Source organism: Glycine max, chromosome 1, assembly GCF_000004515.6.
Source record: "Glycine max cultivar Williams 82 chromosome 1, Glycine_max_v4.0, whole genome shotgun sequence".
Lineage (NCBI taxonomy): Eukaryota > Viridiplantae > Streptophyta > Magnoliopsida > Fabales > Fabaceae > Glycine > Glycine max.
Window position 1 is genome coordinate 53018718 of NC_016088.4, and position 61266 is coordinate 53079983.

At 31.3% G+C, this 61266-nt stretch overlaps 5 protein-coding genes and 1 long non-coding RNA gene across 12 annotated transcripts; 5 read left to right on the forward strand and 1 right to left on the reverse strand.

Annotated features, from left to right (window-relative positions):
* The first annotated feature begins 1302 nt into the window (after nucleotides 1-1302).
* Nucleotides 1303-7780, forward strand: LOC100786239 (protein misato homolog 1). 2 transcript variants are annotated; one of them, XM_003517237.5, is made up of 9 exons: nucleotides 1303-1588; nucleotides 1944-2045; nucleotides 2420-2465; nucleotides 3479-3554; nucleotides 4080-4443; nucleotides 4949-5198; nucleotides 5506-5748; nucleotides 5821-5940; nucleotides 7013-7780. In XM_003517237.5, the coding sequence occupies exons 1-9, from the start codon at nucleotides 1517-1519 to the stop codon at nucleotides 7456-7458; spliced, it is 1719 nt and encodes a 572-aa protein (XP_003517285.1). In that variant the 5' UTR covers nucleotides 1303-1516; the 3' UTR covers nucleotides 7459-7780. The 2 variants fall into 2 exon arrangements, with proteins under 2 accessions (XP_003517285.1, XP_006573621.1); XM_006573558.4 differs by having other exon boundaries at nucleotides 1944-2031.
* Nucleotides 7781-13259: 5479 nt separating this feature from the next.
* On the reverse strand, nucleotides 13260-17076 carry LBD4 (LBD domain-containing transcription factor). 4 transcript variants are annotated; one of them, XM_041016461.1, is made up of 4 exons: nucleotides 16801-17076; nucleotides 16139-16152; nucleotides 14960-16001; nucleotides 13260-13532 (listed from the first exon to the last, which is right to left on the reverse strand). In XM_041016461.1, the coding sequence occupies exon 3, from the start codon at nucleotides 15930-15932 to the stop codon at nucleotides 15018-15020; it is 915 nt and encodes a 304-aa protein (XP_040872395.1). In that variant the 5' UTR covers nucleotides 15933-16001; nucleotides 16139-16152; nucleotides 16801-17076; the 3' UTR covers nucleotides 13260-13532; nucleotides 14960-15017. The 4 variants fall into 4 exon arrangements, with proteins under 4 accessions (XP_040872395.1, XP_014631596.1, XP_014631595.1 ...); XM_014776110.3 differs by having other exon boundaries at nucleotides 16603-17076; XM_014776109.3 differs by having other exon boundaries at nucleotides 14960-16152.
* A 6511-nt stretch (nucleotides 17077-23587) lies between these two features.
* Nucleotides 23588-40435, forward strand: LOC100793654 (mitogen-activated protein kinase kinase kinase 5). Its single transcript, XM_014761787.2, has 13 exons — nucleotides 23588-23706; nucleotides 30341-30535; nucleotides 35496-35957; nucleotides 36607-37161; nucleotides 37267-37354; nucleotides 37738-37800; nucleotides 37906-38069; nucleotides 38243-38318; nucleotides 38808-38867; nucleotides 38945-39070; nucleotides 39597-39806; nucleotides 39894-39988; nucleotides 40357-40435. Exons 1-13 carry the CDS (start codon nucleotides 23588-23590, stop codon nucleotides 40433-40435), a joined length of 2292 nt encoding a protein of 763 aa, XP_014617273.2.
* Nucleotides 40436-42498: 2063 nt separating this feature from the next.
* LOC106794702 (uncharacterized) lies at nucleotides 42499-43157 on the forward strand. Its single transcript, XR_001382911.2, has 2 exons — nucleotides 42499-42827; nucleotides 42915-43157. It is a non-coding gene; the product is annotated as an uncharacterized lncRNA (long non-coding RNA).
* Nucleotides 43158-46117: 2960 nt separating this feature from the next.
* Nucleotides 46118-48150, forward strand: LOC100786765 (peroxidase 10). The gene is made up of 4 exons (XM_003517238.4): nucleotides 46118-46418; nucleotides 46521-46712; nucleotides 47108-47270; nucleotides 47543-48150. Exons 1-4 carry the CDS (start codon nucleotides 46200-46202, stop codon nucleotides 47950-47952), a joined length of 984 nt encoding a protein of 327 aa, XP_003517286.2. The 5' UTR covers nucleotides 46118-46199; the 3' UTR covers nucleotides 47953-48150.
* A 6394-nt stretch (nucleotides 48151-54544) lies between these two features.
* LOC100794177 (CDPK-related kinase 5) lies at nucleotides 54545-60067 on the forward strand. 3 transcript variants are annotated; one of them, XM_014776114.3, is made up of 11 exons: nucleotides 54545-55362; nucleotides 56329-56459; nucleotides 56633-56674; nucleotides 56757-56922; nucleotides 57419-57497; nucleotides 57581-57877; nucleotides 57947-58056; nucleotides 58686-58793; nucleotides 58873-58935; nucleotides 59023-59190; nucleotides 59412-60067. In XM_014776114.3, the coding sequence occupies exons 1-11, from the start codon at nucleotides 54850-54852 to the stop codon at nucleotides 59547-59549; spliced, it is 1815 nt and encodes a 604-aa protein (XP_014631600.1). In that variant the 5' UTR covers nucleotides 54545-54849; the 3' UTR covers nucleotides 59550-60067. The 3 variants fall into 3 exon arrangements, with proteins under 3 accessions (XP_014631600.1, XP_014631601.1, XP_003516596.1); XM_003516548.5 differs by having other exon boundaries at nucleotides 54547-55362; nucleotides 56814-56922; XM_014776115.3 differs by lacking the exon at nucleotides 56633-56674 and having other exon boundaries at nucleotides 54546-55362; nucleotides 56814-56922.
* The last annotated feature ends 1199 nt before the right edge of the window (nucleotides 60068-61266 follow it).

Consider the following 61266-nt stretch of genomic DNA (forward strand, 5'->3'; position numbering starts at 1 on the left):
AATTATTTGGAAAAACATTTAGCCAATTACAAATAATTTATCAGAGTTTTCAAATATTCTCTTTGACCTATTTAATTATTTGGAGAAGCAAGTAAAAATAATTTATCATAGCTGCATTTTAACTTCTCATCACGTCCAGACAACCATTTCCAACTCGATCGCATATTTTACTCATGCAGATACTGACTTGACAATTTGGTGTGGACATCCCGCATGTATCTCTCTCATTTCAAACCACATTTTTCAAGTTTTCAAATACTCTCTTTGATTGTATTTAATTATTTGGAAAAGTAGATACAAATAATTTATCAGTATTTTCAAATATTCTCTTTGACTGTATTTAATTACCTATAGAAGCAGGTACAAATAATTTAACGAAGTTTTCAAATATTCTCTTTGATAGTATTTAATTTTTGGAGAAGCAAGTACAAAAAATTTATTAGAAAAATAAAAAAATTGTCTCTTTTCTTTCTAATCTTAATATAAATGTAAGAATTTAACTTTTTAATCTCAAAGTTTAACATATAACAATCATTAATTATGAACAAAAGAAATACATAATAGTATAAAGTACAAAAATAGAAAAGAATATGTTAAACGAATAAAGTAATTTTTAAAATTTTAAAGTAGGGTAGGGGTCATAAAATAACTATAACTTTATATAACAATGTAAAAAACTTCAAAATTTTGGGATGAAAATGACCTTAATGAGGATTAAGGTCACCCGTTGACCGCTTCCCAACCTTGGTAAGAAGAATACTCATATTTTCACTCCCATATCTCTTGATTGAACTTGTTTGGAGGGACTGTTCAAGAAAAATTAATTGAAAGATGGAACAAAGTTTTTCTTCTTTGAATACGTGCAGCTTTTCTCTCTCGCGCATGATTTGCTTTTCTTGTCATTTTCATTAAGTGTAACTAAATTTCTCTTATACATAACTTCACTTTTTTTTCCACCCGTACTAATTTTTATTTTAGTTTAAAAATATTACACCGATATCTCTTCAACACTCTTCAAATCTTATACAAACACTCCTATAAGGGAGATGGATGTGATGGTTAAAAAACAAGAAGTGAGTGTTTGTGTAATTATATGAAATCTTAAGGAATGTTGCTGTAATTTTCTCAAATGAAAACAGGTTTGCGTGGAAACTATTTTGATAAAAGAAATTCATTTAAAAAGTTGGGGTGAACTTAGAAAAGGGGTGAGAAAATAAAAAATCGTAGTGTTAAATGATGAGTTGGGCCTTTTCATCCTGTTGCTAGATTAGTTACAACCCATCCATCAATGACCCGTGACCCGAGACGGAAAGGGAAAATCGAATTCTTCCGCCGTCCGCGGAGGAGAGTAACCATTTTCATATTTCAGAGGCTTAAAAATTAAAAACTGAAAATATTTAGCATCACCTGAACACCAGAAGTTACCCTTTGCCTCCAAAAACCAACCTAAGGTATGTTTCTGCTTTGAGTTTGAAGCAAATAATTCATGCAATTCTGTGACTGACAGGAAGCGAAAATGAAAGAGATTGTGACTGTCCAAGTTGGTGATTTCGCCAACTTCGTTGGTTCTCACTTCTGGAACTTTCAGGTTTCCATGCCTATTTTTTGTTCTTTTTAATTTCTATGCGCTCTTAATGTAGAAAAAATTATACTATCAACCAATTACGAATAATCGTTGCTATATGTTTTTTAAAGTAGTTATTATAAAAATCAACGAACTTATTATATACAGCAGTTTGTAATTAGATGAAAAGTGTAATATTTCTTTACACTATCACTGCATGCACTGTTTACTCTAGTTTATTTATTTCGAATTGAGCTAAACCTTCTTTCCTTTTTTTTTATTCCCCAGTTGAAGTTGATTGTCTATAACTGAAAGTACTGTTGATTGAGCATGTTTATTGTTTAATCATGTAACGTTTCATTTGTGTTCAATTTGGAAGGATGAGTTGCTTGGGTTGGCTGGGAATCCCTCTGCTGATTCAGTCTTCAAGAATCAGGATCTTAACATGGATGTTCTTTATCGTACTGGTGAGACACAGCAGGTGCAATTTTCTGTAGTTGAACTATAATTTTTTTTTTAGAAAATAAATAAATAAATTAAATATCTTGTATGTAACCAGAACTAGAAGTATGTTTTAGCAGATAGAATGAGATGTTGTGTTTGGACTTTTCTGGTTGGTATACTGCTATCTAGTGTCTCCATTTCATGTGCCATTTCCACATTACCTATTGCACCAGTTCAAACATTAAAGTATGTTTAATTTGATTGTGTGACTATTAACTGATACTCTTATTGTCTAGTTGGCATGTTTTTGGTGGTGGCAAGGGAAAATGGGGACAGATGATTGAAATCTGTAGATTAGAAGCATTAAATATTATTCTTATGCTTACACCATTTTTGGTTAAATGTGTGCAGGGTATCCCTTCATATACTCCTCGCCTACTTTCAATAAACTTAAGAGGTATTTAATTTTTAAGTATTTAAATTATAGAAGAATAATATCAGTTTTGTTCCTTTTTGGCTTTTGCCATTTTTATAGGATCTATTTGCTGCCATCACTGTTCTTTGAGTTGATGCTGCTATGTTGCAGCAAAGGATTCATGGTTAATCTTACATTCAAGTGAATTCTGAAAAAAGAATACTAATTAAAAATAATTACTAATATTTAGTAGTACCAGTTTAGTTAGGATACACTGTAAAGGTTCATTAGTAATTGTTTAAAATTTTATGATACTACTAGTCAACCAGTCTTTTAATTTTAGACATGGAAATCATGATAGTATGTTCTTTTGCTGTCCAAAAAAAAAATGATAGCATGTTATAGGAAAATTGTACACAATATATAACAAAATGAATCACACTATAACATGGTTAAAGGTTATAGCTTGCTTTGTTTGTGAATCTGAGGAAGAGCAAGAGATTCATCATAAAAATTGGGAAGCATTATACAGTGCTAAAAGCAGAAGACAACTTATTTTCAAAATGTGAACAATAATTTACTGTACTTTATAACTAAATGACTGGTAATATAGCTTGGAAAGTTATGAATAAGGAATATAAAATACCAAAGTTGGTTGTAGATAGTAGATATTCAAGATTGTTGATTTTTCATCGAGGTCAATTCTAGATGTTCAGTTTCGATGTGATTCCCACAACCCACATATTAAAACTTTTTATGCAACGTTATAGCATTTCCTTTTTGCCCTTAAAGAGCTGAATAAAACACAATATCTTGCTTATGTGGTGTTTCCTTCTTGGACTTCAATTTTTGTTTCAACATCATTGCTACTTCCATTTATTCCATGTTAATATTGTCTTCTTTTAATCTCATGATGTTAGAATGTCTCAGTGTAAACTTCTTTTAGCCTTAGATTAATTATATTATTTCTTATCCCTTTATTTTTCTCTTGGTGCAAGCTCAATTTGTCCCCATCCTACTTGTAATCTATTCTTGGGATTTTGCAACCTTTTCAGGATCCCTTGGATCTATGAGTTCACGTGGTACGTTGTATACGGAGGTTGCTTCCACAACACCAGATGTTGTCACCTGGTGAGAGCTTTTAGTCTATACTTTCATAATGATGGTTGAAGGAGGTTCTTTCTGAAATGGATGATATTGGGAATTTTGATTTCTGTTGTGTGAATCTTATCTCTGAGTTACTAGTTTTTTAGTGGATTCATTGCTTTTCTTTTGTAAATATTAGCAATATGGAGACATCATATAAGGTCAGTTTTGAATAGTTTTGACATATGAAATATCTGAAAACTGTAAGCGAGAGGGCAGTTCTTTGCTACTATGAAAACATACAAGAAAACTCAGATTTAAAAGTATGCATAATTATTTAAAATGGTAATTTTTCTCAAATATATAACTTGCAAACATTCTAATTATATGTATCTTCTATTGTTTGTGTTGAGCGTCAACTTTAAGCCTTCTAGGGTATTCAAAATTTGAAATTGTTTTGCCTGCCTCTTTTTATTGGACATGAAACCTACTCCATCAGTTATATCTGTCATTCTCTCATGGTTTAAATTTATGTTCTAATGGATTAAATGCCCTTACACCAATGTGCAGGACTGGTAGAGTTTCCACCCAAGCCTCTGAACCTTATAAAAGAAATTTGTTCCTACAAAGACTTTATGAAGAAGAGGAAAGCTTGAATATGATAAATGAGATCCGTGGTTCGAATAATGGTTCTCAAAGTGAGTATGAGGATAAGGATATAACTGAATGCCTAGAAAATGGTGTACAGTTTTGGACAGACTACTCAAAAGTACATTATCACCCCCGGAGTCTATATGAATTAAATGGAGTTTGGGCACATGTTGAGGAATTTGACAATTATGGAATTGGAAGGGACTCCTTTGCTTGGGCTGCGCAAGGGGAAGAAATTGGTGACAGGCTTCGATTTTTTGTTGAAGAGTGCGACCATATACAGGTAATGACTTTTAACTTTTCCGATCTTGTAGTTGGGTTTGTGGGTTACTTCTCGTGTATAACTTTCACCCTTGTAGTGAGACAATGAATGGAAGCAATATCCAGCGACACAATATATTTTCTTTAGATTTCACTTTTTCGATCAATTTTTATTCTTAGCTTTCATTTTTTGTATGGTCCTTTTTTATATATGAAAATGCATGGCATATGGCTTGACATGAGTAATTTAGTTCAGTAAATATAAACTCTATGCCAGAAGTACAGTATTCTTGATTCTCTAAAATGCTTATCTGACATATTAGTTTTGCGATTCACAATGTTACTTTATGACTAGATACCCTGCCTTTTTCTTGTTCAACTTTGTAAACTTTGGTGTGTGATTTTCAGATTGATGTTATTATATGTATAACCTCAAACATAGAGCCTTTGTCCATTAAGTTCTAAAAGAAAATTAATTTTCGTTTGATGTGCCCTGTACAATCTTTAAATTTTGACTATTTTGACAGGGATTTCAATTTGTAGTTGATGACTCTGGAGGTTTCTCTGCTGTGGCTTCTGAATTTTTAGAGAATATTGTAGATGAATATACAAACATTCCTGTCTTACTGTATGCTGTCCAAGGTTCTGGTTCACGCACAAATCTTCAGAGCAGGAAGCGTGCAGTCTTAGAGGATCTTCATGATGCTGTATCATTTTCAAGATTATCATCCTACTGTAAACTTATTGTGCCTGTTGGTCTGCCCTCCTTAAGTAAAAGTAACAATCTTCATCACATACAATTTATTATCTTAGACAACACAATAGTCAATATCCTTCCTTTGATAATAGGTAGCAAGTATTGGTGTTTGACATGCTGATACTTTACTAATTTAAATGGCCGGATATCATTGATGGCATTGAATTGTGTTTTACTTGTTCTAATATGATACTATTTCCCTTACCTATGTTAAATGCATGTGTTGGCTGGCAGATGTACAAATTATAGATTCCAATACTCTTATTCAATTTTACTAAATCTTCTTTAGATGTCATTGTAAGTTTCTTTTTTCCTCTAATTTCATAGGTAAAGCTTCCAGATTCCTCCACATTGAAGATGCAAAGCATTACCACTCAAGTGCAGTTTATGCTGCCGCACTACACTCCATTAGTCTACCTTTTCGAATGGTTCCAGTTGGGCCTACTGCAGATGCTTGTTCTGTTTCTGGGGCTGTGGATGTTCACGGAGTCGTACAAATGTTATCAGGACAAGGAAGGCAGAATATGGTGTCAGTTCTGGATGTTGCCATGCCAGCACCAGCTTTAACTGGTAAATGTGATTAATTTTTTGGGTAAATATTGATAAGAGATGTATTTGATTGGTCCTACTCTTGAAATTCAGGGGAACAGAATGAACTGTCTCTGTTAGAGATTTTGCAGCCGTTGACCCCACAAATAGCAGAGGATGTTGAAGACATGCAGGCTATTGAACACATGACTGTCCATGGAGCTCTTGCATCAGGTATTGGCTACAGAGATTTAGCGATTAGTATTTTTTTTATGTATGTTTTGCTTGTCTTTAAGGGGAGCCTTGTCTCAACAGTTAGAGTTGTTGGCATGTGTGACTAGGAGGTCACGGGTTTGAATCGTGGAGTCAGCTTCTTGCAAATGCAAGATAAGTCTGCGTATAATAGATCCATAATGGGTCTGATCCTTCCCTGAATCCAGCCGTTCTGGGAGTCTGATAGCACCTGGTTGCCCTTTACCTTGTGCTTGTCTTAGTCTTCTAAACTTAATAAAACAGTAGTCTCTACTTCAAGTTCAATGTTTTTGGTCCATATCTAATAATCATATTGGTTTAATTTAGTGTATAGTATATTTTCTAAATTTCAACCTTACCATTCTGTGCAAGACTTATCATGAAAACAACAGATTTTAGGGTATCTATCTTTTATTAGTTAGTGAATCATTGGAGGCAGCAAAGCAACATGTCTCTGTCCAAAAGATAAAATGAAAATAAAAATATATACAAATACATGTTTTGTGGATATGCAAAAGAACTCAAATATGTTAATAGAGGTTTGCAATGAAGACAACTACCAAATTTCTATCATGAAATGTTTGATAATACCATTGATTATATCTATCTTTTTTAATTTTGAATGAACCAAGTGATAAATTACTATATGGTTTTATGTTGTATCATAGCGTAACAAATGATATTTGGTCCGCGGTTTTTGCTCTTTTATGAATCCACTTTTTTTTGTTTGTTTGTTATGGAACTCTCTTAAGTTAAATCGACAGAGATTCATCAATACTTGTATTTAATTAGACAGATAAGCTTATTTGTATTTTGAAGTTAAAAAAATGTGTATCATAGGTACTTAGGTACTCATAAGTCATAACCATTGGTTAGTTTGTTACATTAGTTAGGTCAGTGGGATGAAATACTTTAAGAAAGGTATGTTGCTTATCAACATGATTTGTTTTCCTTATTTAGCCTATTTTTCTGTTCTGTTTCTTTCCTAATTTCCCCTCCTTTGCATGATTGTTTTTGTCTCAAGTTTCAATCCTTCACTGTTTTGTTTCTATAGAAGGTCATCGTGCTTCAGTTGGTGAGGTAAAGGATACCGTTGATGCTGCTTTTCGATGTGCCAATACAAGGCCAATGTTCTGTCATCTATCTGTTGCTCTTAGTCCCTTGCCAATCCCCTTGCCTTTTCCATCAATATTTGGGAACAATGTTGGCCAGCACGGTGAATTGATGAGTGGTCAAATTACTAATTCTTCACCAAAAGGATCCCTCGACATCCATTCCATTCCCATGGCTGCCAGATTACGATCTAGCAGTATTGTGTTACCACTCTTGGAGAGTAAGCTGCGAAATCTTCATCAGTTTGGAATTCAACGAGGAGCAGCGGGGGCTGAGTTACTTAGGAGTTGGGGCTTTGGCCAGGAAGAATTGGTGGAAATGGAAGAGATGTTGTCTAAAATGGTAGCGGCATTGCATCCTCCTCAGTTGTCATCAGATTCAGATTAGAATATATGCGTTGTTCTTCCCAAAAAAAGAAAAGAAAAAACCAAGTCAGGTAAAAATTTGTAAGGCTACTGATTGTAACAAATTTGCACTGTGCTGCGCTGGCTGTTCATGCCTTTTGGCAATTGTATAGGTTTCATGCTTTTTGTTGGTTAATTCCCCGAAGCCAGATAGTTGATTTTTTCTTTACAGGTATAAAGAAGTGTTATAAATGACATCTGTGGTTTTGTGTCTTCTCATTCTTGTAACTTGGGTGCATGATCAGCGACCAATACTGGTTTTTGGGAACTCCATTATGGGATTAACCTTGCCCGTGGTTTGAATATTTCATCATATAGTTATTGAAGTTGATTCGTGTGGTGGCTTTCAACTTCTCGGCTCTCATTAATCATGCCTTACTTTTTACCAAGACATTATTTACAGAGGCTCTTCGTTGGCCGTCAAGTGGCATGCCACTGCAGATGCTCAAGTTTTCTAGAATCTAGAGTTAGTCGTTAGTGTTGTTTTTTTGTCTTCGACCTGGTTTTCCATCACAAAACATTTAGTTTTAATTAGGGTAAACTATCAGTTCCTAAACTTTTTACGGTTTTTATTTTTAGCTGCCGAACTTTTTTTTTATCTGTTTAGTCCCTTAAATTTTTTTGGTTCTTATTTTTAGCCCTTAAAACATTTTTTTTCATCCATATTTTAGTTATTTTTAAGGACTAAAACTCTAAAAGTACAAAAAAAGAGAGTTAAAGGAATAAAAAAAATCCTAAAAAGTTTAAGGAATTAAAAGATAGTAAATTCTTTTAATTACTTTGATGCATAATGGTTTCTATCTCTAAATTTAAATTTAAATTTAATTAAATCCACTTTAAAAATGTAACACGGGAATAAATAGTGTAAAGTTTTTAGAATTTTAATAATTGCGCAATCTCATAAACTTGCTTCTGGAATACATTACAAGATGTATTTAAAACTTATTTCTTGAACGTGAAAATAAAAATTATTTTCGGCTGATGAGGGGTATAAATAAATAAAAACTAAAAATTCAAGAGTGTGAATAGCAAAAAAAAAATTGCGTAAAAAGTAATAGCCTAATATTTATGTGAGGGTTGATTTCTATTCTATTTAAGCCTTCATTTTTATGGGGCAGGGGGAACTTATTTAAAACGAACACACTAGAGGCTATCTTTTGTATTTCGAGGAGTTATCAGATTTACCATCTAATCTAATAAAATTACTTAAAAATGTCTTGTGATGTATTACTTAAAAAAAATGTTAAAAATGTATATTTTTGATATTTTTTAATTACTAAGTAAAATTGTTTATTTTCTAATCTAATAAATAAAATAAAATAGTGTCTTGTGACACATTATTTTTTTTATAATTAAAAATATGATTGTATAATATAGGGATTGATTGAAATAACACTATAAATTCTCTCGGCCAAGCTATTTTGTAACACAAAGGAGTGAAAAAGTAGTGTTCGTTTTCTTTTTTGTTGGTTTGTTCTCCCCGCCTTCCAAACATAGTATCTAGTTCAAGAATGAATAGTATATATAAGGAGCTAAAAATAATATTGGTGTGAGATCATGAGACCCCACGAAAAAAGCTTTTGATAATTTTGATCGATCGACCTTGTGTTTCGTTGTGTAAATGTGTAAGCTGTTATATATTATCACTCGAACCTGCAGAAGATTACCAACATCACCAAGGTTATTCTTGATGCATATTACTCTATGACCCTCGTGGGGCTACAGTGGCTACGTACACTACATGTTAGTGTTATCATATAGGAAAATTTATCATTCTTATTTTTTCCACCCTTCAATCAAATTCATCCCTTTGACTATAGAATAAGACAATGCATCAATCCGGAAACAGAAGCATGATTACATTTCATAGTATTATGCCATTTCTCCCCAATTCGTTGACATCAGAATTCCCCCGGCAGAGAGCCTCACAAGTCAAAACCAAGCCACGGTGTTCAGATTTTACAATATAATTTGGGTTTAATGGTGCAGTTCATGTTCATCACTTACCAGTTACCAAGAATAAATTTATTCCCGTCATTCGGTTTGGGTTTCTATTGGCCGAACAAAAGCATGATAACATTTCATAGTAATTTCAGCACAATATCAGTTTAGTGAAATGAAAATTGAAAAGAACAATGCTATGAAATGCAAGCTCTAGCGCTTATGCAGTAGGGTATCCACTGCTTTATAATGCTATTGTTTATTAGTTTTATTTAGCATACGGTCTAAACCTTGTTCCAATGGAAATAATTAAGGAGTTAAAAAATAAAGATTTTTTTAATCAAAATTATGGGGGAATATGTATTATAACATTAAGTGTTATATCGTTTAGTGGATTTTTTTATTTAACTTCTTAACTATTCTTCTTAAGATAAACCGTTTAAATATAAATAAATTTTAACTAATTTTAATATATTTAATGAAATTATCTACAAAGTATATCCTTTTATTCATTTCAAAATTTATTTCTAATAATTCCTTTGTTTTTCGTGATATCTACTGCATAACTTTCAAAATGGAGAAAGAGTATTCCTGTTTGAAAAAATTCTTATAAAATTGAAGTCTTTCATCAATTAACATGAATGATAGTTTAGGGGATGAATTAAATCAATTTATCTGAATTTTCAATTAGCATGAATTAGTTTTTATTTACATTCAAGCCTAGAGTAGTATTTATTTTATAAAATGAGTATCAATTTTTTTTTCTATTTTCAATTTTAATAATACATTTTAAGAATTTTTTTTCTTAACTAATGTCTTAAAACACAAATTAACATTCAAACAATCACACATTTAAAAAAAAAACTCAATTAAGTAGCATTTTATCATTTCTCATTTTATTTTAAACCATGTATTCAAATAATCAATTTTCATACAAAATTCTATAAGTTCACTTTTTTCTCCATTACATCATTATTTATCTTGTCACGCACTTTTCTTTCTTCTATTCCTAGCTTTCTCCCTTGTTTAGAATTTATTGTAATATTTTGATGCATAAATTAAACAATATCACTATTGTATTTTGGGCCCGAAGCACATGCCGCATCAAAGTCAATTACCGAAATCGGTGAGCATGCAGCAAGCCACGGTTGAGTGATCACATATTGCAACACAGTATGAACAATACAAATGGACTATTAATTATATTGGACGAGAAGACACTTATTAATTGACTTTCATGCAATCTTTGTGAAAAGAAAAATAAAATTCTATAATCTTTGTTTTGTCAACTTACCATGAAAACTTTGATTGCCATTTGCCAAAATTGTCGGTTATGCACTAATCACTCCATTAAAATATTGCGCTTTCCGTGAAGCTGTATTTCTTTGAAGCGTTTATATGTGCCATTTTTGACTTTATGATCTATTTCTGAGCAAAAATAATAATAAAATGTTTCCAGAAACACCGTCGAAGAAACAGCAAAAGATTGCCATGACGAAATGAGATTAGGAATGTGGATTTCACAATACTTACAAAACTCGAATCATGCACCAGAACTCTACATATTTCAGTGTAAAGACGTACATTACTGGTTTATATAGCGTCTAAGCAAATTTCTTGTGGGAGCTGAATACTTCTGCAAAACCTTAACAAAGTTACGTGTTAGGGTACTGTTGTTTAATTATTATTCTCTAACGTGACATTTTATGCCACTGTCAGTCTTTATGTACAACATTTTTATTTCTAATTTAAGAGTCTGTTGATGAACTTATATACACAGAATAATTTGCTGCACATGTAGTTAATTATGATATAATGGTGATGACGATAAATACTCTCGATCGCCTCTAGGTTTGAGTTTTAAATACAAAAAAAATATAATGAAATATTATTGAGATAGGACGTTTATGATAAAAAGATAAAAAATTAAAATTCATAGATAATACAAACAACTGCTCAATGATAGATTTTAGATTAACAGTTACTAATCTAATTCTGAAAATAGTTCTTTTGCTCGCAGAATCTACTGAGTTTTGCGCACGGAGCCAACTTAGGAAGTAAAAGGAAACGTTAGGGCCTTCTTTATATTCAATTTTCATTTTTTTTTAAAAACTTTTACTTTTTTAGCTAAACAATTTCATACTACTCAATAATTAATTCTTCATACCAAATTTATTAATTTATGAAAATGATTTCTAAAACAAGTGTTTAATAGCTAAAACAATAAAATAACTTGAAGATGTTTTCTTATCTTCTTTTTCCTATTATTTAATTTCTTGATGAATTTTTTTTGGTGAATATTCCCATTTAACTTCTTTATGAACATCACACTCTTTTACGAGAAATAATCATTTTTTTTTTACAAAAGAAGCAACTATGTTTAAACTAAGTGGAATCATTGAGTGATATTTTTTCCCAAATATTTAACATATATTATTAAATACTCAAGAATCAAATTTAATACTATAAATTTTTCTAAATTAAATTGATTGGTGCACCCCTTTCCGTACGTATATTTCACTAAGGATATTTTTAGCCCATAAAACTTATATTATACCAATAGAATCTTCACATATAATTATCTACATTCCACAGTATTTAAACCAAAGAAAAATTCTAGCAATGAATATTGTTAGTATGTATTTTTTAATAATAATAATAATAATAACGATAATGAAGATTAAATCTGAATCTCAATGCATATTATTCAAATTCTTTCATTATTAAATCGAATTTAGTGGATCCTTAGTATGTTTACACTAGGAAAGTGGAAATATATTTTAAAAATTTAATTCAATTAAAAGTAGTTAGAATAATAAATTTTACACCTAGGTTATATATGTAAACAATTAGGCCATATAATTTGAATTACAAATTTAAAATTTAATTTCAATTTTAGAATATATGTATAAGATCTAAAATTTAAATAAAATTATTATGCATTATTAAAGAATTAGTTATATACTAGTATATATTAATGAGGTTGGATTATGTTGAATTTGTAAAAATAATGGTTCAAATTAATTGGGCAAGGATGAGTTAGCAACAGTGTTCGTGGTGCAATTTATTTTGATGTTTGTTTAAAAACTAAAAAGTCATCCACATGAAAATTATAATAAAATTTGAAATATCTCAAATTGGACCGGTCAGTGACATAAATATGTAAAGTTTCTAATCATTCATTTAAAAGTAACAAAATTTAAGAAAATGAGAGAAAACTGATAAAAAAAAGAGCTAGGTTGGATGAATTTAAAACTTATTAAGTCTTTTTTTTTTTACCAAACTCAATCCTTTTTTTATATTAATGCCTATCCAAACTAATGTTCACCTCTATTGTTAATTCTTAGATGTAAAATTAACAATTTTTAAGATGTTGGTTACGAATTAGAAATGGTAAAAGTTAATTATTTATAATTCTACAAAATTGTTATAAGTTGTAATTTAAAATTACTTTTGAATATATAACTTATAATTAATAAAATAATTTTATTTTTTAAAATTATAATTACATGTTCAATTCCAGACATTAAACAAACAATTATATATTTTTTTTCAATATATCATGTGTTAGAGAATGAACTCGATAAATATATCATGAAACAAATTGCTTAATGCAAAATAGGTAAATTTTACTCAAATGTATCACATAGTTAGTGTGTTGCAAATCTTCCTTCCACACCTAAACGACAATAATAACGTGTTTGGATTCCCATCCAACTCAAACGTGGATTAAAAAAAAAAAACTTTTGGTTACTTTTGATGTACTGTGATATGAAAATTTGATTAAACATGAATCATGCATGTTAATCCAAACACACATAAATCTAAGGGTGATAGAAATGATTTGACAAACACGACTTTAAAAGCATTCTGAATTCTGATTTACAATTTAGTTTTTGACAAAAAGAAAATAGGTAAAACGTAGCTACTGCTTTAGTTTAAGAGGGGGAAAAAAGGGACAACAGATCCTCAAGATCGGTGAAGATCTTACTTTTGCAATTGTCTCCTTTCAAAGCCTAGCAGACCGAAGCGGATAAATGAATCTAGCTCACGCACGTGCGCTTCGTCGACCCCCTCTCTCTCTCTTTGCTGTCCATTTGTATCCGGCAGGTAGAACTGAAGAAGAGGGCCAGAAAATAATTAAGAGATATCTAGTGTATAAAATGTTAACACTGAAATTAATATAGTCAAATAGTGATGCAACAATTATTTACATGCATCTTTGCAAATCTTTTAAATTAGTGCATGGCACATAAACATTACCGTGATCTCTGATATAATCTATTTGCTCAAATACAATTATGGACTATTGTCTTTCTAAAGGCAGTTTCTTCTTCTTCTTTTGTTCAAACTAGACACGGTGTACTTATTTGAAACATTAAATATTCATATGGCAAATCAAGATAAACTGTTTTTTCATTCTTATTATTGAAGCACTCAAGATATAAAACGTGAGTGGGTTGTGATTACTATTTAAGGATGCCACAAAAGCAGACCAAACCTATTGCCGGGAATTGGATGCATCTTGTATTAAATACCAACTTAATTTTCGGCTGGCATGTCGGCTTCCACAACTTACTACCTTTCAGAAGATTAGCTTGTAATACCTTTCATTAGGCAAAAATCAGCAATCACAATGAGGCTAATGCAAACAAAATGCTAGAATAGCCATTCTGATTACAAATGCCAAGGACTTGAATTGAGAGATTGCCAAATTCCCGTAACACCCCCATAGATACCTTAGCTTAAGAGCACAACATAGGTTTTTTGGAACATTTGCAACCTAAATATGCAAACTTTCTTTTGTTATTCAGCATAGTGTTTTGACCTGACCACCGATGGAATGACAAATTTAAGGTGTTGGTTGGTTGAGGAAAATATATATTTTTATTTTCAAAAGTCTGTATAAAAATATAATAATTTTTATTATTTCATACAAAGTTTTTAAAAAAATATAATAGGACTATTTTTTGTAGTTAAAAATTAAACAAAATAAAAAAATGTTAAAGCAAAAAACTTTGACTTGAATAATTATATTATACTTTATAATTTCATTCTTTCTTTCATCTGCCATCTACTTTATTTATTTTCCTCTTATGTCGTCTCCTTTCATTTTGCATCAGATTTCACGTCTATCGCTATCTTTCTCATCCTTCCCCTACTTGTCTAGACTTAACATTTCCTTACTCTTCTGACTTCTCATAATTGATGAACCAGATCACACGTCTATCACTTTGAAAACACCATTCCTCTAACCGACCCTCTACTTCCTACCACGAGGACTGATATTCGCTTTCTCCTGCCACCAAACTAGATTGCCCTCGTAATGAAAAAGCTAGCCAATAATTACAATCTCACACAGAAAAGCATATTAAATAATCATCATTCATAAACACAGATCAGTTCATCAAAGTTATAGAAAAAAAAAAAAAACTCACGTGAACAAGAGCCATAATGAATTAACACCAGAAGAAGGGGGCCAAAAAAAAAATAAAATGGAAACCCCACAATGGAAAATTGTTTACAAGGGAAGAAAGACATACCTAGGCTGAAAATTGTTGGACTCAAAAACACAAAGGCGTTGAGCTGCAAAATTGGAAATCAACAAGATGGACCAACACTCCTACGCTCCTCGTTATCAGAATGTTGCTGGTGAAGGGGCAGTTGCGACTCATGATGGGTTTGTTGCTTCTGCTGCGGAGGGAGAAGTAGCTGCGCCTCAAGAGGAATGTGATGAGGATGATGATGATGATGGTGAGGCTCTTCTTGCTGCGGTTGCTGCATGTGGTAAGCGTTATCGAATGATCCCAAAGCCAACGAAGGAGACAACTGATCAGCAGAGGCAGCAGCTGGGGACACTTGGCTGAACCCACCAGCAGAAGAAGCCGAACCCACATCGAACCCACCACTGAACCTTAGAAACTCCTGCTGCTGTTGGTGTTCGTAACTCCTAAACATCTCTTGCTGTTCCCTCGCCGCCACAGCGGCAGCCAACTGCTGCGCCTCCAAGATCTGCTGCTGCTGCTGCTGAGGCGCCGGCTGTGCGTCGCGAATCACCAACTGCCCGCCGTGAACAGCGGCCGTCGCAGTCGGCATGTTCCCATACATGGCTCCGGGAAAGGGGTTGTTAGGGTGTTGTTGGAGCATGGGGGCGGGAATTCCTTGAATAGCTTGGGGGCCAATATATGTTGCGAGTTCTTTCTTTGCATTGTTGAGTTCGACCTGGATCTGCCGGAGCTTGTGTTGGAGGACGGAGATGAGGCCGACACATCCGTAGACGGGGTCCCGGAGACGCGCCTCGGCCTCGTACGCGAGGGACTTAACGGCGTCGTCTCGCTGCGCCGCGCTGAGCTCGTTGAGAAGCTTCGCCACGTTGCTGGCGCCGAAAACCTTGTGCACGTAAGCGAACCTCTGAGGGTTGTCCGGCGGAAAGTACGGCGCGAACACGCACTCCTGCGTGCACTTTCGCCTCAGAAACTTGCACGCCGCGCACGGCGAGTTCGATGATGATGACATCTTTTCCAATCTCTCCTCTTCTCTCTCTCTCTCTCACTCACTTTTGTCCCTCACACACCGAGGCAGCTTCTGCGGTTAATTAAATCGTGAAATTATATTATATTAGATCAAATCCCTAATCAAAATTAGTAGTAGTACTATGGTTTGTTTCTCTTTCTTCGATTCAGCGATCTAATTAGTATCTAGCTTTCACAACCCTGCAGTACCTGATTTTATTTTTCTACGCAAACAAACAAGAGAGAGCGAGTGAGTCAAATGGAGATAACAATAAGAATAATACTAATAATTAAATCGCCATAGCTGTAAAAAAAATAAAAATAGAAGGCATGGAAATTGAGGAATCATTGAGAATAACAAAATGGATTATTATTCAACGAAGCTTCATGTTCCGATTCGTGATCGCGGATTTTAAAAACAGATTTCAAACGTGATATTATTAAACTAATCTAGGTCATTAAAAGCGTCTCCTAATCCTTCCTCTTTCTTTTTTTTTTCGACAAGAAATTAACCGACACGAAAATGACCAATAAACGATTCAAATACGGGAAAGGAGAAAATCAATAACTTTGGCGCAATAAGAAGAAGGACGTCGAAATCTTGAAAGACGAAAATCTCAGCGATTTTCTTTGGGGAAAAAAAAAAGGAAAAGAAGAAGAAAAAAAAGTTGCACCAGTAGATCTGGATACGGCGTTGTTTGCGTGGTGGTGAATTTTGAAGACACGAAAGACAAATCGAAGGGTTTCGCCGGAGAAAAGAGGTGATGAGATGAGATCCATCAGTGGCTCATAATCGAAATTCCTGTGATTTTAGAAACAAAAAAAAAAATGGTTAATAACAAGCTAGAGAGAGAGAGAGAAAGAGAACTTACTGTGACCAGCTGTGAATAGATCGGCGCGACGGAAGATAGAAATTGACATGAGAGAGACAAAACGAAAGAGAAGAGAGGGGAATGATATATAGAGAAGGAGGAAGGCCTTTGTTTGTTTGTTTTCTAGTTTCTTGAGCACTACTGCCACAAGCGTAAGAGCTTTCAAGACCAGCTACCCTTCCCTTCTTCATAAATCTATCTTAATAAATCCTATTTCGTCCTACCCTATATGTCTTCCACTATCATTGTTATTTACGGTCACTATCATTATTTTCTTAACTGCCTTCTCTTTTTTAGCAATACTTTATTATTATTTATTATTATAGATTTTACTAATCTTTAACAAATTTAGATTTCCACATTTAATATTTGTTAATAGAGAGATGAGTTAGTTGTCTCATCGCTGAGAGACCAACTCACAATAAACAAAACGCATATATTTATCGGAATTTTCTGCCTTCCGCAAAATCTAGTCATCAAATTCTTGATGTGATTATATAGTTCTACGAGCAAATGATTTGTAGCTTTTTGTGATGTTGATCGTATTTAAGACTTTCATATAACCTTACCTAGATATGCTGTGATGTTCATTGTTCAATTTGTGCCACAATTAATCGTCATGCATGTGTGTCATAAATCTTAAATGACAGTGGTGTACTAGTATAGGCATTGAATTTGTAGTTCCCAAATTTGACAAACCAAGTTTGAAAATAAAATTACTGATATATATAGCTGTTATCTTATGGTTTATTTCAGTACTGCTATAACAGTTTCTTCCCAGATCCATCTCCTCTCTTTTTTCTAAGTTAGTTTCGAACGTGGAATTGACTAGTTTATCTATATACATATTGGTTTGTAGAACCTCCTCTTCTCCACATAATAAGTATGAAAACAAGTGTTGTAAAATTGCACAAAGCTTTGCTTCCCCTCAACTCTTATTTTATAATTTTTCAAATTTTCAAAGTTTGAAGAATATTGATCCACGTCATGACTTGGTGCATTTTTCTCGTACCAAATAGCACCACTTAATTATTAATTTCATTTTGACGTTTAAAAATTCTGAAGACTTCTTCAAGTGAACATGTTGGTCATTTGTTGCACTTTTTTTTTTATTAGGAATTAAATCATCTACTCCTTTTTTGTTTTCAATTTTTTAAGCCACAGTAGTTATTATTGTTATTTTCTTCTCACTGAAATATTCTCTAAACCTTTTTATCTTTAATATCAATTATAAGACTAATTTTTAAATCTATCGTGGGCAAGTGTGTAAATGGTGAAGTATATGTAGAGTAGTACTGGTATTGGGTGAGAAAGAAATTAAAAAGCACTTGAATCCTAAGCTCGGGGACAATGTAAAAAGTGAAAACATAGTAAAATAAAGAGTGTGAGAGAGGGGGGGGAAGTTTGATAGTTAAGTTGAAGATCAGGTTTTTACTGCAAAACGCAATGATGATTGTATTTTCTTTATGCACTGCAGACTGCAGCACACGTCCGTGTACCGTGCGCGTCAACCCTATTGTGACCGCTCGCTCCCGTACCCTCTCTCCACCACTTAGCCACAGTTGTCTCTAGACCAAGACAACGCAACCTTCAAACACAGGGAGATTTTCGTAATCTCACCTCCAAAGCGAGGCGTGCACGAGTAACGAGGGGGGTTTGAGTGTGACCTGCTATTCCCGGTCAAAGTCGATCGTACTGAAAACAGCCCCAAAAAGAAGAGTGGCTTAGTTGTTCCTCTCCTCCCCCGTTCTTGACTTACTGACTACTGCGCACATGCTGCACAGTCGTTTTGATTGACCTCTTAGCAGCTTTTGGTATTTTCACTCATTCCTGAAGTGACTAAACCTTAAGCTTCCTCCCCCGCGAATAACTGTTCTGTTCCAACGCATTCCCCTCCCAACTCAGCCGTCACCGCTCAGCTTTTTTCCACTCTCACCATATTCCCTACCACCCCAAAACATTACAAGTAGGGCATCAATTTAGTTCTTTTTTCATCAAAAAAATAATCAAACTTATAATCTTTCTCTCTCTCTCTTTTTTATCACAAGTAAATCTTCTAATTCCTGCGTCAACTTAAATTTAATATCACTTTAATATAAGTATTGAGCATATTAAATATGGCATGCAGTACTCCTAATTATATTTGCTTTATTGCCCCTTCCAAGCAACTTTTTTCACGTACTACTGCGACCATGTGCTCGTGCGTAGGAGTGTATTAGAAATGTTAGGTTTACATAACATAACCCATACTCCATTTTATTCTGAAACTTTGATTGTTCTTGCCGTGCCAATGATCCGGCTTTTGATTATGTGGTCCAAGACACACTAATTAATGTCAATAAATATGGTAACTTTTTTTAAAAAAATTGTACGTACAGTAATTCGCAAACTTTTGGTCGAATCAGCACACCACCAATATTCTTGAATGCAATTTTAATTACGCTTAATTCGTTAATTTTATCAGTGAAACTTTATTATTTTTAAAATTGTACCACCCAAATTTTATTTCCACTAATTTTATCATTCAAAATTTCAATTTTTGTGTATTTTATTATCATTGTTGTATCCAAAGTTATGAAACTCGAGAATTTACACACAAATTTGCGGGAGTTCCATAAATTCAACTCGTAGACTCGTAAAAGTCTACTTCATATAAAAATAATAACAAAATATCTATAAATAACATATTAATTAAATACTTCAACAATATAATAAAATAAAACAGTAAATTAGAAAGTTCAGAATATTCAAATAATAATCAAGTCTAGTAATAATACATTACTATTAGGCAATAACTTGTAGAAGTTATAATTATGATAGATTATTCTCATCCAGAGTTTGATGTTATTAGAGAACAATGATTTGATATTATTAAAGGTGAGAATTTTGTATTTGAAAATAATACGTTAAATGAAGATATGTTGAATGCTAAACAGATAGAAAACAATAAAAAATGACTTAAATTTTGGTCTAATTTTTTTAACTTGCTAGTTTATAGAGTTTACCGAGAGTCTGCTAAAAAAACTTACTTAAGAGTTAACTCGCAGGGTACAAGTGAACTCATAAACTCATAAGAATTAACGAGTTAACTCGAGAGTTTGATAACCATGTTGTATCACAAAAAAATTAATGATAAAACAAAATGATATCATTTTGTTACGACTATGATGATAAAATGTATAAAAATTAAAAACTTAGATGATAATTTTGCAAAATATTAAAAGTTGAATGATAAAATTTACAAAATAATGAAAGTTTGATGATAAATTTGCAATTAAGCCTTTTAGTTATAGATGTGTAGTTTATAATTTTAACAAATGTTAATCAATGTCCTTAAGACATTAATTAAGTAACTTAAAGAAGAAAGATTTTTATTGGAATGCACAAAATTACATTGTATATGACTTTTCTTACGTTGGCTTATGATTTATATAATAAATATTTGTTTCTTTTAGCTCCTTAACTAATGCTCTAAGGAAATTGGTTAGTAAATAACCTATAATTTTAATTGTAATTTGTGTTTTCATTTATCTATAACAAAGACAAATATTAAATTAATAATAACTCACACATCATATTCAATTTAGTGTACAACTAGATTCTCTTAATTTGGTTTGTATTTGTGGGAATTGAGTTACATTAATGAATAATTATAGGAGATTTTTTTTATCTGATAATAAAAAGAATAAACATTGAATGTTAAGAACATATGAGTGGTAAAGTTAAAATGAATAAATCATGAAAGTTTGTAAAAAGAAGCATGTTAATAAGCATAAAATTATTGAAAAGTGGAATGCTACCACACTTTTTCTTACATATCCTTTCTAATTAACGCTCTATATATGATTAGATAAAATTTATTGGAAATTATCAATTGGATCACACTTTATATTCAATGACTTTATCTCTTGATTTAGAAATAAAACCTATCAAAATTTATGATTTTTAACAAATTTTAGTCCATCATAAAGAGAGTGTAAAAGATAATAACACTAGGATTCTTAAACTACAAAACACAAAAGAAAAAGATGAAATATGTTGATAGGTTATCTTTTCATCTTAGTCCTATGAAATATTCTCAAAGACAAACTATGTAGTATTTATTAATTCTTTTTTTGTCCGTGTGTGAAAAATTATAAGTATTCTTTAACTCATTGATCTAAAGAAATTTTTCTCATAAACAAAATTGAACATATATTATCTTATTAAATAGATTGTTCTCCCACATTAAACACAACAAGATCTTATATAATTATGTCAATACTAAGGATTTGCTAATTGTTCATTTAAAAGCCAAAAAACTAATTACTTCAAGTGATTTTTGCACCAAATTAACCTTCGTACAAAATGATAGTTGTATTTTAAAAAGTCAGTGTGTTTTACACGCACGCGAAGCGTCTCACGTGGGAAGAAAAAAAATTTAACAGTATAATTAAAATTAATCATTAAAACTAAGATTAACTAAAATGATCCATGTAGAGTTTTATAACTCTTCTCACCTTACACTCTCGCTATCCGTATAACACATGTTTATAGTCGTACATATGGTACAACTCTAATTATATTATAAGAAGATTATGCGTAAGCTAATATAATGCAGTAAATCACACTTCAACACCATGCAAGCTTGCGTTCCGTGTCTATTCATATGCAACTTGCATTACTTAAATTACATTTTGTTTCGTATACCCCCACTAGTTCAAAGTTCAAACTATTCATTGTTTAAGATAACGTACACATAAAGAATATTAATAGCACACATTTGAAGAAAATCACTATAATAAAATAATTTGGATAACAAGTTTTTATTTTGAAACCCATAAACCTATTACCCTATTGCAAATCAACACATCATGGATAACAAATTTGATGCGACATTTTACTTTTTAATTATTAGTTATATATTTATTATATTTATTTATTATTCATTTTTTATAAAATAATAATTTTTAATCTTTTGGACCTGATAGCTCTATTGCAAATCAGTACATCATTGATGGAGTTTGTTTATATATTTTGAGATGAATAGAAAGATGTGCAAATTGCCAAATTCATCAACGCAGCTAAAACTAAAATGTTTTAATTAGTTTAAGTAATAGATTTAGTCCAACTTGACTCAAAACTAACTCGTGTACACTTGTAAAGGTATTAAATGTTTTTACACGAGTGCCTTTGAAAAAAATATAATTACTAATTTTTTTATATATATGATAGTAGTATTATTACTAAGTTATCTTAACTTGGCGAGAAAGGAGCCTTTATTTTCTCTTTAGCTTTCCCAGACTTGAAGTTTCAATTCTTCAATCTGGTTATACGTCAGAGCCTGCGAGATCCCATATAATGGTGATATCATGCCACGTGCAAGTTACTTTATAATACCCCTTCTTGCACCTACCCATGTAATATACTACTAGTACTATGACTATGAATATGATATCAAAATTCATTGTCTTAACGCATATAATGAGTGCAAATGCAATAGTAACACAATTTATGATCGATTATGCATTGAAATTCACGCGTAGAGAAAATGACAATGCCATTCCTATAATTTGAAAACCAACATTACCTTCTTCAGCTTTCCCTCGTAAATAGGAATACATAACACTTCCTAATCCTGTGAATTGTGATCCACTGGTCGTTTTTGCAGTACTTGTATCATAAGGTTTTCGATCAATAGGTGATTTTCCGCTGGTTTGATATAATTATTTATTTATTTCATCCCATTTCTGTTCACTGTATCACTTTTAAAGAAATTTTTGTTTTAATTTTTTCCGTTATTTAAAATGTAAAATATCATTAAATATTAATTTTCAATTATATATTTACTGTAGATCGAGATGTAACCGATTATAAAATATTAACTTAGTAAATAAAAATATATAATTTACTAGAAAATTAGAAATAATTTTAATAGAAACAAGGAGATTTATTATTCTTCTTAATTTATATCCATTTTAAAAAATAATTTAGGATTACTCTTTGGTTGCAGGACTAATATATACGAAGTTTATTTAATAGCAAAATATTTAAAACAATGTTATTACAATTTTTCTAAAGCAGGTATAAAAATAAGCTATTTTATGCCATTTATCAATTTTTTTATAAAAGCTACAAAATAAAATATATTTTGTTTTAAAAAATTATACATTGATTATTTTTATTATATTATTGGTATGAAATATTGATTAACTTTATTGGGTGAACTTCTCAATTACAATTTTTTCTTTGAATTATATTTTTTTATTTGAATTGGAGACTGTTTAAAAATTATAAGTTCAATTTCAGTCAAACTAATGATATGTTAGTCTATATATTAATTACTTAAGTACTTATCACAAAAAAATAGATATAAAAATCGTTAAAAATATTTAAGTGCATTGTGACAATATTACTCTCATCCACAATTGCTGTTTTCTTTTACTACCATGTAATAATTAATTAATTTTTCATGGTGAAATTTAAATACTAATAAACAACTGCTTCAATTTTTAATGATATAACCATGATTGTATATATGAATAAAATTGATTTTTGAGTGTTAGAAAACACTATAAATGGATGTATCAAAGGAGCAATTAAAAGGTGACATAGTTTAAGAAAAAGGGGTAGAAGAAATTAACCGACAACATATATTCTTGATTGTATTGTCCATTTTCAAGTAATCGTACATTTTTAACGGGGGATAAGGCCATGGTGATCTTGCTTAATTATACATTTTGTAAGATAATAAATAAAGATATGTAAAAAGGAAAGGATCCCAGGGGGGCAAAAGGGTGGGAGAATGATGGTGGTGAGAGTCACAGTGACTACAGCAGGAGCAGGAGCAGGAGCAGAGCATCAGGGTGGTGCAGTGACTCAGTGTGTTGGTGAACAATTGCGTACAGAGGGACTCTTCTCATTAATGTATTCCCTCTGCCTCTCTCAGGTACATTTTTTGTTTTTTTGGTTCATACTCACTTCGGATCATTGTCTTTTCATCTTTTCCTTTCGTCCTTCCTCTCTGTTCTCTTCTCCCCCTCTCTTAATTTCCTTTTCTCTTACAAAACCCATTAACTATGTTTTATCCACCCCACAATAGTCGCTAATCTCAATCAATGTAACTCTAACATACAATTCAAATGTTAGTGTGTTACTACCTTAAATTCATGCCTACTATTTTTTTTTTATTACATACAGACACTTTGAAATTTATATCCAATTAAAAAATGGCCATTTCAAAATTAATTAAAAAATAGAGATAGAAGTAGAAGAAAATATAGTTATTTGAGTTATCCAATTAATTCAAATTTTAAAATATAAATATAATAAAAAAACCAATTATAATTTATTTAGTTTAAAATTAAAATTAAAAATCAATTAATTTAATCAATCCAAACTTATTTATTTTGAATTATTGGAAGTCATCGTTCAATAACACCCCCACCATTAAGTACTATAATTAATCAGCTACATCCCGGAGGCTGTTTCAATCAACATAGGTCACTCCGCGGTATGCACAATTGTATATAGGTCAGTGAAACAAAAGTTAAATATAAGAATTAACAAAGCGAAAAAAGGCTGCAGAAATATAACTTTTTGCGTTAAGTACTGTACAATATTTTTATAAAGAAGCATATATATATATATATATATAACACTATTGATATAATAGAACAGTTACAAGTTTTTTAATATCAATAGTCTAACAATATAAACATCTAAAAAATATAACTATAATTGATATCTCTTAATATTTTTTCTTCTATTTCTTTATTTTTTTCACATTATATTACCTATTATATTATCACTTCTCTCCTATTTTCTTCCCTCTTAATATGTGTAAATTAACATTGAGTATCCATAAATCTTTATTTATTGTAAAGGTTTATTGGTTGGATTGACCAAATAAAAATGATAAGTGATCATGCCTTTTAGGCTTAATATTTGAATAGTCATGCACAAGGACAACTCAATTTGACAATAATGAGAGTTGAGCATGTACAACCAATTAGAATCTTTAGTGGAACTAATCCAAATAATATGAATCTTTAGTGGAACTAATCCAAATAATATGATCAAGTGAGTAAGGCAATTACAACACTCAAGCCAAAACTTATCCCGACATACTACTGTTATTTGTCGATTCAACAACATAATCCAAGAGCAGAAGAGCTTATAGGTCTCGAGTCCATAGTTTGAAGCCAAAGGCATCTCATACCTGTCTCACACATAATTGAGGTGTATGAAGCAACACCCTCTCCTCACATGTGATCGAGGAAGATAAAATACATTAGACTCCATGAAAAAGATGAGAATTGTTACGTACAAGTCAATTAAAGGATACACTTCATAAATAGGTTTGATCCTGTAGACTAGAGTCAGACCAAGTCAATTACACATAATAACAAAGGCTTATTAGGATTGTTTGAGTTCATATCAAGCTTTAGAACTCCCTAACAAGTATGCTCTCCAACATGAATATGTTTGTAACTCGATGATAAAATTAAAGTAATATTTTTTCATGGAAAAAGTATTGGTAAATGGGTATAATGTATTTTTTTTAAGAAGGGTATAATGTAATTATAGTTAGAGGAATGTTATTTTTTTAATAAACGTTTGAGTTTATGTTGAATTATTTAGAAACTTCATTGAAACATTAAATAATGTACTTTTAATTAAATGTTCACATATTTTATACTATGTTAATGAATTGATTTTGGATGTGAAATTCATTGAGTTGAAATAATTTTAGATAATTTTTTTGTGTTAAATAAAAAATTATACTAAATTTTATTACTAACTTACTTTATAATAAAAAAAATCAAATATAAATCACTTTCGTTTCAATTTTTCAAGCAATCACTGAAATACACATTACACCAGTGATCGTTTACTAAAAAGAATACAAAAGATATTACTATTAATTAACCAACCGTACTAAATGAGAAATAAACATGGTTAAAGGAAACGTCAGTTTAAAGTTTTAAATGTCGAGAGTACAAGTTCAATTTAAGTTATTTATTTTCAAGTTAAAAATTTGATCTTCACACTTTTGAGTAATATATATATATATATATATACACACCAAATATATACGTATGTATAAATATACTAATTTGAATATGTTATTAAAATTACTTTATACATACATCTCCATGGTATTCAATATTTCAAAAATACTTCTATTAAAATTAACTTTACCAAATTCTAAACTAAACATATAATTAACAATTTTTCATGCATTTAAATCATATTGTTGAAAACTGACTTTTTACTACTTGCATTGCTTGATGGTCAATGGCCTTAATTAAATGAATCGAATTCGGCTACTGCTAAATCAAATAGGTGTCCAGTTAATTTGCGCTTAACCTGCTTAGCTCAGCGCCAGTTAATAGACTAGCTAGTTCACGGTCAAATAATAAAAAATGGGAAAATTTCCAAAATATTAGAAGGTGGTTGAATTTTTAAAAATGATTAAAAACAGATAAAAAATTGAAAAATATCCAATATTGATATAAGTATAAAAAATATGTATGGATTATTCTAATAGTAAAACCCCAAGCATTAAGCTTTTACTACTAAATTTTGATAAAACATAAATAATAAAAGTATGAAAAATAATTAATATTAAAAAGAATTAATTGCAGACTGACTTGGTGAGCCATTATTAAACTAACCTAACTAACTTATGAGTTAAATAGTAGATGAGGCCAAAAAAACATATACTCACAGCCTAATTTTAACATACTTAGCCTGCCGTTTAAACTTTAACAAATCGCTTTTGGACTAACCCATATACATAACAATATATGTGTTTAGGATCCGTTCGTTTGGATAGAAAAAAAATAAAAATGAAATAAAATGAGACTCACATTTTTATATTTTATTTTAATTTAAAATTTTATTTTTTATTTATTTCATTCTATTTTATTGAATGGACCCTTAAGGTTTATCCAACTAAAATATTTTTTTTTTGTTTTTTTTACGGGAAGACTAAAATATTGATTCCATATATATGATTAGTTATATTATACAGTTACAACTATATTGGTAGTGTATTTAGTTTTTAAGGCTATATTATTTGAAAGTAAACAAATAAATATTTTAAAATAATAAATAATTTATGAAAAGAACATCATCTAAAAATGAGAAGGAAGTAGTAGATGTGATATGTGTGATGACTTTGTTGCATGAGAATTGACAGGTGACCCTGCAGCAACATTCACTCACAGCACTGGGTTTTGTCTCATATGGGTGGAACTCAATTATTTCCCAACCCTCCAAAACTTGAATTCTCCACCTTGTTATTTCCTTTTTCCTAATGCTTTTTGTCGCTGTTGACTTAGAAAATGGGAGGAGAACTGGGGAGTCCATCACGTGCATGGATTTGACATGATGGAATGAATACCAAGGAAACTTTATTGTCATTATTACTATTAAATGGATGACATGAATATTCTGATGCCATCAATAACGTCCCCTGGTCTGGTCTGCTGTGTTGTCTGATTTTACTACCTTTTTGTTCTCTCACCCAACCAATACCCCACTCATTCTCATCCATCCCTTTAACCTATGCCCCGAAAGGGAACCCTAACCTTCTTCTTGTTGGTAACTGAGATTTTACCTTGTTTGAGAGAATCATTTTAATTTCACTGCACCGTCATGTTATTTTCCAATTAATTCCCCCCCAAGCTAACAGCACATCGGTGATTAAACAAAGATTTAAATGTCTTTATCTTTCAAATTTAGGATGAGTATATGCTTTTGTTCTAAAAAATTTAAAACAATCTTTTTAGTCTATATAATTGAGAAAAGTTCGTTTTAATCTCTTTAATTTGTATGAATTAACGTTATTTAAATATCATCTAAGAGAAAAAAATATATATACGTGGGTGGGAGGGTGTTTGTTAATAAGAACATGAAATCAAAATGAGTTATCATATAAGTCACATGCTGTTAATTACTTAAGTGAAGTCTTGAACTGAGAAACTAAAACTATATTTTTTTTTAAATTACAGGAGCTAAAAAATTGATTTAAATTTGGAGTGCTAAAAACAATTTTATCCAAAGTTTAAGCGACTAAAATTATATTTAAATTTTAAATAAATTGTAGTAGATGCTAATGACCTCTTATTTTATGTACCATTTTAATAATTATTTGCAAAAAGTCTTGTGTGAGAGGTTTAGTTAAATTAGTTAAATAAGATGCGTAAGTTACATTGTGTTTGATTTCTACACAATTTTTTTTTATGTATTTTTGTTTCCAAAAAACTATCAATGAACAATATTATTAACATCTTAATTATAAGTTTGCAATCAATTTAGTGTTTTTCTTAAAGCACTCTATTGCATGATCATTGGGGTAAATAGTAATTGAAAGAAAAAGAATACTTCCTCTAGATTTATATATAAACAAAAAAAAATATTAGTTAGACTTAATATAAATAAATCTAATTAATTTTATCTTATTTAATATTATTATTTTTAAAATATCATTTATTTATTTTTATTTTTATTTTTAATAACTTTTTTATTTATGATAACAAGTTTTAATGAAATATATTTTAAAAATAATTTTTTCATTTGAAATTAATGAAATTAAATGATGTGAAGTAATTTTTTTAATGAGTGAAAAATTAATAATTTTTATTTTTAAGTGAGTCTGTCTGAAAGAATTACTACCATTATATAATCATCGAATTACAAGTTGACAAGAGGGACTGGGAGCCTACTCAAATTATAAGGGTAAGCTCACTTTACCAAATACTAGTACCAAACAGTCAGTAAAATTATCACATGAATATAATGATGAGATTTCTTGTAGAGTCAGAACATATTAAACGCCATTTTAGACTTTATGAAAGCATATTTGTCAAACATGTCGTTAGAGTATCGTGAGTTTGGGAAACAACTTCACTAATCATACACGCCAACCAGGAAAGAGAGACTAACCAGACCCAGCAACACGTTTAAAGTCGAACAACAAGTTAACAATATGGAATGCAATTATTGGCTCACAAAGCCCAAATGTTTGATAGAATCTTGACGCTGCTTGCAATCATCTAAAAGTTGTACCTCTATTAAGCGACGACATTTTTTTATGCGCACGGGAATGATCGTTAAATTTAAGCTTTCCAATAAAGTTCAATCCTACTAATAAGGGAGAAAGTTGTGGCAACATTTGAGTCATATTGGAGAGTTCATTATTTTATGCAATTACAAGTAGCCTTTTGGAAAGGCAGGAAGATTTCACATTGTAAGTTACAGATTTTTTTATATATATATATTTCAGTTCATTTAAAATCAACATACCGTAGTTTCTGCAATATTGTTATTGAATAAATATTTACCACGTAAGTATTTATATATGTTTTATAATAAAAATAAAATGATTATTTATTGTTCAAATTGGATTTGACCAAACCTTTTCAGGATGGTAATCCTATGTGAGCTTCTCCACTTATGTGGTGGATTTTATTTGGAAAGATATTCTAACGCTCAAGTTAACAAAGTAAAAATATACAAGTATCAGATTATAGGTTTCATTAAGAGTTAATTTATCTAAACCAAATAAGTATGATGATTTCCTTTTATATAGGTGAAATTGAATGATAAGATCTCAATTATTTTTCTAAGATAATGTAACATAGGAGCATATATAATTTTATCTTATCTTTATTCTAATAATAGATAATATTTGTTTTTAGGGGATATCTCTATCTTTCTCATAGAAGATGGAATTTTCTTTTTTCTTTAATTAAATCCACTCAAATTTTATGAATCCGAGTAACCTACTCATCCTTCCAAGTGCGAAAGTATGCCAAGTCTGAAGCTAACGGTACATGTATGAGCTTTTATGTATAAGAAGTAAATTTAGGTCCTCAACTCTGACTAAGCTATCATCCAGTCAAGTTCGAGTGTTAATTATTTGTTTGGTAATAGTTGAACCTGAGAGGGATGTTCTCTTTGGCAAAGTTTTTAACTTAGTCACAAAGGGATTTAAATAGTTAGGTAGGGCCGAGTCCAAATGGTTAAGGATTTGAAGTAACATCTTATCAGTTGTTACATTTGTTGAGATACATTTAATGTTTTCCCACTTTTTCAAGAAAGGCGCAATGATTGTGTCCTTTGAATTTTGAAGCATCATTGGGATTCCCAAGGGTCACATCTATCCCCAGTTGTTGATCTATCTCCTTGAGGAAGGATTTGACGGTTCAAATGGATGCGTCCTATTAGCCACCCGAAGCTTCCAGAAGACTATAAAAGGGTTGAGAAACGTTTTCTTCTCCCACTCCTTTGCTTATGTGTTTTCTTCTCCGGCCAAATTCCTTATTCCCAGTATCTTTTTGTTAGTTACCCTTTTGCCTCCCAAGTACACATTTTCAACCTTTTATCTTAATTATGTCTTATTTCGGGGAGGGTTATGTACGCTCTAACAGGGCTGAATACTAATGCTAGAGGTTCGCCTTACTAGTGAAAGTTAAAACGATGATCCTTCTCACCATCACGACGGTTTTAATGTCATTCGTGACCATAAATCTAGTATCCCCATTGGTAGCGTCGTCCTAGTTGGTGGTGGTGTTCCTCTAATTGCTAGTGCTACGACCCTTGCTAGTGGTGCCAATGCTTCTAAGGGAAGACCTCACACTGGAGTTGACTCACTTCACAGGGAGGACGAGGCCAAGTCTACTCTGCCTGTTCCTCTTCTTAATGTTATTGACCTACACTTGAAGGCTATGTTGTCCAAGTCTTGGTTTGTCGTTCATTTATTCCTCCTACTCCTCCTAAAAAACCTAGTAAGGTAAATTATGAGTTGCCTTCTATAACCCTTCTGGACTACTCTTGAGTTCACGAGGAAGTCATATTCTATGAAAGTAGTTTCTTAACTTATGAGTCTATTACTTACTTACTTGAAATAGTCGAGTTCTATCACATTAGTGGACCAGATATGGTGGTCATTGAATCTTGTCTTGTCAATGAGTGTGCCTTTATGCGTGCATATTTGACCGAGATTCACTTTATGTATATGTACTATACTTTATTCTCGAACCTACATCTAACTATCCATTTTGATAAGTTTGGCATATATGTTTTTGAGAACTTAATGTCACCCCTACCTAGTTACATCCAAATGTTTGGGAAGCCATGTGTGCTTTTAGAGTTTTATGTGACAAATTCTTTAATACTCCTACCGTTTGCAAATTCCCTTATCACTATAAAGTTAAGATAAACAAATGGGGGGGGGGGGGGGGGGGGTTGGGTTTCTCTTACCAATATTCCCAGATGGGCAGCCCATATACTACCTTTTATAAAAAATTTAAAGCTAATTTCTTTCAAGTTTGTCCTAGTGCCCAAGCTACACTAGTAGGGAAAATACTTTTTATGACACATCAACAACGACGGTTTCAAGAAACCGTCATTAAAGTCAACGCGGTAACACCCTTGTAATTAGGTTTATTGACAATCAAGACAGTTTTCAAATAATCATCGTTGGAATAAAAGTTGGTTTACCGGAAGCATGATGATTTCCTTTTATAGATGTGAAATTGGATGATAAGATCTCAATTATTTTTCTAAGATAATGTGAAGAACGAAAAAAAAAATATGATTTTATCTTATTTTTCCTTTAATTATAAATGACATATTTTTTGGGGATATCTCTATTTATATGTTGGTAGAAGATAGAGTTTTCTTCTTTTCTTAATTAAATTCACTTAGATTCTATGAATCTGAGTAATCTACTTGGTCGGCCACCAAATACAAAGGCTTGTTGAATCCAAATAGTACATTTATATATAAGTTATAAGTTGTTTTCATAATCTATTTTACAAAGCTTGCTATAATATTAGTTAAAAAATAGTTTATGAAATTTATCACAAATTATTTTTATAAAATAATCATACAAACATTCATGTCATAAGATAAAATACTTACAAATAAATCTCAAACATATATAATTTTGTCTTTATAATTAATAATTTATGCTATTGATTTATGAAAGTTTGTGTATATGTAACCTAACTTAATCTTAAATTCATCAATTACAACTATATTTGATAAGACATTTCAGTTAATTTTTAATTTTTTTCACTAGCTAAAAAATTTGTTTGACTATTTAGAAAACAAGTTTTGTTTAATAGTTTCTAACATTTTTTCAAACTATTTGAAGTAACATTTTTTAAAACCTTAGATTTGAAATTCTAACTTTTTATATTTTTTTTCATTTTTATACTTAATATATTTATCCAATTTTCTAGTTACCATTTTTTAAGAAATCATAATTTTATTATTTGTCAATCATTTTATCTTTTTCAACTACTTCAAGAACTAATTTTATTGAATACTAATAATTTAGTAAGTTAATTTTACAGCTTGTAGCTATTAACTAATCTTTAGTTACTTTTTAAACTTCCAACCAACTTTTTAAGTAATTTTATGGAATATAGCCTACATAGTAACTCAAGATCTTTTTGGATAACTTATCTAAAAAGTAATTATATACAGGAGAAGACTACAAGAAAAAAGAAAAGCTTCTCGCATAATAAATTAGCATACGACGTGAATCCATAATAAGAAACATATGACGTGAAGAGTTGTGGGTCTCTTCTATGTTCTTGTTTCTTCTAATGTTTCATTTTCCCGCTATAAATAGTGTATGGCACACATGATAACAGAAGAAAGGCTAAAAACTGTTTATAGACATTAATTCTAGGCACTATAAAAAATGGTTTTTATGAACAATCATTACCACAGTAAATAATGACCATCCAAGGCCTAGTCGTTCAAATCCAAAAATGTATGGACCACTATTATTGAGGTCTTATGCAATTTTAATGCAAAAAACCAGTTACGCGTACGGTGCAGTTAACAAGTAGTTTAAACTTATAAATTAATACAGTACTAACTATACAATAATTCAGAAGCCAAGTTCTCATTATATATACATCAATCAAACATGAGTATTTATTTGCATTTGTCTTTACACTGTAGTACGTCTTTACAGCTTTGTTTATGACTTTACCGCATTTCATTTTATACCTTTCATTTTCATATTTTACGCCTTTACTTTTTGCTCTATCCATACTTTCACCTAATTTAGTCGATTAGGGAGTTGCTTAAAAACCTACAATTAATAAAATAACCCCTTCCTAATTAACAAGAATTTATAATGTTTTACAGTCAAATGATTTGTTTAACTACTTAACTGATACGCTAATAAAATTAAAAAAAAAACATTTAACCTGCAAGAATTTTTTGTCAGTGCTAATTTATTCTTCAACAAATTTGGGTGTGTTTTTCAAATTAAAACAATTTAAGTAATTGACACAGTGTATAACTGGTTTTATTTTATACAAACTTTTTATTCATTTTGTATACATGAATTTAAAAAATGATCTTTTAAAATTAAAAAATATAACAAAAATGATTTCAGATCATTTTAGTTGAATTTTAACTCTTGTCTTGTTAAAAACAAGAAAACCTTTCCAACAAAAGCACAAGAAAAAGAAAAACACAACGCATAACGTGGAAAGGTTCGTAGCTAAAAGTTGAAGCATCACCAATGGCCAGAAAGCTATTTGGGTTGAAAAGCAACTGCAAATTAAAAAACAGAAAAGGCATTATTAGCTTATTAGAGTAAAAAGAGCAATCGGGTTTTAAGAGGGTGGGCTTTCACAGTCATTGTCAAAATGATTCCACCCTTCAAAAGTTTAAAAAGTACAAAATAATGCACACATAAGAAGAAGATGTTGTTATTGCACACTAAAAGGAAACTAGACAAGTTACGTACTCTTTTCTTTTTTTTTGGTTAAAAAGAAAAACTACTCTTCCTATTTCTCTGTCTCCCACTTTAGAGGGTCATAAACAAAAGGTCATTATTTCTCTGCAAGCAAAAGATTTTGGAGTTTTCGCATGGCACGCACGGTAGCGTGTGCGGCGGGTGGTACGAAATAAATAATAGGCATCACCATTAGTGAGGATCCCACTTTTTTTTTAATGCATACAGATAAACTGTAGTTCTTACGTAAACCTAAGTTTTGAAATCAAGCTTTTGTTTTTTTTTAAATGTTAATTAATATCATAAGAACACTAATTAAAGAACCAAAGTAAGAATATTTTTATTAGGAGACGAAAAATTATACGGTTCATAATTTATTTTTATGCTCTTATGATTTACATAATAAATATTTTTTAAAATTTCTTAATTAATGCTCTATGGATATAGGTTAGTAAGATCTTGTTGTTCTTTTCTGTCATTATTGCTCGTTTGTCAATAAAACAACAGATAAAACTACTCAAAGTCAAAGGAAATGTTATGTGAAACCGGGCGTTACTCTAGGTCCAAGTGAGGCCCAGTTTGAAAGGCTAAAAAAGAATGGCCTGGAAAATTGCGATAGTTCAAGGCCCTGGAGCCTTAAGCCCAAAGTTTCTATTTATTGGGTAGCAGCTGATATTATAATAAATCATAGGAAGGCCTCCTTACCACACGATACAAGAGAGTACAGTGGTAAATTCCTTTGCCTTTTGATTGACGTAGAAGGGTTTCTTCCCGATTTGTATCCGGATTAAGTGAAATATTGATTGATCATCATTTATCATGTCGTATTATAATGACTAGGGAAACAACACTCCCTGCTTAACTAACTGCTTTTCCATTAGATAATAGAAATAACCAGATGATTTGTAAAGATAATTATAAGAATAAAATAATAACTTATTATGAATGTAGTTATAGAAATAAAATATGTACAATAATGTGTACGCTGAAATATCCAATTTCAACGTATATATAGTTATAGATATTTAAAATAACTCATTTATATTTATATATTTTGAAAGGAACTGAGTATATTATTTATCTCAAAACAATGTAATGCACTTAGGGATATCACCGAAGTGATGGGTACAAGGACTACCCGCAAAAGAATAAGCCCCTCTAGCCCATTTGTATTTATTATTTATGCCTATATACGTACTATTACTTGAGAAACTTTACTTCAGACGGTTTTGTTTGGTTTAAATGGATTAAAAGTTTCAGATAAATGATAAAAGTTATGTTTAAGAAGGTTTTTCGTTATTTTTCTTCCCTGTTCCATGAATGTATAGATTTTGTTTCCTATAGTTCAGTTACTCTTTATTTGTCATGATTAACCGCAAAGTTAACATATAATTAGAAAGTTTGTTTAGAGTTGAAAATTGGTAGGTTAATTGATTGGAATAAAAGTATTTTATAAATCTTACTACTAGATGATATATATATAAAATTTCATGGTATTATTTGTCATATATATAAGTTTCATTCTCTCCTTTGTTTTTTGTTCCAAAAATGGGGTGTAAGATTTTTGGTTTTAAGATGCATGATGAAAAAAGAGGATAGAGGAGGGAAAGGTTTAAATGGGAGAGGGTGGGAATGTTAATGTTATGTTAAGAGTTAGAATCTTGTCATGACGGCTCAGCATTATTGAGAGAAAAGGTAGGAAGGGTTGCACGTACATCTGTCGGCACCCGGATTTGGCGTTGTAAAACCGCATCCTTGTTTGTCTGCAGAAGCATGGGCTCATAACAGATTCAAGAATAATAATACACGAGAAAGACAAATCTATGCATGATGATCTAATTTCTTATTTCCCTCTCCTCTGTTCCTTTCTCTGCATGCATACACAGCCACAGCATTTATTACTAACAACAATGACTATCATATACGCACAATGAAGCATTGTAGTTATATCCACCGCCATGCGTTGGTTCCCCACCCTCATCTTCTCCCATTCTCATTCTCATTCTAATTCACCATCATCAACATCATCATCGTTGTCGTCGTCGTCATCATCATCCTTATCTTCTTCGGCGACTCTAAAGTCTTCCCCTTCTACGTCCTCCGCCTCCGACCCCACCAGGAAGAACAGCGGCTCGGCCTGGTTCTTCGGCAGCGGGAAAAGGTCGACGTGGAAGCGCTCCAAGAAGCTAACCCACGTCGCCGTCTTAGACTCCCTTGTGGTGCCCCCCTTGTCTCGCTCCTCCAGCACCTTCGATCGTTCCTCCACCTCCTGCGTTCAGCCTCAGCCGTTGCCCTTGCCCAGAGACGCTGATTACCGTTCGCCCTCGCCTAAAGATGCCGCCGACAGACCTGACGCCGCCGTCGATGTCACCCTCACCCCTGGTTTTCGAATGCGCAGGTAATTTACATAACTTGATTCCCATGTTACTCATTTCATTTGGTGCATGCAGGGTTTCCGTTTCATTATGCAGTAGGTTATTAAAATAAATTTTGATTATTTAATATTTAAATGTTTATTAATTAATTGTGCTTGTGCGCAATGTAATTATCCAGGTATGTAGTCAAGTTACTTTATTTCTCTATCCTTTCAACCAATTGATCAATTATTAGGGGGGGAAATTGGTGTATAAGAAGATGAAGAAATAAAAGAGAGAAATACATATTAAAAACAAGTAGAGAAAAAAAAAAGAAAAGTTAAAAATGTCAAATAAATATTTCTAATACAGAGTTATTTATGAATATTAGAATTGGTGCGGGAAAGTTAGGTAACTTTACAAGGTTTGAAGTTGTAATTTTTTTTTGTTTATAACCTGATAAAAATATCTACTAATTTTATTAATAATGAATGTTGGTTAAAAGATTTAATTAAATATTTTTATCCTTTTGATTTGCAAGACTTTTATAGTCATGTTTAAGAGAACCGAGTCCATACCTCTTGCACGAATGCTTTGCTGATATTAATGTTATTGCTAAGTATTTGGAACAATGGAAAGTCGAAAAAAGTGGTTGGTCTTTAAGAATTCTGATGTCTGGGTTTGTGTGTACAGTGTTTTTGCGAGGCAAGAAACAAGGTCAGCAGGGGTGGTGGCTGAGCAAGAGAGGAGTGAAGGAGATAAGTTTTGGTTGAGCGTCCCTCCAAGAAGTGCTCCAACGAGTCCTTTGGGCAGTCCCAGCAACAAAAACGATGATGATTTGGTTCCATACTATTACGTCTCACCCAAAGGAAACCAGTTCTGGTCTGCACCAGAGATGCCCACATTTGACTCTTCCCACCCACCTCCCGCCTTCTTTGATTTATCCGCATTACACACCGATAACATTCCTTCTCCCCACCAAAGCCCAACTAGGCTTTCTTCCTTATCCATTCCTCCCAAGTTATCCCTTGACACCTCTATAGCACGTCGTGAAACCACTGCTCCTCTCGCTGTTCACCCCTTACCCTTGCCTCCTTGGGCTGGGCCTGGGCCCCCCTTGCTTTCACCATCTTCTACCTTTTCCCCACCTGTGGCTAAGACTGAATCCTTGCCCATGAAAAACCAGTGGCAAAAAGGAAAACTTCTTGGTCGTGGTACTTTTGGAACTGTTTATGTTGCCACCAACAGGTATATCTGTGGTTCTAGTGCTACATTTTTCATAAGCATTATTTTAAGCTCTTCCATTCTCTCTTTCTTCGAAGCTCGTCTAAAACATATTGTTGTTCCTCATAGAAAAACTGGAGCATTGTGTGCAATGAAGGAAGCAGAAATATTTTCTGATGATCCAAAGTCTGCAGAGTGCATAAAGCAGTTAGAGCAGGTTATTCATCTCATTAGTTAATACTCCCTTCATTCTAGATGATATGACCTGTAAGAGAATAAAAATAAAAATTATTTTAAAATAATTGTTATTTTATAAAATTAATATTACATTAAAACTACCCTTAATCAATATTTAAGAAGAATAGTGTATAAAAAAGATAAATCAATATAGTAAAAAGTTATTTAATATTTTCTATGAAATTTAAAAAATTAATTATATTTCTTAATACTTATATCGAAACCTTAATCAGATGAAGTATATAAACTGTTTATTTATTAACAATTTTCCTTTTTATAATGTTTTATTTATCCAAAATCATTTTCCTTTTTCTAGTTCACTTTCTTTATATATCCTGATTACCCAATTTCTGCCTTTTTCAGGAAATTAAAGTTCTTAGCCATCTGCAACATCCAAACATCGTGCAGTATTATGGTAGCGAAATAGTAAGGAAGAATTCCTATTCATGATTAGTTGTCTAAGATTAACCATTATCTATAGAACTGCCCACAAATTAACCTTCTAATATCTTTGGGTTGTGTTTTGACTAGGTAGAAGACAGGTTTTATATTTATTTGGAATATGTCCATCCCGGTTCAATGAATAAATACGTTCGTGAACATTGTGGTGCAATAACAGAATGTGTTGTTCGGAATTTCACGCGCCACATTCTTTCGGGCTTGGCTTACTTGCATAGCAAAAAAACAATTCATAGGTACTGGTCACCTGCATGAGATCCGTGTCTAACTAGTATAAGAAATCTCTACCAGATATTTGCGTTACCATTATAAAAATTACTAGTTCCTTTTTTTTTCTTTCAGAAATTACTAATTCAATTTGGAATTAGAACATCTGATGTATATATTTTCTTTTGTTGTATGTGTGTAGGGACATCAAAGGAGCTAACTTGCTTGTTGATTCTGCTGGTGTTGTTAAGCTTGCTGACTTTGGGATGGCCAAGCACGTGAGTTGTAAAATTCCCCTTCTATTATATACTTGTTCTTGTCTCTATTCATATCCCGAAAGAGAATGCTTCTCTCGTTGTACCATTATTTTGGATTTCCAAGTATGATATGATTATCTTTACACTGTTAAAACATTCCGGTGGGTATTTGCATTACAAAATGCAATCATTAAGATAAAAGGACCAAATTTATTGTTTTGGAAATTTCTTATCTTGAATTTTTATTACCCATTACAGCCATTGGAGTATATCGGGTACATCTTCTAATTTCCTTGGCTGAATATGTATCTTGTGCTTTAATGCTTACCTGTAAATTTGTGACATGTAGAAAAGTGGTGTGTCTCCAAGTTCTGTATGTTATTTAATTTGAATTTTTTATGACATATATCTATGGTTTCTTTTGAAATTTACTTGTTGGTTTCACGAATACCATTGCTAACTAGTAGCTTTTGTGCCCTAATAATACTTTTTGGATGTCTATGTCCACAGCTAACTGGACATGTTGCAGATCTTTCTTTAAAGGGAAGTCCATATTGGATGGCTCCAGAGGTATATACTAAGTTTATAACTCTATATTACTCCACGATGTCTCATGCGTTCTCTATTGACACTTATTTCTCACACAGCTTTTTCAAGCGGGTGTGCAAAAAGATAACAGCTCTGACCTAGCTTTTGCTGTTGATATTTGGAGTTTGGGTTGTACAATTATTGAAATGTTCACCGGGAAGCCTCCTTGGAGTGAGTACGAAGGAGTAAGTACCTTCAAAAAACATTTCTTGTCTTTTTATCAATTTGCTATTCAGGGCACTTCAGCACCGTGTAACATAATTACACTCTCTTCTGTTGTTGGTTAAAATTCATGTGAATCCCACTAGTTTAAAAGGAGATGCACCAAATCAGAAATGAACCTCATTTAGTGAGACCTACATCAATTTTACCAAATAAAAGAGTGTGTCAAAAAAGCGTTGCAGAATATAGTGTTATCATTTCCTTCTCAATATTGGTATAAGAACCCCAATATTCATTAAAAGAATATTATTGATTGTTTCAATAACTTCGTATCTCATGTTTATATGAACTTAAGTGAGATGCTGAAGTTTTTTAATGGATTATAATGTATCAACTTTTTCCATTGTTAAAGTTTGGTTTAACAACCGGCTTAAAGCATATTTATACTATTTTTCTTTTGTTGCAGCTTGTGGATTCAGTATAGAGGCTATATGTATACGTTTCCAATTCATTTTTTAACCGGAGGTAAATTCTCATCTAATTATGCAGGCCGCAGCTATGTTTAAGGTAATGAAGGATACTCCTCCTATTCCAGAAACATTGTCGGCAGAGGGTAAAGATTTCCTGAGACTTTGCTTTATAAGAAATCCAGCAGAGCGACCAACTGCTTCAATGTTACTACAACATCGATTTCTGAAAAACTTGCAACAACCAGATGTTTCATCTTCCATGCAGCTGTATAATGGAACATCCTTGATGGTAATAATAATATAAATGTTGTGATTCTTTTATATTTGTCATACCATGTGGTGTTTGGTATTAAATTTATCTATCTCATGTTGGCAGGATATCCATAGTCCCAAAGAGTTGTCTGAAAATAAACTTGATCAAATTTCTATTCCCAGTGCACATATTGCTAAAGGAAAATTAGCCACTGAGAGGTGAGAATTTCTCATTACTTCCATAGATTATATCTTCATGAATATTTGAACCAATGAATCGACGATCCATCCTTTTCCTCTGCTAAGATTGGGCATATATCTAACAAAATAAGTTCTATGTGACAGTGGCATTGCAGTGCCCTACTCCTGAAGTACTTCCTAGCTCACTACTCTCTAATTCTAAGCTCGCCTGCAACAGTCTCAATGAGATTTCTTTGTCTTTGTCAAATATGGCAATAGGGAAAAAAATGGTATTTAATTTCAAATGATTGCGCTGGGAGAAGTTCTCACACATTATGCCAATGGCTTTATTAGTTCATACGGACTTTGTTTTAGGTGACTTGCACCTGCACCTGTAGATGTTGAAGGTTCTTTCCCGGGATCAGCATTGATGCCCCTGCAAGTGACAAGCTTGTTCACTGTGGAGTTTACAGCATGAGGATATAGAAGCAGATTTTGTATAATATTAGAGGGATCCAGCAGCCACACGAATCCTGTACAAATAACACCATTGTATTTTGCTTTTTTTAAGAAGATTTCTACATTAAAAAAAACCTAATGAACATAATTATTTTAACAGAAGATACATGTGTTATAAACAAAACAAAAATACCTAACAACATGTGTCATTTCTCACTTCTTTAGTAAATTCCTTTTTGAAGAGTTAAAATTATGAAAAAAATAGGTTTACAAGAAAATTATCTTTTTACATGACAATTTTTTTGTTGTAACAAAAGTTTAGATAAATTACAATAGAACTCAAGACTCAATGAACACCTTACAAACATATTTATATATTACCTATGCATAAGATTTTCACATGGATAAAAAAACAAACTCATGTTCTCGTGAAATAAGTTTATTTTGTATCAACTAGACCAATCATTAGGTTTTCATGCAAACAAAAAATATATAAACTATATTATATTCAATTAGATTATATTGATCCCATGTAAAAAAAAAAACACATATGTACCATGAAAGATTATATTCATCCATATTTTAAAGAAGGTAAGAAATACAAATGGTTTCCTATAAAAAAAGAAAAAGAAATACAAATAGATAAAAAAAATTTGAATAAAACTGAAACTTTCTTTCACATGACAGTGATAATCGATCAATAGGTGTAAACCTTTTTTCGGAACATAATTACTTTTAACACGAAATAAGAAATTGCCTTTATTGTTAAAATTAATGGCCAATAAATCTTCAACATTCGTTCATTATATATCAGTAGTTTCAAATATTCTTAATATTTTTTAAATTATTAAATAAAGAAAATATCTCTTATATTATTCAGATATTAAATATCTTTATTTTTTCTATTTTTATTTTATTAAATATTAGGAAATTTCTTGAGAAGATATTAGAATTTTTTTAAAGAAAGTGATGGCTTAATAAATAGGTATATTCAATGACGATTCGTCCCACTAAAAGTATAACGTAATTCTTAATCAACTCTGCTTGTAACGTCAAATATTTCACGCCATAAATCGCTATTTGGGTAAAAAAAAAAAGTTTACCTAACCAATATCTTTGATAGTTCCACAGATATACTTACACGTATATATTTTTTGTTAATACGTGAGAATGTGAAAGATTTATAATATATATATATATATATATATATATATATATATATATAATATTTAATTAATTTAACTAGACTTCATACTTACACATCTAATAGGATATTAAAAAATGAACTGATTTTGGTCCCTCCAAGCCAAAAGTATTTTAAGAATTAGATGCCCTCCACTCCCTGTTCAGCAGATTGTGGGATCATTATTTGGTCATAACATCAAGGTCAAAACCACAAACTAATAGATTTATTTTTCCAAATTAGCGCAACAATTTAGTAATTTATTGTTTTTTTAATCTATTCCCTTTGTCAGTCTGTGGTGTTGATATCATTTGTATTAAGGTTTATGATATTTTTTATCGTCCACCTGCGTGGATTCATCTAACTTTGTTAGCAGATTTCGTGACTTTTAGTTTGCCGTTTAGCCACTTTCCATACAAAACAAAAAAACAAAAATATACTAAAAGGTAGAAAATGATTCCTCTTAATTATGAGAAATTATAAATCAAAATTTAGACCATTAAATCATATTAAATGATTTTTCTACGGAAAATCATATTAAATGATTAAGATTAAAAAATAATAATTTTTTAAGGTAATGATCAGGTTATGTGATCAATATATGATTTTATAATATAAATTTATAATTTTTATTTACCATAATAATAAAATATTTTCACGAGAGAATGAGTCTATTCTTTCAAACATTACTAAAGTAAACTTTAAGCATGTACCAAAAAAAAATAGTAAATTTTGAGTCATTAAATATGACTAAAATTCATATGTTTAAATTAATTTCACTTTCAATTTTTTATACATTAAAATAATATATGCCATAGCATGTAAAATTGACTCTACCTATAAACTGGACGGACACTAAATGTTAGAGACAATTTACTTAATTAATAAAATCCTTCCTTAATAAACATTCTAAATAAGATCTCATTAAAAAGAGAACTGAAGTGGTAAATATTAGTAGCATTTTTGTCTGTCTGGTACTATCATAGAAATGGATTTGGGCTTGGGCATATCATGGATTACGAATGACATTTGATTCTTTTGTCTTTTGTAACGTCGTGATCTGGTGACAAATAGGCGCCTTCACGTGCATTTATTTCACTTTTTACTTGTCATATTCCAATAGTGCGAGAGAGAAGGTGAATGAGCCATGGAACCTCCTCCATCACAATCCATTGAAGTTTCTGGCACCGGATGCCAAGCTGGGGATGATACACAAGACAAGATCATTAATGAATGGTAATCTTCTTTTCTTTTGTAAAATTTGATGTGATTGTGAGATATAATATGTCTGATTATTGAAACTTTTGCTTTCTGGGTATGTAGGTTGTCTTGCTGCTATGACTGTACACAGGGTATCTTCGATTTCTTGTGCTGCAACTTTTGTTAGAAGTCTTTAGATTAAATTTCAGTGTTATTACTTTATAGCAATATGTAAAAGTCATTAGGACATAGGTATATCGAGATGTTCTTTTCCCCTCCCCTTTGTTATCGTAGAATTGATGGATGATCAGAATTAACTAAGAAAAAGTTGTGATTTTTAATCATTATTGTGACTATTAGTAAGAATATTCTTCGTTTCTCTGTCTTTTGGTATGCCTTTACCAACTGAATTTGAGTTTGATTCTATCCAAGCCGCGTTGGGAATTTCATTATTCTTTTTTTTACTAAAAGAGAATCCTTTTACCAAAAAGTAGTGTGGGCATGCAAAACTCTTTCTTTTCTCCTTTTACATGTTTGATGAATGAAGTTATTTTATCTGAATCACAATATACACGTTTTTCTGGATTGAGAAAATGAACTAGTACCAAAGAGTATAATAACAATATCAATTGTGCATGGTGCTAGTGGGATTCAAGTAATGTAAGTCCAAACAAATTTGAACTATATTCGAAGAATTAATCGGTTCCCTGTAACATTTATGAATAATGGGCATTTGACGTAATATTAATATTGTTTAATAATATACTATAAAAAATAATCAATCAGTTTATTTCATTCTTTTTTATTATTTTCTAGTTAACAATATATCTTTTTTAGAAAATATATATTTAGATAAACATCATGTAACTAAAAATCATAAGAATGAAATATAAAAAAGAAAGTATTAAATTCATGAATAATATTTAAACATTAATTGATAAAAATATGTTAAAAAGTAATTGAGCATTTGAAGTTTCAATAATAACATTCACCTATTTGAAATAAGTTTTTAGTTTAAATTAATTTTTTTCTTATTTATTAAATTAAAAAAATATTTTCATATTTTAAATTAAATTATTTGATTAACATTCAAATTTCTTCAATTAAGAATCTATAAATTTATAAATATAAAAATATAGAAAATATATTAAATATAAATAAAATTCATGGGATACAACTTTTATGCAGTACAAGTTTTATAAAAAAGAATACAAATTTGATGCATGTATATGAAAAAATAGTATATATCATACAAAATTTTGATGTAATTTTTATAACATTTAACATTTTATTATATATTAATATTGTTAACTATTATGCATGTATATATATACTAATATATTTTTTATTAATTAAAATATAGTAGATTAATACATTAAAATGTTATAATATATAAAAAATTATAAATGATAAAATTAATATCCATGCAGAGCAGTGAGACACTATGCTAGTAGAGTTAATATTTCATTATACTCCTGATAAAAAAAACATTATGCATGTTCTTATATATCAAGCTCAAAGAGGAGAGTGATTACATATCTCGCAATTAAAGAGCTAGACTGAGGTGATCTTCCAATGGTAATTTCCTGTGCTCTGTATCAGTAGGGTATAACTGCAATGTCTTAAGTACTTAAGTCGGTACGTAAATGATCGAGAATCGTGGATTAGGGAAAAGAAGAAAACATACTTTTAGATGGTTAAAATGTGAGGTTTTTACAACCTTGTTTCTTCACCTTTGGATCCTAATGTGGACAGCTCACTGTACCTTATTTCAACGTGGAATATTCTTAAACATATATTTAGATATTATGATGGAATGTATGTGCTTGTACGAATTGAAGATGAAACAAAGTGTTTGTAATTATTGGATAAATTCTAAATTGAAAAAATGAAAGAGAAAACAAAAAACAGTTAGAAAGCTTGGGGGAACTCATGAAGATCTTGCGTGCAAGCCATACGTCTTATGAGCATTTTTCAGTTTAAATTACTCTATTTTACTATATTCGTCTGTTTTATTTTATTCCTTCTCATCAATTTAACATGCAACTATAATGCCTTTAGCAATTAATATAATTAGATAATATATTTTATTGCACACACACCAAAAAAATAATATATTTATTATGTTAAAGTTAACTTATTTTAAGAGAATATATATTTATCAGTAAGGTGCACGATTGGTAATGAAGTGGCAGACAAAGAGAGGGTGAGGAAGAGAGTTGCTTCTATAAGCAACTGTCAGATCACACAATCATCCATACAATTTGCAAGTGAAATAAAATTTTATTTTACAATCCAATAGCGTTTCAGAGATAAAAGTGCTCTAATTAAAAATATTGCGTTTGACTAGCTTATGCAAACTAAACAATTATATATATCTTACATAATAGCAGTTACGTGAATTTGATCAAGTCGTTTCCCACAAAATGCATGGTTATTATTTCCTGTTTTGCTAGCTTTTATCATGACTGTACACACATAACTAGTCCACCACATGGCACACACAGTCAAATGTAACGCACTTTCGGTATATATCTATAATTTCTGCCTTGAAAATTCTTCTCCTACTCCCACAATGCATACGACTTATCTTCAAAGTGCAAACTTTGCAGTGTTAGGACAAGTAGGAAAAAATAAAACAAGATACACAGAGCACGCTCAGAGTGATTATACTCTTTGTTGGAGAAGTATAAAGTCTCACAATAGCTTAAAAAAAATAGAACCTAAGTTACAACTAGGCAATACACACACCAACCTAATTAGACTTTATTTTATCATTAAATGTTAATTATTAGTATTGTTAATTTTTATTTAGGGGATTCAAACTCAGACCCTTTTCTCCTTTCCTTCTTCCTTCACTACTAGAAGTAAAATCACATTGGATAAATAAAGACAATCAAAAGTTTATATTCCTCTCATGCTTGATACAAGTTTAGTATAGTCCACACTCACTCTGTATTGGACTTGTGTGAAAATTTGAACCCTTGCAAGCGCCCCTATTTTCTTCATATGGAGACGTAATGTGTCAACTATGCAGTACTTTATTGTTAGTAGTCTTGAAGCTGTTAATTATTTTATCAAGAGATATATTATCACACTACGTCATCTTGCCACTTAGAGCAATTGTAAACTTCATGAGGTGGGTCTACGCAAGTTCTTCACTCCATTAACCAAATGCGGACTTGTTAAGAGTTGTTACACCAAAATAAAAAGAGCAGACAATTTGGACTTATACCAAACTAGAGTGATAGGGACATGGATAGTGGCTCTGCCACTCTACAATAAAACCAAGCTAGTAAGTGTTTTATTTTCCTATAAATGGTATCAGTTTACAACTTATATTCCCACAAGCAATTCTAATTGAGTTGTTAACTAATTTCTCCTGTTGTCATATTCTAGTTTCAACTTATGGAGTTTAAATCTAATAATATGCTTCTTTTTGTTTCAATATTTTGGTTTGTGTTCCTTAGTCCTTTAGTGAACTGTCAACTTTATTATAATTTCTATGACACAACATGTCCAAACCTGACCGGAATTGTTCGAGACAACGTGCGGTCAGCTATGGCCAAGGACGCAAGGATTGCTGCTTCTCTCCTGCGCCTTCATTTCCATGATTGTTTCGTCATTGTAAATAATTAAGCTGTCTCAATTTTAATTAGTTATTCTTTTAGTTGGGATAATGTTAAAGATTTTTTACATGTGCTGCTTCTTTCATTTTTTGTTACAAAGGGATGTGATGCTTCTGTGCTACTTGATGATACGGGCACTTTAAAGGGGGAGAAAAATGCACTGCCTAATAAAAATTCACTCAGAGGATTTGAGGTCATTGACACAATCAAGGCTGCATTGGAGAAGGCTTGTCCCTCCACTGTTTCTTGTGCTGATATACTTACTCTAGCGGCAAGAGAAACTGTTTATCTAGTAAGACACCAATTTTTAACTATTTGAAATATAGCATTTAAAATATGATATTAAAAATACATACATGCGGTTGCAACAATTTTTCGATTTACTCCTTATCGTTTAAAACATTCTATTTTGGTTCTATAATTTAATTTTTTTTACCTTTCAGTTGTACCTGTCTAATATCATTTGAAACAAACAAGATATAATTCATTTAATCTACCTTTATCTCAAATGATGTTAGTCAACTTTAGACCCAGGGTCAAAAGGTAAAAATTTGTAATTATAGAAATCACACGAGTAATTAAACAAACAAAAAAAATATATATTTAATAGTTATTTGATTTTGATCATAGTTCAATCATATTGAATTTATACTCCAAACATATTAAAACCTTTCATAATATTTCCAGAGTAAAGGTCCATTTTGGTATGTGCCTCTGGGTCGTAGAGATGGTACAACAGCAAGTGAGAGCGAGGCAAATAACTTGCCATCACCCTTCGAACCAGTAGAAAACATTACCGCCAAGTTTATATCCAAGGGTCTTGAAAAGAAGGATGTGGCAGTACTCTCAGGTTTGCTAATTAATGCTTCTTTCACATTTATATTATATGCTTCTTTCTTGCAGGCTAATCATGAGACTAAAAACTTCAAAAAAACTTCGTACCCCATTGAGGCTCTTCGCTATGCGAAGACATGGGGGAGAGATATTGTACACAGCCTTATCCTTGCATATGCAAAGAGGCTGTTTCCGGATTCGAACCCATGACCAACAAGTCACCAAGACTAATCATGAGACTAATTAAGCTTAAATTATTCATGTCTATATAATATGTAATGAATGTAGGTGCACACACTCTTGGCTTTGCTCAATGCTTCTCGTTCAAGCCAAGGCTCTTCGACTTTGGTGGCTCTGGTAAATCTGATCCATCACTTGATGTTTCACTTCTACAAAATTTAGTGAAATTGTGTCCAAATCAAGCTGACTCTGACACCAATTTGGCTCCCTTGGATCCCGTCACCACCAACACATTTGACAACATGTATTACAAAAACATTGTGAACAATTCGGGGCTGCTTCAATCAGACCAGGCTCTTTTAGGTGACAGCACAATTGCTTCATTAGTCAACGTGTATAGCAAGTGGCCTATTATGTTCTTCAGAGACTTTGCGGTATCTATGGAGAAAATGAGCCGCATAGGTGTACTCACAGGATCACGGGGGCAAATAAGGACTAACTGTAGGGCTGTTAACTAGATATCCAGCCATTTGCACTTGCTCTTGGTTTTTAAAAGCCATTGCAAACTTGTATTTTACAAATGTATAATAATATGCTAGGGGCTTGTTTGTCTACTGTTTCGATAATTAATGTATGCAACTATTAAATGGTATTATTTTTCTTTTAGTTGTGAAAAGTTTAGTTTAAGGAAAAATACCTCCCCATATAAATCCTTGGTTAAAGACGTCATTAACTATTTTGAGGATATGAAATTTTTTTAAAAGCACAGCTTACAAAAAAAAAGACACATGATTTTCTTGATAATATGATAAGTCAATAGGAGACAAATAATGTTATTATATCATCAATGAATATTATTACTTGATAGTAGATATTAAAATAAATAAAAAATTATAGGAAATAAAACAAAATAAAAAAAATAATGATTAAGATATAAAGACACCCTAGTTTATAGAAACTAAAAAGGTTTTTTTAAACTTAAAATGTAATACTAGTATAATTTTTTAAGTTGTTTCAATTTTTTATTTTATTTGAAGGAGGGCCACAGGCCCAGAACAACAAAATATCTATTGCATATCCATTGGGCGGGTAAGCCCATACAATCTTCTAGTAGAATGAAACAATCACAGCAACACCCAGAGAAAAACACGGGTTTCCGACCCGGATGTCACGGGCAGCATTGGCCAACCAATCGACAACAAAAGGGCTACATCTCCCTTGTTCCTAGTTTTGTTTCCTTTAAACTTCAGCACGATGCATCCTCTGTGATCCATTAGACTCGAGCTAGTTTCCTTTGTTCTTTTTTGCCTCTTCTATCTCAAAAAAAAAAAAAAAAAATACATCATACATATGCACACAACTTGGAGAAAAAAATCCTTGTCTAAAAACATTTAAATATAAAAGTTTAATCTGTCTTGTTTGATTTAATATGTATTATATAATAATATCATATTTGAGTTGGATTATTCGACATCCAAATTAATGGAAATCTAAAATAAGTCGATCTAATAAGAATCAATGATACACAATCTCTCAACCTCAAACGTTATGATACAAAAAAATTAAATATGTATTAACCTTGACTTGTACTATTAGAAGATATCAAACCTATAGTATGTATAATAAAGTTTAATTAATTAGCTTGTTTGACCTATGATTAAATTAAAATCAAAGTGTTTGATACACATGTAGTGCTTTTTAATACATTGAATTATTGGTATGTAGTACTCTAAAGTTAAATTCCTATTTTAGATATTTTCTGACCCGGCCTATAGAATTAAACTCACATGTGATTTACTTACTTTGTGAATTTCTGACGCTGGTTTATCACATGAAGGAATTGGAATTTGATCGGATGAATACTGACAAAGAACTAATCTTCATTTCGCTTTCTATCTTTTCTTTACCTGCAGTTTCAAATTAATACACATTTCTTATGTTATGGTTAGGGTAGGAAGGAAGGAAAATGACGCTAACAAAGAAAGATAGATAGAAAAATGGGCGAATATTTTTTTTTTCTTTTCTTGTTTGTTGGGGACAAGGAGGGTAAGCATGCGCATCAATAGTGGGGCTCTCTGATATGAAAATTCTGAGGTAGGTAGTCATCAATGCGTGAACCACCATGTCTTCTTCGTGCATGTTCAGCCTTATTTTCTCACTCTCCCCATCATCACTACTTTCCGTTGAGGTTCCCTCTTTGACTTTCATTAAAAATTCCTTTGTGTTTCGATTCTTAGTAACATGATTACCAAACTCCTTTTAATTACATGCCTCATTATTGTTTGAGGAAGTCAACCTTTTTCCATTGTAAATTGAATTAAACTTTGATAATGTTTGATGCTATCCTCTCTAGACAAGTTAAACCATGTCACCAAAACGAAGAATTTGAACTTTGACAAAGTATGAAATGTATCTGAGTTTAATTTATAATGTATTATCTAGCAAGGGGATCAATTAACTTAACTTCGCTTTTATGGGCATACCAAAAATCACGGATTGGTGTGTGAATGTGAAAATCAGAAGTACCATTTGTTGCAACTTACTTTCAAGGGTAATGAAGAAAGTGATTTTTGAACAATGTAATCAATTAGTGACAAGGAAACTAGCTATCAAAATGTTGCATTAATTAGGAATCATTTGTTTTATCCATTATGTGCATCTTAAGTCATATCACATCACGATAACTGGTCTTCATCTTTTGAAGAGTGGGGATGGCGGGTTTTTAAATTTTCGATTGTATTTCATTCATTTTGTCCGTCTGTTTAAAAATAATGAATAATTAAACTCTTAAGGCAAATTCTGTCATTTTAAAAAGTTGTTGATTTTTGGACGGACGTAGTTATTGACACTTCATTAATCCAATTTGAATTTTATCAAGATACTACTATAGTTTTGTTTTTTTTCCCAAAAACACCAGCATACATGCCATGGAGTGCCAATAATTACCTCAGGATTTGGCGCCAAATGCCATAGGCGTTGTCTTTCAGTGAGTCATCATGAGCTTCCAGCATCATCAATATAAAATACAAGTCAAATCAAGAAATCAAGTACACCAAATAACATAATCATAGTAATGGACGGATTTTAACAATAAGTCTGATAGTGTGAATATATAGTACTAATTAAATAATACTTATGACAATTGTGTTTCAAATGAGTCCAACTTAAATGATTTTATTCAACAACAAAAAAAAATCTTAATTTGGTTGTCAAATACTCTAATTATATATGCATACACCCATATATATATATATATATATATATATATATATATATATATATATATATATTCTTAACTTAGTTTATTTCCTGTCACAACATTGCTTATCAGAAGGTAACTTGTCGCTATTAAATTTCTAATAGAAGGAATTAATGATTAGAAACAGTTGACTAAGTTTCTATAAATGACGCAGTGTTACTTCATCTTTAATTAATCAACCTTTTTAATTATAGTAATATCAATTAACCTCTTGTAAATTGTAATCACTGGATGCCAAGGGAAATAGCAATTCAGCTAAAATGATCAGGTGCCGATAAAGAAAGTAATACTAGCTAGCTGAATCTGATCATCAAGTTCTGAAACATAAAATACGTACGGGTCAGGGTCAGAATTGTGGGCTATGGTACTTTTCTGCTTTTAAGGCGGCAAAGTAAAATAAATTGCAGAGGAACATTTTACATACGTGGGGAGCTGAATCATGTTGATGGCGTAGTGAGTGGGCAGCAAGAAGAACACAATGAATCTTTATATTGAGTCTTCGGATGAGGTTCCATTTCCAATTCAAAACAAAGCCAACAGAACACAAAATATAATTATCATAATAATAATAGGACTAAACTTCAATTAAGTGTGGACTGTGAGAAAGGAATATAACAATAGTAAAAAAGAACAATAGAAAAAACTCCGATCCATTGACAATGTTCTAAAGACAATAATTAATTAAAGATAACACCTTATCATAAGAATCTCTCAATAGTGTCTTAAGAGCTAAATTTGAAGACAACGTGTAGAAGAATTTTGTAAGGGCAATAATAGATCTTATCCTTCAACAATGTGATAAATACAATGTTACTCTTTTGGTGTATAAATAAGCTTCTTCCATGTTTTAATTTAAATTATATTTTACTTTAGTTTATACACATCTTCGTATATAAATAAATTAGTTGTCTTGAACATTTTCATCATCAAATTTGTCACCAGTATTATATTATAGATCTAGTTACAGTTGGTATTAGAGTCAAGGTCGCAAGAGAGGCTTAGATATTGATCTTACTAGTGTTCACAACTTCTTATATCAATATTTTATTTTTATTTTGTCTATCTATTTTAATACTTTTGTGTTGAGTGTAGCACCGGAAGGTGCTTAGGTGTTGGTAAGCTTCTCTATCTAGTGGTCCTGTTGGTAAACTCTAGAAGGATGATAAATTTATTGCTTAGCTAGATTAGGAGTAAAGATAGTCGATCTTGTCGTATAAATATAGCAAAAGATTTAAAATGCATAGATTTTATTCATCTTATATTTAATAATAATAATAATAATAATTTATTTTTATTTATTAAAAACCACATATGTTTTTACGATAAATAATTATGTTTAGGTCAAATAGAATAATTATGAATAACAAAACCGTTTATTGAAGTATTTAATATAATTGTGTATCCAAAGCTAATTTATGCGCTTGATAATAATAATAATCCTAATGCGAAACCTTGTTTTATAATTTTTCTTTGTAAGTTATATTTGAAAATTTTGGAAGAGTCATTGGGATTGAATGGATTGTTCTGTTTGGCATTTATACCGAAAGGGTGATTCATTCCAAAGAATCTCAGACACAGACGACAAGAAAGGTATAAATTTCATTGAAGATGTTAAGTTACATCATGAATAAATTAAGGAGATGAAATTTTTAGAATTGAAAAAAATATTAAATTCATTTTTTATTATTCTAAAGTTTTTTTACCTATAAATTTGATTGTTGTATTTAATAATTAACGATAAAATTACTGAACAAAAATTAACGAAAATTAAATATTTAATAATCTATAGGATGCATACAAAACGGTGAAGGAAAACACGGGAATATAAAAAGCACTGGCCCTATGCTTTAATTTCTTTCTCCCGCGAGGTAAAATTATATTCGGATTGTAATTTACGAATAATGTTCAACAGAAAAATATATTTTTTATTTATTTAAGTTGTGGTTTGAAACTTTAAATTATATTTAAAACGATTTAATTATAATGTTGTCAAACGGATAATGGATCATTTATGAATGCATGGAACTAACTTTATATTTTTAAAATCAAAGTTTGAATGTACAAATACCAAATCAACACGACCTTTGTATATTAGTGCTTTAGTTTGGATTGAAATTCTTACAAAGATAAAATTTGCTTACGTCAATTACTTAAGTTTGAGCTACACCACATTGTTTAACCTTTTGCTTAATAACAAAGGAAAAATCAAGGTACAGAACTAAAAGTGAACAAAAGGTAATATCCTAATTTTAATTTTTTAATTATAATTATATTAATAGTAAAAATGATCAAATAGAATAGTCTAATATTACAACTAATTATAACAATTTATTAACAATAATAATAATAATATACATTCAAAAGAAGGTCGAAAATTATTGTTTTAAAAGGCTATCTTAGGATGATAAATTAGAACAAGCAGACAGGATGCAATTTTTCATTATAGTGAGATCAAGGTAGAAATCTTAAACTAAACTAGGTTATATTTATTTATTTATATTTATTTATATGAAACCTGTAATACCTTGAAGTTAATTTTTATCTTAATTCATTCATTTTGAATCAAATGAATTTATTTAAAGAAATAATTATTTTAGCTTCTAACTTTTCTATTTATAAAATTTAAAATTAAAATTTTATTCTATTAGGTAAGATCAACTACATAAATCACATGAGTTCATTCAACTTGCTTAAAGACACCCAGGGATCCAGGAATATATTAAAAGGGAGTCAGAAATTTGTTTTACACAATTATTTAAAAATCTATCTTTTAATAAATAGTTATTTAACAAAAATATTTATTATCAATTTTATGTATAAAACTATATATATGATCTACCCCCGAAAGAAAATTAAGCATATATCAACTCAAAAATCTATTTTTCTTTATTAGTATTTTAATTTTTTTCTCTCCCTTATATATACATAAAGGATCTCAAGGAGGGGAGGGAACCTTGGACCTCCTTGGACCGGTTAAAGATCAAAGATTTTAGTATGAAATTGTGACTATAGATATCAGTTTATTTCAAAAATTTGCTGATTGATAAAAGAAAAATCAGTTAGATGTCAAGTAAAAACTTCAAAAACTTCTTAATTATACAAAAAAAAATCAACAATACTATTTATCATGAGATTTCTCTTTATCACTCCTACCAAGTAGTATTTTTCTCAATTGGTTGTATACGAATCTTTCATCATATATAATAATCTCCCAACCTATATTTTTTATTTATTATGATCAAACATTCATCTTAATATTTTTATTTATGTCATTTTTTATTTTTATATGATTTACACATTCATTTTAACAGGTAAAAATGTAATTAATATTATCATCACACACACACATTGAACATTTAATTATGAAGGGAGCACAAGAACCAAAATACTTTTTCCTTCACTCATTGAACATTTAATTATAAAGCAATAACATTGTAAGTAATTTTTATATTTTCATTTATTCACATATTTGTAAGTTTTATAAGTTTATACTTTTTCCTTCACCCATTGTTGGTAAGTTTATCATTTTTAAAATAGTTAATAATTAATTAATTCAAAGCGAATGTGTGATGATTTTTAATTAGTCAATAATGTAATTTTATATTAACTAAATATAAAAATTAATATATTTTATAATTTATTTTTATTTATATTTTTTTTTAAAACTTATAAATAAGTGTGTAATGCAAGGGAACATGTTAGATACAAAAAGAGTAGTAAATCAGACCATGAGGACAACTGTATTTTAAGTTTTTAACCCATCACAGCTTGCTTTTGTTATTCCACTCCATGTTAGAAAATTTACGGCATTATTAATTACAAACTTTATACCCATCAAAATTAATCGAAAAGAAAACCGAAATTTTCGTCATTTCATTTTCTTTTGTACGAGACTCTCTCTTCTTCTTCTCCCTCACACCAGTCCCCACCATTGTTAAAAAAACACTCCCCACGATCAACGAACCCAACCAACCCACCTCAATTTTCACAAACTCCACATTTTCAATTCACTTAAGATCTCTGCAGGAAGAGCTTCTCACTTTTCAATTCAACCTCATCCACGATCCATTCACTAGCATTATTATTTATTACATGCAATGCTTTGACCTTCAGCCACCACACCACAGCGCGTGTCTTCGTCCCGAAGCAAAACCGAATGGGTCTCTGCACTTCCAAACCCACTCTTTCCTCTCCTCAATCCGCCACACACTCCCCCGTGGCACCTTCTCAAAACGACGCCGTCACACTCACTCACAGTGCCGAACCTCACTCCAATGGCGAAAACCAAAACCCAAAGGAGCCTGAGAACAGCGGTAAGAGATCTCCGTTTTTCCCGTTCTACAGTCCGAGTCCGGGCCGCTACGTGTTCCCGGTCTCGCCGCGGCGCTTCTTCAAGCGCCCGTTTCCGCCGCCGTCGCCGGCCAAGCACATAAAGGCGGCGCTAGCGCGGCGGCACGGGTCGGTGAAGCCCAACGAGGCTGCCATACCGGAGGCCGAGGCGGTCGCCGGGCTCGACAAGAACTTCGGATTCTCCAAGCATTTCGGAAACAAATATGAACTTGGAGGTGAGGTTGGGAGAGGGCACTTTGGATACACTTGTGTTGCGAAGGTGAAGAAAGGGGAGCTGAAGGGACAACAAGTGGCCGTTAAAGTCATTCCAAAAGCCAAGGTTTCTACCAACATTCATGATCACATGCAATGCATAATTAGTTATTAAATTATTGTTTTATCCCAAGTGATTTTCTGTTAGTTTTTGAAAATTGTGGTTGAATTGTCACTCCCAACTAAGATTTTAAATTATGGTTGTGGTTTTGTCACTACCTTCGAGAATGCGGGAAATGGCGGACAGACACGGCCGATGCTGTTGCAATTGCAACTACGGTTGTTCCAATAACCTGGAGGACAAATCTGGCCGATGCACTTGCAACTGCGGTTGGCTTGAGTCCAAAAACCTTGATGTCGTAGCTGAATTAATGGGCGAGGACTGTTTTTCAAAACCTTGCTCCTAACTGTTGTTAGTTTTATCGGTGTCTGAACAATGAGTAGGATATTTCGCTTGGCTTGTCAGTATTGTGGAGTTGATTGGATGCGTTGGGCTTTCCAATTGTGCTGGCCATGCATTTCTGCTTTTGCTATAGGGAAATTTCAGTCATAGAAGGGTGATGTATCAGTTTATGCTGTCTAAAATTAAAATAGTACTGATTTGTGAACCAATATGGCAAAATGTTGAGGCAAATAAAATGACCAGCTGAGATTATCCAATTCTTACATTTTGCTATGGTTGCCTTAATTTTAGTATTTTCCTTCGAGCTACTTTGTTACAGACACAGTTCCATTGTTGGATCTTTGATGGGAATGGATCTTGGCATTAATCAAGTGGGGCCTTATCAAATTTGTGAATATTTATGAAATGAGAAGTAGGCATAAAATCTATTAAGAAAATCTAACACATTATTGTTGTCTATACCTGACTACCAGTATACTAGTAGCTTGTAATTTATTGATTTTCTAGCCTTTTTGAATTATATAATAAATTTTTTTATGATAATAAAGCAAAGTCACATGTATTAACTTATGTATTTAGTTATTAAATGTACGGAATAATTTATTTTAATTTTCTGTGTATTAATTGTAGATGACCACTGCAATTGCCATCGAGGATGTGAGAAGGGAAGTAAAAATATTGAGAGCTTTGACTGGACACAAGAATCTAGTACAATTCTATGATGCATATGAAGACCATGATAATGTCTATATAGTAATGGAGTAAGCTTCAATTATGTTGCTTGTTGAAGTTAAATGCTATAGTTCATTTTTTGTGATAATTTGATTTATAATATCAAGATAAGTTGTTCATGTTTTTTTAGATAATTAAGCAAGGGCAAGTGTAATGAGTTTTATAAATAACAGTTTTTCTTAAACTGTTATGCATTTTCTAGGTTGTGTGAAGGAGGAGAGTTGTTAGACAGAATATTATCAAGGTATTTATTTATTTTTAAAATATACATTGTCTGAATGTTTAAAATTTGGATGCCACTGATGGAAATTGGGGATAAATGGAAGTGACTGGAAGAGGCAAAATTGTGTCAACAACTATAAGATATCTCTTTGCTCTTTCAGAGGTGGGAAATACACAGAGGAAGATGCAAAAGCTGTCCTGAGACAAATACTGAATGTTGTTGCTTTTTGCCATTTACAGGGTGTTGTGCATCGTGATCTTAAACCTGAGGTGAAGTATATGTTCAGTTTTTAGACATTTTTTCTCCCCCCGCCCACCCTATTTTGTTTCATAATATTGAACTCAGCTGCTTAGCTTAAGTAGTCAGAGAGTCAGATGTATGAAGTATCTTTTGCATTAAAGAAAGACCTTTTTCTTTTATGTTTAAAAATTTATTTATGTTTTGGGGAAAAAGGGGTAGAAAAGAACAAAATGGAAGCTATGGAAAAAATATTGTTGTCTATAAATGTAATTTTTTACTCTTTTATTTTGTGTGTTTGGTTAAGATTTCAACCAATGCAAAAGGGAAAAACACAATTTTTTATGTGCCATTCCCAGCTTTTGGATGGCATTTATGAGAAGGAACATACTTTTCCTTTTACTCAACATAAGTTTGTGTTCATAATCATCTAATACAAACAGGCTATAAGATGATTGTGATTTTGATTGATTTGTCTTCTAATTATTATCAAGTGCAACTTTTGAAGATGGCTAATTTTTGGATCAGAACTTCTTGTTTGCATCCAAGGAGGATACCTCAAAGCTGAAGGCCATAGACTTTGGGTTGTCAGATTTTGTTAAACTAGGTATATTTTGATTCCTTTTATACTGTGTGCTATTTATTATCTTGGAGTTGCTTTATTTTTTGACCTTTCATTGTCCTTTACAGATGAAAGACTTAATGATATTGTTGGCAGTGCATACTATGTGGCTCCCGAAGTTCTACATAGAGCTTACAGTACAGAGGCTGATGTCTGGAGCATTGGAGTGATTGCATATATTTTATTATGTGGTAGCCGTCCCTTTTGGGCCCGGACCGAATCTGGTATCTTTCGTGCGGTATTGAAAGCTGATCCAATTTTTGATGAACCTCCTTGGCCTTCTCTGTCAGATGAGGCAACCAATTTTGTTAAGCGATTACTAAATAAAGATCCACGGAAAAGAATGTCCGCAGCACAGGCATTAAGTGAGTTTTCTCAGCAATGATTGCTAGCTCTTGTGCTTATATTTGTTACTTACAATTTGCATACTGCAGGTCATCCATGGATTAGAAACAAGGATGTAAAAGTACCTCTGGATATTCTAATATTCAAGCTCATGAAGGCATATATGCGTTCCTCATCTCTACGAAAAGCAGCTTTAAGGGTATGTCTATCTATGTAAAATTGTCTGCTTTTAAAAACCTGATATTGATGGAAAAGACATTTTGATGAACTGTATGCCCTATTATCCTTTGATATCATCTCTCTTGATTTTTGCTACTACAACTGTGGTCTCCATTGGTCTCATATTCTTCAATTATTAATAGTTATGAGAAGTGCTATCAATACACTATTTGACAAACTATTTTAAACACTCTAATATTGCTTTATAATTTATTGAAAACTACAAAATTGAGTGAGACTCATTAAATAAGTTGTGGGTCCAACAAAGTATTGTGATCTTCAATAATTTACTACCATTAGTAAAGAGAATGTTCAGTAGAGTGTGTTGCATTTATCTAATAGGTATATTACTACTTATCTAAATAGTTTATTTTAAAGTAAATGTTTCCGGCTAAGTGAGTTAATTGTTGCCCAGATCATCTCAGTAGCTACTGTGTTGAATATTTTGTAGTTTTTCTAACTAGGCAGACTCATGTTTGGTTTTACTAGAGCATTGGTTCTTTCTATTATTTTCATTGTTCCTGCTGCCTTTACTTTATTGATCACACATTCACACTATATTTGCTTCTCAATAACTCAATGGATTTTTTTTCATGGGCATTGGGACAGGCTCTGTCTAAGATGTTAACTGTTGATGAGCTATTTTATTTGAGGGAGCAGTTTGCACTTTTAGAGCCAAGCAAAAATGGCACTATTAGCTTGGAAAATATCAAAGCGGTTGGTTTTGTTTCAATTTATTTTTATTTAAGATATTAAGAGGAAGGTGTTTGTCATCTCACAACTTTGAGCTGGTTAGGTCTTGATGGTAAATGCAACAGATGCTATGAAGGAGTCACGCATACCTGACTTTTTGGCATCAGTAAGTGTTATGATTGAACCATAGAAATTATTTAAATGGCGTTTTGTATCTGTAGTGGTTATTGATACATAATAATTTGGGTGGCAGCTTAATGCATTACAATATAGAAGGATGGATTTTGACGAGTTCTGTGCAGCTGCCCTTAGTGTTCATCAACTTGAAACACTTGACCAGTGGGAGCAAAATGCACGTTGTGCCTATGACCTTTTTGAAAAGGATGGAAACAAGGCCATAGTCATAGACGAACTAGCTTCGGTATGGTTGATCTGACTATGAATTGATGATAGTTTATGTATACATGCCTTTGTAAATCTTTATACTGATAATATTATTGTGCTGATTGTTATATAAGTGAAGATATCTACCTATTTTAACTTTCATGGTGTTGCATTGTGATATTAATATATTAATTTTCTTCATTCCTCATAATATTGAATTACATTTCCTTATATTAATTGTTTTAACTAAATAACCAGGAGCTTGGGCTTGGTCCATCTGTCCCTGTTCACGCTGTTCTCCATGATTGGATTCGGCACACTGATGGAAAATTAAGTTTCCTTGGATTTGTCAAACTGTTGCATGGCCCATCTAGAAGTCTTGCAAAAGGTCAATAGACCTCAGAAGCCCAATAGAATAGCCAAGAGTGCTTGACTAAACTATATGATGATCTATCTGGCTTAAAAATTGCTAACGGAATCATCACAACCCTATTATCAAGTGATTGTCTTTCGCATTGTGCCTCAGCATATACTCTTTTAGAATGATCTCGTTCTTTTACAACTTGGAGCAGGAGGCAAACCTGCTACAGGAGTTTGTATTTTCCACTGTAAAGCTGTAGTGTATTAAAAGGGTACACTCAAATACTGTAACATGTTAGAAGGTTCAAAATTGAGGGGCATCATTCTTGTAATCTTGTCCACATGCAAATTCATTGCCTTGTATCCAGAGCTGAAAGAAAGAGGGTTTGGGGGCTCTTTTGCGCTTTCAGCATTATTGTAGCTTTTGGGAATTTGTAATTTGATTTTTCTTGGATTATTTTCTCATCATTTAAAGGTGTTGATCATGTTGATAATTGGCCTGAGGCAGGAAATATGAAGTATATATATCCCACCCCAATTCTACACAATCCTAATCCCTATATCTTCTATTGAATGTTGCAGTATAATTATAGATGTTGCTACACGTGTCTGGTATTACAAAACCAGATTGACAATGGAAATGGAGACATTGCATACAAGTAAGAATCTGTATTGTAAGGGTATTTGAATAAAACTTTAAAAATATAAATTGAAACAAAACTATGTAAAATTATAATATTTTTATAATTAGTTTAAATAAACAAGAAAAAAATATTAGTTTTGATTTAAAAGAAAAGTGTTTTTTTTTTTAATTTTAAAAATAGATTATAAATATTTGAGATTTGAGATGAAAAACATAATATATAAAATATTAAAAATAATTAAAGTGGATATTTAAAAAAAGTAAAATTGATTTTATTTTTCATGTAAAATGAATATTTATATTATATATATAACGAGTTAATTGTCATCCATACATTAGAAGGGGGGAATGATGACTTTGATACTAATAATTGATAACACTAATAAAAGAAGCTAAATCTGTGCATGTTTGGTTAAAAAAAATGAAAAATAATCACCTTTTTAAATTTTTTAAGAAGCTGGTACAAAATTATCTTCTTTTTTTTTTTTTAAAAAAAAAAGCAGAATTAAACACATGCCGCATCTCTTCTTTTTTTTCTTAGCAACATGATAATTACAGTCTGGAATGATGACAGTTAAAGCTTTATCCAAGTACTATAGTACCTGTCTGTGGCAATACTCAGCCTCATACTTGTCTGAATAGTAATTTTAAAACTAGTTATCTTATCAACAATTACAATATAGTTTCTTGTAAGGAATTTGTTTGACAAACTAATAAACAAAAATATTATTATAATAGTAACATTGTACTATATAACTTAATATATAAAAATATTCAAAGATATTTATTATAAGAAAACAGCATAAAAAGTATATTCAGAGATCATATAATTTATAATCATAAAACATTGCAAATAGAATAACTTAACTTAAATAAAAAATTATTTAAAATATAATATTATAAATATATTTTGCGGCTATGAGTAGAGTCGGAGACTGTAGTATTTACACCTGTAAAATTTTGTAATAATACCCACACTCTTGATGATTAAAAACCTTATTCATTACAAATAGTTTTATGGATACCTATTGAATATAGTTGCAATTGTCATTCTTAATTATAAACCATATATTTGTATTTTTACTAAGACAAATGCTTTTTTTTATTAAA

Coding starts and splice junctions, on each gene's coding strand:
- LOC100794177 (XM_014776114.3), top strand. CDS start 54,850: ATGGGTCTCTGCACTTCCAAACCCACTCTTTCCTCTCCTCAATCCGCC. Junction 58,794..58,872: donor GCTTGGAAAATATCAAAGCG/GTTGGTTTTGTT, acceptor TGAGCTGGTTAG/GTCTTGATGGTAAATGCAAC. Junction 59,191..59,411: donor TCATAGACGAACTAGCTTCG/GTATGGTTGATC, acceptor CTAAATAACCAG/GAGCTTGGGCTTGGTCCATC.
- LOC100786239 (XM_003517237.5), top strand. CDS start 1,517: ATGAAAGAGATTGTGACTGTCCAAGTTGGTGATTTCGCCAACTTCGTT. Junction 2,046..2,419: donor GTACTGGTGAGACACAGCAG/GTGCAATTTTCT, acceptor AAATGTGTGCAG/GGTATCCCTTCATATACTCC. Junction 2,466..3,478: donor ACTTTCAATAAACTTAAGAG/GTATTTAATTTT, acceptor CAACCTTTTCAG/GATCCCTTGGATCTATGAGT.
- LOC100786765 (XM_003517238.4), top strand. CDS start 46,200: ATGGAGTTTAAATCTAATAATATGCTTCTTTTTGTTTCAATATTTTGG. Junction 46,419..46,520: donor TCCATGATTGTTTCGTCATT/GTAAATAATTAA, acceptor TTTGTTACAAAG/GGATGTGATGCTTCTGTGCT. Junction 46,713..47,107: donor CAAGAGAAACTGTTTATCTA/GTAAGACACCAA, acceptor TAATATTTCCAG/AGTAAAGGTCCATTTTGGTA.
- LOC100793654 (XM_014761787.2), top strand. CDS start 23,588: ATGGTGGTGAGAGTCACAGTGACTACAGCAGGAGCAGGAGCAGGAGCA. Junction 23,707..30,340: donor GAGGGACTCTTCTCATTAAT/GTATTCCCTCTG, acceptor CCCCATTGGTAG/CGTCGTCCTAGTTGGTGGTG. Junction 39,807..39,893: donor ATAATGGAACATCCTTGATG/GTAATAATAATA, acceptor TCATGTTGGCAG/GATATCCATAGTCCCAAAGA.
- LBD4 (XM_041016461.1), bottom strand. CDS start 15,932: ATGTCATCATCATCGAACTCGCCGTGCGCGGCGTGCAAGTTTCTGAGG.